General features: G+C 36.2%; 4 protein-coding genes across 8 annotated transcripts; 2 read left to right on the top strand and 2 right to left on the bottom strand.

Moving 5' to 3' along the window:
• Window positions 1-10656: 10656 nt before the first annotated feature.
• LOC137715517 (BEL1-like homeodomain protein 2) lies at window positions 10657-17905 on the top strand. Its single transcript, XM_068454870.2, has 5 exons — window positions 10657-11075; window positions 11399-12873; window positions 14020-14405; window positions 15362-15422; window positions 17137-17905. The coding sequence occupies exons 2-5, from the start codon at window positions 11509-11511 to the stop codon at window positions 17764-17766; spliced, it is 2442 nt and encodes an 813-aa protein (XP_068310971.2). The 5' UTR covers window positions 10657-11075; window positions 11399-11508; the 3' UTR covers window positions 17767-17905.
• A 23554-nt stretch (window positions 17906-41459) lies between these two features.
• Window positions 41460-45887, bottom strand: LOC137739843 (BTB/POZ domain-containing protein At3g50780). Its single transcript, XM_068479569.2, has 3 exons — window positions 45325-45887; window positions 44244-45097; window positions 41460-42790 (listed from the first exon to the last, which is right to left on the bottom strand). Exons 2-3 carry the CDS (start codon window positions 44889-44891, stop codon window positions 41828-41830), a joined length of 1611 nt encoding a protein of 536 aa, XP_068335670.2. The 5' UTR covers window positions 44892-45097; window positions 45325-45887; the 3' UTR covers window positions 41460-41827.
• A 4018-nt stretch (window positions 45888-49905) lies between these two features.
• On the top strand, window positions 49906-51007 carry LOC137716015 (transmembrane family 220 helix protein). Its single transcript, XM_068455438.2, has 3 exons — window positions 49906-50056; window positions 50141-50449; window positions 50725-51007. Exons 1-3 carry the CDS (start codon window positions 49966-49968, stop codon window positions 50772-50774), a joined length of 450 nt encoding a protein of 149 aa, XP_068311539.2. The 5' UTR covers window positions 49906-49965; the 3' UTR covers window positions 50775-51007.
• Window positions 51008-51391: 384 nt separating this feature from the next.
• Window positions 51392-63064, bottom strand: LOC137740810 (histone-lysine N-methyltransferase SUVR5). Of its 5 annotated transcripts, none has more exons than XM_068480624.2 (12): window positions 62490-63064; window positions 59831-60374; window positions 59001-59303; window positions 58757-58867; window positions 57861-57971; window positions 54376-57186; window positions 53567-53728; window positions 52913-53029; window positions 52695-52798; window positions 52472-52603; window positions 52272-52359; window positions 51392-52018 (listed from the first exon to the last, which is right to left on the bottom strand). In XM_068480624.2, exons 2-12 carry the CDS (start codon window positions 60302-60304, stop codon window positions 51911-51913), a joined length of 4521 nt encoding a protein of 1506 aa, XP_068336725.2. In that variant the 5' UTR covers window positions 60305-60374; window positions 62490-63064; the 3' UTR covers window positions 51392-51910. The 5 variants fall into 5 exon arrangements, with proteins under 5 accessions (XP_068336725.2, XP_068336717.2, XP_068336733.2 ...); XM_068480616.2 differs by having other exon boundaries at window positions 62559-63064; XM_068480632.2 differs by lacking the exon at window positions 62490-63064 and adding an exon at window positions 62352-62455.
• Window positions 63065-72089: the final 9025 nt, after the last annotated feature.

Genomic DNA, 72089 nt, shown 5'->3' with positions numbered 1-72089 from the left:
AATCCTTCTCTACATTATTCATTGATCTCTCTCTATAGATTTGGTATGAATTGAGTGGTCTTGTAGTTCCATTTGGTTACCCTGTGAAATCTTTCTCTCTAACTTCGTTTTTTCTTCTAGGACAGAAAACATTCCTTTGTTAATCTCTCTATGAATTTGGTTTCAATTTTTAGGTGTCTATGGATTTTGATGGTTTGCCAGATGGTGACGAGATGCACTCATGTGATGATGTGAATGAAGCAAAAAAAAAGAAAGGTAAGAGGTTCAACAATGTTGGATTATAATGCTGTGTCAAAGGCCAAACAAATTGGTGTTCAATTCAATGACAAAGGACAACATTTTGGTGTTGGATCAGCGAGTTTGAGTTCGTCGGCAGGGATCCTTGCAAGACAACTAGTAACAGTAACTTACGCAAGTTGGGATGAGGTTCCTACAATTTTGAAAGATAAATTATGGGCTACTGTGAAGGTAAAATTTATAACTGAAGATGTGCTCTTATTTCCTAACTATTTTGTTCTTCTATAATACATATAAAAATCAATTATCTTTTTTATGTTAATAAAGATTCATGGTTAATGTAGCAAAAATACGATTTGGCACCCTGTTGTAAGAAGATAATATTAACACAAATGTCTGGGTGTTGGCTCGGAAATGGACAAGTTGTTGCAACTGGAGAAATAAAATCAACAAATCCTGAGGCGAAGGTTCATCACATGGTGCTTGGTCCTGATTGTTGGAAAGTTTGGGTAACTGCTGTCAAAGTGGAGAATATATCTTTGTACCGCCCCACAAATGAATTTTGTGTCCTGGAGGATGCTATATCTAGTACAATTGCCTGGCCATCAAAGTACATTGGAGTTGGAGGGTAATTTTAGTTTGTACTTAGACTAGAAAAATGGTACTTTGGCACTACATGGGTAGTACTTTATGACTTCCGTTGTTTATGTATTCATTAGGCACTACATGAGTACTACTTTATGACTTCCATTGTTTATGTATTCATTTGGAAACTCAAGTATTTTTAAATTATGTTATAATATTATCAAGTATTTTTTATATAGTTATTATATTGTAGTAAATATGCAATTTTGTTGGTTATTATGTACTAAAATATGTATAAATATATATATATATATATATATATATATATTTGTTAAATAATTTTTTTTAATTTTGGAAAATAATTTATAACAGGCATTAGTTGTGGTCAATTAGTAATCGACAACGGTCATAGCACGTGGTGTTAGATCTCAATCTACCACGGGAACAATCTGTGGTTATATTGCATTTAACAACGGGCATAGCCCGTGGTAAAAACTGAGACTTTTTATCACATTCAGAATACTAACGGGCACAGTGTCCGTGGTGGATTGCAATTTATCACAGACACTCACTGTGATAGATGAGCTTTTTTCTTCTAGTGATCTCTCATTGCATCTATAATCATAATGGATACATGAATATGTCATATTCGGTATATTCAAATCTTTAGTATTTTTCTTCAACATTCATGAAAAATTATTTTTGTCCCTTTTTTAGGGAATGAAATTGTACATCTTAGATGACAAATTATTGGAATGAATCCGAACCTGGAGTTTGTTGATGCAAAAAAATTGAGGGCCTAAAGTTCCTCGAGTTTGAATTGTATAACCAAACCCAACGAAATTTTTTGTGAATGTACTTACGCGCTATTCCAATTAGACATTGAGTGTGATTCTGCAGCATACAAACAAAAAATTTGATGTATTTACCAAAGTCTTGATTTAAGACAAATGAAAAATGGTTAAGACAAATTGACATTTCTCCCCTGAACTTTGAATTTGGTGGATATCACCCATTTTGAGATTCAGACTTGTTCTTTGACACAAATGGAAAACCATTTTATTCCATTATTAGTGGTTGAGTTTATCTCCTACCTTGAGTTTACATGCAATTAGTGGTTGAGTTATCTCCTAATAGCTTGACTCTTCATTTTTATTTTATTTATTTTTCAGCATTTTTATTATGGTGTTTTCAGTTTTGTTTATTTCGATTTTCTTGTGCGACTGTAAATTTGCTAATTGAATTTATTATTATATCAAATTTGTGTATCATTCAATTTAATTTTCCAAAGAAGCTCCAACTTTTTTTTATGAAATGTATTGCACAATCATGGAAGTAATGTACACTAGTTATGAACTAGAAGTTCAATACCAAATAATGGCATGATTAACATGGCAATTCATGATCCACAATGATGTGTCAGATAATTACAAATCTGTAAGGACATATTTTGAGGCCTCAACATAGTGCATTGTGCACATTCTTGCAAGGATTGCTCACACGAAAATTTGGTCATCAGACCGTCTAAGCCAAAATTGACCTTGGATCCCCATTTTCTTCTTGAGAATTTAAAAGCGTATTTATGAGCTTAATCAACATCTAATGGTGGACTACTTGACCAATGACCTAGATGTATCTACAAGACGATCATAATATTATTCGCTTGCTATTATAAGCGTAATTCCTAGTTTTATAGGCTATTTCATGCCATTTGGGATTACTTTTGAGCACACAATTTTTCATGGCTTACTACAAGCTTTAAGAATTATATTCATTGCTAATTTTTCTTGGGAGATGCATCTTGAGCACTTGCATCATCATGATCATTTCGGTTGACGTTTATGTTCCAACCAACAAGTAATTGTGTACACACACAAAATGGTACAATTCATAAAAATTGGTGACATACCCTGACCCGGAATGTCCACCTAGACTCCAAATCGAGCTATGGAAAATATGAGTAAATTTAAACCTAAAAGTGACTAAATGCAAGAGTGTACATCTGAGCGGGATTGAATCAAATTTACACATGATGTTAGAGCATAAGTAAAGTACAGTAAAAGTAGGATAAGAATTATACCATCAAAGGTAATCTCCTATACCAAGATTTGCCAAGAATCCTCATCAATACGAAAACTCAGCTACTAAAACCTGGAGGGGCAAAAAACAAAGGTGAGTGAGCCTAAAAATAAAGCTTTGTAAAACCTTTTCGAAAATGTAATAACCCCTCGCCGTAAAACAAGTAGAGTTTCCAAATATAACATACTATGTATAGTATGAAAACACTTACCACAAAATAGCAATATTTCAGAAGTACAATAAATCACAATATTTCACCTATAAAACATGTAATAGCCTGTAATCGTAATATCTTGCATAAACAAACATATAATATCCGGTGCTCATTGACATATGCTGACATACGAGTTCATGCAAAGGTATTCTGACATGAACATGACTAGGTGTAATAATGATGCTCTACTACTACACTCACGTGAAGACTTGCGGTATGTGCATCACATACGAGTCCTAATTGCCTATAGCAATCTAGGACAAGACTAGCACCCACAATGGATCTAAAGTGAGCATACGATGTGATGTGAACATACACGTGAAGCCTGGCCCTGACCCGAGCAAGTACTGACACCAGTGTAACACACGATGAGTAGATAATGTAAATACAATTATGCAATAGTAAATCGATAATCCATATCGACATAATACTATTTAATAAAATATTAATCATGACCGTAATTAAATAAAGCATTCTTGTGCATCCCTTACGATTGAGGATAATTTCGTAAATTCCGTCATTTCGCTAATTCTTGTAAACGTTAGTCTAATCTAGGTACACGTAGAAAATTCTTTATTAACTATATAAATGGAAACTAAATAAATATATAATATTTAAAAGCAAAGACCCACTCACAGTTACTTGCGATGTTACATCTTTTTGAGCTAGGAAAGCTGAAGTCTCCGATAGTAATCACTATCGACTAAGCATAATATTGGTACTCATTAGTAAAACTCAACCAAAACAACTGAATTTGGAAAACGGAGAGTGACTTTAGGATCAGAGCATCGAAATATGCTAAGAAGGTCTCTGGCAAAATTTATAAAAGTCAACGGTCAACCAAAAAGTCAACTGAGCCGCCAAAGCAGTTAACTACGTTAAGACTTTGGAATTTCACTAAATGGGTGTCAAAAATGGACTCGAGGCATCAAAATTAACCTAGGAGAGTTTCCTACAAAATTTCAAAAAAATCAACAAAAGTCAACAAATGGTCAACATTTAACTTTAACGGAATATTCTGTTAACATTAACTGGGAAGTTAACAAAATATTCCAAGGGAATTCCCTCCAAAATCTGAAATGGATCCTAGTTGAATCCGGGGTAGGGTAAATGGGTTGTTTTTTTTTTTTCTCGGGTCGAGTTGACCTAGTTTGAATTACAGTTGCCGGATTAAAGAAGAAGAAAACTGGAATCACAGAGGCTGCGTTCAACCTCAATACTCAACCAAAATCAATGTTCTACTAGTCAAAATGAAACTAGAAGAATAAGGAACGAGATTATACCAAAATCACATCAAAACAAGGTCGAATGACGGCTTGAAAATGGTCTGAAAACTCTTCGGTTCTTCGCCGAAAAATGGCAGATCTTCATAACTTGGAATCTGCACCCAACATTGCCAAAACACAAACACAAGGTCATAAACATCTCTAGAACAAAAGGAAGAGATTAATCATACTCTTGCAACATACCTTGGTTGAACTCCAGAACTTGCTATGAGACATGGCACCGACGACGACGCTCATGTTTTGTTTTTGCATAGCGTGCACAAACGGTGAGAAAATAGAAAATAGACGATGAAGAGAGAGACGTGGCGGTGCGATGGCCTGAGAACTCGCCGAAGTGGTGACGGTGATGTATGGCTCGGTGGTGGTTCGATGTTGTTGCACCCTCTAGGTGTTTGCCAAGGAAAAAAAGAGAGGGATGAAAATTTGAGAGATGAGAGTGGGGTGCGGTGGCAGAAGATGAGAGGTCCAAGAGATTTGAAATGGGACATGAAAGCAAGGGAAAAGTAGGGTGTGAGCCCCACGTGGCTCACAAAACAAGACACAAAATATCTCTAAACATGAAATTACCAATTTGCCCTCGGCATTCGATGATTCTTAAAATTTTAACCATAACTCTGATTTTGATTTTTCTTGCACCCATGCATTATCTTGCACCCATGCATTAGTACCACCGAGAACTTCGAGACATCAGTAAAATAATAGCTCATACGCGTCACAAAATGATGGTCAACGAAAGTCAACAATCTCGCTTCAAGGACATTTTGGTCAATTCACACTTTTAAAATTAATAAAGCCATAAAATTAGGGACGGGTTGTTACAATTGGGATTCAAGTTTATCTTTCTTTCTCATTGTCCTCATATTTTCCGCATTTTTAGAGGCTTATGACTTTTGATGAGACAATTCTTTACGTCGTTATGGAGAGAAATGACAACTTCAAGAACATCGTGAATCAGCATTGATACATCAACTCTTGTTTTATAAGTGATGTAGATTAATTTGCTTCATGCCTAAAGCGTGACATATATATACACACACATATAGATTTTAAACTTTGAACTCTCTATAAGTGGAGATTAATAAAGTTCAACCCCTAATGGAAAATAACTTTCCATAGGAGGGTATGATCCAATTCTCTAAGTAATTCATCTTAAGATGTTTGTCCTAAATGTGACAATGGAAGATAAGCATTGTACCCAAGTAATGAAATACTTATAAATTAAGCCTGGGCATGTGAATGAAATTTTCAAATCACAAACTGATGAAATTTGATAATTTTTATTACAGTAGCTACTCACATTATCCAGGCCTATTCAATCATATTTCACCATTAATGTCGGCAAAGTAAAGGGATGGCCGAATTGGAAAGAGGCAAATTTCATTTTTAAGAGCCATTGAATAACATGGAACAAGGGAACTGATAATTTAAACCCCAAAAGTTATTCTTGAGTGTATGCGATGAAGTCAAATAAAATCACCATGGTATAACGCTTCTTGGTAGAGATAGTCTACTATTGTAAGCACAACCATATTTCTATAAGTAAAATGTTATTTTAAACGTGGGACTCATAGCATGTGGAGATTGCATACTACTTGAGATTTTAAAATTTCTACATCTCTCTTGAAGCAATTTCATAAAGAATAGAAAATGCCATGAATTTCTTATTTATAGATTTCAATTTATGAGCATAAAGCACAAAATATGTACTCAATACCTATTCTAGATAAGTTTGGTATAAATTGCCTCAACGACTACTATTGTTCGTTCAAACTAAAATTATATCGTAGCAACATACTTTTGAAAGAGTTAAGAGTTATGGTAAAACTATTGGAAAGTCTATAAAGCTATTTTGTGTATATGGCGTGTATTCGCCATGAAGTTTAATAAAATGCTTGTATATTTCAATGTGTCTATTCTTTTGGTATTTCTCTAATCTTTGCAAGAATATAAAAAGACTATTGTTATTCAGTCTTGATAACTTCCATACTTCCCAAAATCAAGTCTAATTATTTTCAAATTTGTTAATGATTATCAGCCGAACATAGGCTTACCATCATTAGGAGGAGACAATTAGAGTTATTCATCATGGGGAGTCTTCGACATTATGCTATAATGGACATGTAAGTGTGTTGTGCTCTTTTCCCTTCGACCATATTATTAATCCACTGGATTTTTCTTGTCAAGGTTTTAGTGAGGAAACATTGTGTTCATCCAACACTTTATCAATGTTTTCTAAATTGTGCTCGATTTTCTCCTTCACTTTGATTTTGTCCCACTGGGTTTTCCAAGCAAGGTTTTATCGAGGCAACTACCATTGATTGATGAACATCCAAAGGGGAGTGTTATAAATGATATTTCTTATGTGGTTGTTCACTTCGGGTCGATAAGTAATATGCAATTAGTTGAGACCTTTTCTATGTAAATCTTAAGCCTATAAATAGGCATTCTAATGAGAAGGAAGCCATTTGAATTTTCTCCTTCTAATCACTCTTTCGTTTCTCTCTTATTCTCTGCCTATATTATTGCCAACAATTATGTATTTTTAAATTCATTTATTAATTAAAAGGGTATAATTATGCACGGAACTTACTCAAAATGTCATTAGTAATTATCAATCAATCGTTGAAAAAATAGATTCACGGGTTTGCCTTCGCTTGCTGTTGAGGCCCAAAACTAAATGTCACATACTAGCCTAGTCAAGTCTCAAATCCCAATCGCTATGTGAGCCTTAAACCAAGCCCAAAACACATGCAAAGGTGTGAAATCAAGAAAAAAAAATTTACAATCATGCCACACTATGGTTTTTAAGTCGGACGTTTATATAAATCATGCCATGCCCACACAAATCCATGCATATTTAGCACGCCAAGTCTTATCATGCTAATCATTATTCATGCTAAAGTAAACCCAAGGCACACGCCCGGGGCTTGTTAAGTGAATTGTGGTGAGGATGGTTAAGGAAGATTGTTGGGCCTTCGTGGAACCAAAATTATAGAAGACTTTGAGTTGCTTGGGAGCCTAAAGATCCAAGTTCATAACCCTTGTAATCCATGTGGGCAAGCCTGAGAGAAAATCAAATTTAGTTTCCCTTTTCCCTAGCAAACTAACCTAACTTAGTTAGGAATGAACCAAGCCCTGATCCTTACTGTCAAATGAAAGCCTAGCAAACATGCATTTAATGAAGTGAGAAGCTGATTTTCCCTTCCCAACTCATGCAGAAAACCAACACACGAAAGCTAAGAGGCACATTACCAAAAGTAATGCATGTGGAAGGCTAACCCTGGAAAGCAGTGCCTTGTGAAAAAAGCATGATACGGGTTTTACGAGGTAGCAGCACCCAGCTATCTTGCACCAAAATGGAAGTGGTAGAAGAACTAGGGAGAAAAGGGAGAGAATACCAAGCCACAATTAGAGATTCCTTAGGAACTCTAGAACGGAATCAGTCAACTACAAATATAGGTTATAAGCCTTAGAGAAAGGGATTCATGAGAACACAAAGCCTCAAAGCCTATAGGGCATCACACCTGTAACCATGGAATTTTTTCATGGTTTTCCTCTGTATATCCTAGCATCAGAAGCCTTGTTACCACACTAGGAAACCCAAATTACCCAATCTAGAACACTACACGACACAACCAAGCAAACTTTCTGTCTCTCTCATGCTAAACTGATAAACTTCTAGCTTCCACAACATGTCTCATTTGAGCAAACCATTATTTCTTAATCATGCTATCTTCGAGTCATTGATCCAACCGGTATATTTCTTAAGATATGCTAATTTTTTCAAGATATTCCGGGACTTGGTACGAAACCGAGCCAAGGAAGACAAGAGGACGTTCTCAAAGCCCAAATCCACTTTGACCTAAAAGTCCCCCAACATTTGTATAAGCACCACCATCATTGTAAGTCATCGCGATTTCAACTCTAACGATATCTTAACTGTCTTCATTGATCATGGAGGGGTTTTTACTGGTTTTCCTTTGCTCATGAACTCATCCCCAAACTCGTGATTTCTCATCCATGATCAATGACGACATTTAAGCGATGACGGTGGAGCTGAAATCTCACGATGGTTTACAGTAATGGTGCTGCTTATACTATTCAATTTGTGTTCAGTGGAAAGCTTCCCAAATCAAAATAATAATAAGGCTAAATCTTAAAAATGTAATGGAATTTGCCTCCTGACATTTCATATTGGTTATGAAGTCGACATAATGAAGTAAGAGTATATTTACATATATGAAATAAAAAATAAGTGACAACCTCGTAAAGAATTAGAGTGATGATGTAGGGGAATGCATATTTACTTTAAAGTGTGTACCCTTTTTTTCAGAAATAAGAATAATAAACAAGGCTAAACTCCAACAAAGTGTTTAAATGAAATTAGAACTAATTAGATTATTGAATACCCTTGCACAAAACATATTTGACTTTTCATCGTTAAAAATGCGAGGACCGTTTTGGTTGGTTGTAAAAATTAAAGTTGATTTCGATTCACCCTTTTCTATTTCCTACCTCCCCCTACGAATAAGTAATGGTATTCCCTACCTAGTTCACGAAATCCGTAACTTGCAGAGTGTATTAATCTAGTGCACAAACTAATATTTTACTCAAATTTTGCTTTCAAGTATAACGCAACATGTAATTCAGATTAATAATTTGACAACACGAAATATAGTACATCAGATAATACTACTCTGTAGTTTTTACACCAAAAAGGATAAGGCACAGATAACATCTGTGAAGATCAAAGGTCACGCCAAAAGAGTAGTGGAATTTGCCATCTTGACATTGTCAATCCCATAAAGCGGTTAAGTGTGATTTTCAGACCCAAAATTACCCAACTTCTCTTGATCCCAACCTCTCGCACGTGCCAGCCATCCTTTGTGAGCACGCTTTCCTTATTTATTATTATTATTATTTATTTATTTTACAACAATAGCATTAGTAAGTTAAATTGTTAATTATTAAAGGAGAGAATATCGGTGGGGATTGAACCTGCATTAGGGTGCATAAGCATCATCGCTTTCCTTATTAATAAACACAATATCTTTCTCTCTTCCTTGGAATAACAACTTGTATAATACGGATTCGCCGTTACAATGACATCCCGTATTAATAACACAAGAACACTAAAAAAAATAATACATATCCTTTGCCTTGTGTCCGTCCATGCTATACTTCTTCTCCGACTTTCTTCTTCATCTTCTTCTTCCCTCTGCCTTGTGCGCATCCATCTCTCTATCTCTCTCTCTCTCTCTCTCTCTTACTATGGCTGGGTTATTAATGCGTTGGTCTATCACTCAAAGTGACCAAAATGCTCCTGCCAAACGAATGAGCTTTGCCTACGCAACATTATGATTGGCATGGGTATCACGGTCATTTGGACAATCAAGGGATGGTGGTAGTTTCGATCATTGAGATGACTTTCTACTCACCTTATCTTATTTTATTCCGTAGTTTGCGTTGGTTTCCAAAAGGACCCCCATAAAATGACAATAGTAGCCGACATCTGAAAAGGGTATATTGTCATTTCACAATGCAAAAATAACATTATATTGCCCTTTTTAAGTGGAGAAATTTTAATTACTATAACGAAAAGAAAAAAAATGATTCCAACGTGAGTTCAATAGAACATATTATCTTAACAAATTGTCTTACTCTACAGATTTGTCTACAATACTTACATTTATGATGTGCAATAACCATCTTGATTGTATTAAATACATATATTCACATAAATAATATTAAATACATGAAAATATTATAATCATTTCCTAATATACATTAAATTATTAAAAATATAACCAAATTTTAAATAAATAGTCAAATTTCATATACCGATGACATAACAATCAAATATTGCATATATATTAATAAGATACTAAGGATATAAAGATCAGATACTAACTACAAAATAATCATATTTTGACAACAGGACTCAAATATCAATAATATAGTGAAAAATTAATTATCTCAGTTCAAATTTGAAAACTAATTATTTTGACAAATTTCTCGAATTTTAGCACACTCATGAGGCCATGACTTCCATTTTTTTTTGGACGAAAGTACCCTCAACCATTGCGTTTCAAATGGAGGACATGAGGGTCATTGGAAACAAAAGTCTATAAATTAAGTTTCATCCTTTTTCCAAATTTGTTTGATATGTAATGATATTCTTTTAATGATTTTAAAAAGTTTTAGGCGAATAGAAGCATAAATAAATATATAATACTGATGTGGAAAAGAATAGGAGCTGATGAAGTAGAAGAATAGCGACCGCTTCTCTTTCTCTTTTGTTTGTTGCTCTCTCTCTCTCTCTCTCTCTCTCTCTTGAAGCCAATAAGCTATAGCTGCGTTTGTTGGTTAAGTTGAGAGAGATATTAGTGAGGAGTCTCCCAAAGAAAGCCACCATTTTTATTTTTATATTTGCAGACAAAGCACTCCCTCTCTTGCTACAGCCTCTTTTTTTCAGAAGGGTTGAAGGTGATTGCAAAAACACTCGCTGCAAAGAGCAAAAAAGGAGAAAGAGAAAGACAGACGACAGACAGAGCGACAACACAAACAAGTGTGAGAGAGAGAGAGAGAGAGGAATTCAAGAAGCTTTCAATACCACAGAAGGGAAAACGATGTCTGAGAGCTTTACACGCTTTCATACTCTGCAACTCCTAGAGGTATATATATTATATATGTGCATATAAATATACTAGATGATGATGATGGTGATGAACAAATCCGAAAATGATAAAAGTACAGATGAAAAGAGAAAACAAAAATTAAAGAAAAACAACACCAACAAAGAGTAGTAGTACTATCCATTTCATCATTCCTTTCTGCTCTCTCTCTCTTTATTACTATATATATTGTTTATAATAATTCTTCTCTTATTGCTATATTTAATCAGCTTCATGAATTAATGAGTACTCAAATTACTCTTCCATGATGGGTATTGTTTGTTTTTTGCGTCTGTCTCACCGATCCATTTTGAATTGAACAGTAAATCAAGTGTGAAAAGAGAGGGAAGTGAGTACAAAGGCAACAAGGGGAAGAAGAGAAAGAGAGAGAGAGAAATATGATGAGGAAGAAGATCAGTACTAGTTTTATAATATGGGCATAGCAACTTTACCGCCACTCCCACCACCGCCACCAAAGGGAAATCTTCATCACCACCACTACTCAATTGATTCAGAAAACTACTACAATCCTCCTAATTCTATGTCCCAAGACTACCACCAAGGCATCTTCACCTTCTCTAATGGCTTCGAGAGATCGGCTATGACAAGCCACCAAGAACAACAGCGGCAGCAACAACACCACTTGGCACAGCAGATCCGGAGGGAAAAGCTGAGGGTGCATGGCTTCGAAACCCCTGCCCCGTCGCCACTTGTTGGCCTAGACGAGGAAGAATCCAGTGGCCTCCCAGCATATGAAACCGCCGGGATGTTGTCTGAGATGTTCAATTACCCTCCAGGCAGCGGCCCTGCTGGGGCTGCCGAACTACTAGGGCATCCAATGTCAACCAACTATCGGATGATGCCTCAGCCGTACCAGACTGCTGCCGTGTCTGCTGCGGCCGACTGGTACGGAAGAGTGGGTGGTGGTGGGCTGGGACCATTGGGAGATTCAAAAAATCAGCACCATCCCCAGATTTCAACAATTAATGCAGACTCAGCGGCAGCCATGCAGCTTTTCCTAATGAACCCATCACAACCAAGATCGCCTTCTCCTCCTCCTTCTCACACCACTTCTTCCACCCTTCACATGTTGCTTCCAAACCCATCCACCACCACCACCAATTCACTCCAAGGGTTTTCCGCCGCGTCCGGAGGAGCGGCTTTTGGTCAATTCACTTGGGTTCCTGAGAGTCATCAAGGCCATGAAGGAGGAGGCAATACCGCTTGCGGCGGTGGTGAAATTGGTGGGGTTGTGGAAGGCCAAGGACTTTCATTGTCTCTATCAACTTCTTTGCAGCACTTGGAGGCAGCAAAAGCTAACGAATTCGGGATGGGATCGGAGAGTGCTAGTAACTTATTGTATTACAATAATCAAGGAGATCATCAACATGAAGGTTCTAGTACTCAATACAAGAATTTGGTTTCCCATCATCATCAGGCATTGCATAGTTTGCAGCAAGGTGGCGTTTTAGGCGGTCATCATGTCGGTTTCGGGTCGTCGTCATCATCGTTCGGAGTTGTGAACGTGTTGAGGAACTCCAAGTATGTGAAGGCTGCCCAAGAATTGTTGGAAGAGTTTTGCAGTGTAGGGAGGGGTCAGCTCAAGAAGAGCAAGTTTGGTGGTAGTACTAGTGGTAGGCATAACACCACCACAAACCCTAGTTCCAATCCAGCTGGCACTAGTGGCAGCGGCGGTGGTGCCTCTTCATCTTTATCAAAGGATGTGCCTCCGTTGTCAGCCGCTGATAGGATTGAACATCAACGAAGGAAAGTTAAACTATTGTCCATGCTTGATGAGGCATGTAATCTCTCTCTCTCTCTCTCTCTCTCTCTCTCTCTCTCTCTCTCTTCAAAGACTTCTCCTTTTTTATTGAAGACCTTATTGTTTTCTTTTTCCTCCCAAGTCAGCGGGACAAACACAGAAAATTCCGGCCACTTACAATTATTTATTAAAATGATAATATATTTCACTGATCAAAATGGGATTGGTGCTGGCTTTAAGCTAGTATACATTTTGGATTTATGTTTAATTAGGATCTAGGAAAACGTGAAACACTGCTACTTATAGGTAAGTATGTGCTTAGCAATAAGCAACATTATTTTGATCGGGCAGACCATTAATCAATCAATCAATCATATGGTGTATACTTAGCTTCATATCATCATATTACGTATAGGAAGATATTTATGTATGTGAGTGCCTCTCTGGGTTATGATCATACCGTACATAGTAATTTTTCGAGGAAGCTATTGGTATTATAACTTAATTAATTAATTGACCCTGTTTTTATTTTTTTATATCAACAAGTGTGTAAGTTTTGTATATGTAAATAATATTTTTATAGTTGGAATTAACGATCATTTTTTTGCCGTACCACTAATTTGATATATGCATTTGTTCTCTTCTTTAATCAAGATAAAAAACATCCTTCTCAAAAAAAAATTTGTAGCATAATTATAATACTCTGAAAATAAGAAGACCCACTCTCTCTCTCATTTGATATGACTGTTACACTCTCATTTCTTATGTTTTAATTTTCTCGTACTCAACTTTTCTTGTTGTAGTCACCTTCTTGTTTTCTTTTGTTACACTTTGTAGCTACCCTCTCTAATCTAACATGATCTAGACTTCTTATCTGCTTCTAAAGTTGCTTAGTTACTATCAACATGCGTGTTGCCTTCTTTGGTCAAAACCTTTTGTTGGTTGTGGAGGAAGATTAATTAACCATGAAAATTGATCTTTAAATTAAGTCGCATATTATACATGATTTAATTTATTTCTTTTTCTTTTTGTTTATGTTTATTTCAAGCCATCAAGTCACTCCAACTTCTTAAAAATGTGAACATTTAAGGCCTCAAGAGATTGTGACTTGCCAGTAACTCCGACATTTGCATTTAATACGTACATGTATAGTTAATGTCGATTACATGTGCATGGTTGCAGGTGGATCGAAGGTACAATCACTACTGCGAACAAATGCAGATGGTGGTAAACGCATTCGATCTGGTGATGGGTTTCGGAGCGGCGGTGCCGTACACAGCCTTAGCTCAAAAGGCCATGTCAAGACATTTTCGGTGCCTAAAGGACGCGATCACTGCACAGTTGAAGCACAGCTGTGATCTACTTGGAGAGAAAGATGGTGCGGGAACCTCAGGAATAACAAAAGGAGAGACCCCAAGGCTGAAGCTTCTAGAGCAAAGCCTAAGACAGCAAAGAGCATTTCATCAAATGGGCATGATGGAACAAGAAGCTTGGAGGCCCCAACGGGGCCTGCCGGAACGCTCAGTCAACATCTTGAGAGCCTGGCTTTTTGAGCATTTTCTTCACCCGTGCGTTGCCTTTCACCATACTCTTTTAGCTTTACTTGCTTATTATGATATATAGTTTATGAAAATGACCGTCATGCTATTACATAGGCAACTCTTATTTCAAAGCACACTATCAAGTTAACAGTCTATCAAAGTTAAAAATGATATTTAAGCACACGCAAAATGACTACAATTGTTGATATATATGTTTTAACATAGAGGTGTGTGCTATCATCATGTGTGTGGGACACGTCTATATTAGATTTTATTCTAGCAATATAATTAGTATATGTGTCTAGTTATCAGCACTCTTTGTTTATGATAAGACAACGCTTTGCATAGTAGGCTTTTAGCTGTCATTTGGACCATTAATTATGTTGATTTTTACTTATAATTACGTGTCATAAATGTCTAGGTGAAAACATAAATATAGTAATGAAACATTACTTATATTAGTCTAAGTAATGTTTTGTTTTGGTCGAAATTAGTCCAAGTAACGGTAAGTCTTTTATATATGATAGGTACTGATACCATTAACTAGTTAACTAATTAAGTCAAGCTACGTACAAGTCTTTTCTGATTACTGCTAAAAGGGCTCGTAATTACTTGGGATGTTGTGTAGTCAGCCAAAAGCTGTGGAAAAGAAAATGCATTAATTCACTAAAGCTTCATCATGTCTCTCTCTTTCTCTCTCTTAGAAAATACGAGAGAGGAGATTGTACAGTCGAAGATAGCTACTCTGTTAGGTCTAGTTGTTGTGGTGGCACAGATCAAGCGCTGATGGGCTGAGCTATGTAGCGATCGATCGGGACTGATATCTTCTCGTCTTAGATTCTCACGCCCTTGCAGATGTTAAAAAGAGAAATATATTTTAACCTCATGCAGGCTTAGGGGTACAGAATGAGAAAGCATACTAACTCTTTATACGGTTCAGGCAAGGACACTGATGTCATTTTCTTTTCTGGTCTCTTTCTCAGGTATCCAAGCGATGCTGATAAGCATCTGTTGGCTCGACAGACTGGACTATCCAGAAATCAGGTAATTATTTTAGTTTTGGCTTCATCTTTTATTTATATATATATATATATATATATATAAATTACTATTAGCATTTTAAAAATCTCAATTAGCACTCTAAATTTTCTATAATTAGAAAGAGAAATACACTTGTGAGAAATGTAGAATGTGATTTTTAAAGTGTTAATAACAATTATCTATATATATATATATATATATATAGGTTAATATATACGTACGGTATATGAACATTTAGGGACTATATATTCACTATCCATAACTCTTATATAGTTCATTGTTTCTTTCATTTTTTCTTCAGTATCTGAGGGTCCTATACGTTAAATGCATTGTCCCTCCGGGATATTTACCATTTCGTTTTTGCAACTGTATAAAGGAAATCTTGCTAAGAAAGGGCTCCTGTGTATGCATTAAGTTAAAAGTCCATAATATATAGACTGTCGAGTTAACGAAGAAGAAGGAAATGATAGGTAGCTAGATAGAAAGACGAGATGGGATCATGGGAGGGAAGGGACCAGCAGTAGGTTCAGAAGAACTTATATGGGTTTGGATTTTATTTCTCTGGGTTTCTAATTAAGCTTTTCTGTTGAAGAAAGGCAATGTGTTTTCTCTGCCCCTTTCTTTCTTCTTTTAACTTTTTTATTTGTTAAATTTCTTTCTTCTTTAACTTTGGATTCTTTTAACTCCTTGACATAAAATCTGATAAGAGTGAAAACCAACCCCACACCTACAAACAATAAAAAAGAGTTGTGCCATGCAAGTACATAACAGATGAGACATGCGAGTTTGCAGCTTTGATTCTCTCTCTCTCTCTCTCTCTCACACACACACTCACATCAAATGACACCTTCCCTACCACATCTTATCATTCAAGAACCTTAAGTTAAAAGACAAAATAAATGCTCCCACTTCAATGGGTCATAGCAAATCAAAGCTATTCATAATATCTTTAATTAACTATGGCAAGTTCATCTATTGTTTCATCATTAGGTCTTTAAACATAGTAAGCTTTAGCAATGTTACTAAGTAGTGTCTTTTGCATTGATTATGTTTTTTCTTCACTTCAATGTGGTTTATTTGACAAAAAAAATGTGGTTTTCATTGTTTGCTTGAAAAGCCAAAACATATTAGTTACAAAAATCTTAAAACATGTCATAATTTGGAGGTAGTTTTTCTCTCACCTTTATAGAGAAAAAAGATGCTTGGCCTTTATTCAAATCTTTTTTCTCTAAAATAAAATTATTATTACTAAGGTGAGGGAGTTTCGAAACTATGACAATAAGTTAGAGGAGGTAGAGTTTCGAATCTATGATGCATGGGTGAAAACCCAACACTCTATCTCCTAAGACGTTGGACCACATGCAGCCTTTAATCAAATCTTACTACAACATACAACAATGCTTGTTATAATAACATATGCATTTTTGGCATCATATATAGTGATCAATCAGTATTGGTAGTAGAACAACTTACATGAAATGAGTTCATCGCCATGTGACATCATGATTTAATAATACAATAATATGTGCTGAAAAACTTACACATGTCAATTTATTGAAACGGAACTAGACGTTGATGGTGAATCCGTTCAATATAAGTAATTCTTGTATAGTGATAAACCCATGGTTTGACTGTTATAAAATCGAGAGACTGATTAATTGCATTAATAACTTTGATGCATGACCTTAATAATAAAGTGATTTGGTTTTGAATGCAGGTCTCAAATTGGTTCATAAATGCTAGGGTTCGATTGTGGAAACCCATGGTGGAAGAGATGTACCAGCAAGAAGCCAATGAAGAAGAAGAAGAAATAGGAGGAGGAGGAGGAGGAGCTGCTAGTGCAACAGCAGATCAAGAGAGAGAACGTAACAACAATGCTGGCCTCTCTGCACAAACTCCAACGCCTACAATGACAACTGCCACGACACCACCACCAACAACAAATTCGCCAACAGGTAAAAGATCTGATATCAATGCCTCTGAAAACGACTCTTCACTCATAGCAATCAATAGGCATCAAAAACAGCAGCAGCACCACCCCATGATCGCCACCACCACCTCCTCCGCGGTGGCGCCGCCTGCTTCCCAGTGCTTCACCGCCGCGGCTGCCGACAACACGTGTCGCAGTTATGGGACCACCTCGGGTAATGCAAATATTGCAGCTCATCATGATCATCAAAATAGTAGTAATATCGGTTCTTCTACGCTTATAAGCTTCGGGACCACCACGGCAGCTGGTGACGTGTCACTCACTCTAGGGCTCCGCCATGCTGGTGGTGGTGGTGGAAGCAATATGCCCGACAAGAATTCTTCTTCTTTCTCCATTAGGGACTTCGGGGGCTGTTAAGCAATTAATCAGCCACTTATCTTCATTGAGTAATATATCAAACTTCTATAGACAATAGTAAAAAGAAAAGAAAAAACATCTTTAATTAGTTTCTTTATCTTTTTTTCATTATTCTTTTAATTTCATCACTCACTCTCTCTCTCTCTCTCTCTCTCTCTCTCTCTCTCTATATATATATATATTATAATTATATATCTATACAACTTCCATTCTATGAAGAAAGATACATGGTGAGAAAAGTAGCATTAAGTAATTAGTTGGGGTCTATTGTAATTGTATAGTAGATGGTTTTGCAATTTTTGTTTCTTTTTTTTAAACTCTATGTACTTTAATTAGGTCAGGTACCTTGATAGGAGGTATTTACTAGAATAATATGATGAAATTAAATCATATTTGGAGAAGGGGAAGGAGAGTTACTTTGCACTATATATTCATCATATAAATTGGCTAATGAAGGGATAACTATTATGATCATATATATTTTCGCATACTCCTATCCTCCCTCTACACAATTTTATTTATTTCTGATTTTTAATCAAATAAATTAAAGGAGAATCAATGAACAAAAATAGATAGGAGCATGTAGAAAGGGAAAACACGTGTGAAATTATTTCCCTTAATCCATCCTCCATGATCGAGTATTCAACAACAAACAATAAATTTATGACTGATTTGTAAATGTTATAGCTAGCCAAAAATCTAAATACTAGCACTACTAGAAATTACTATTGCCTACAAAATTTTGCCCGACGAACCCAAATTTGTTGGGTCAAGTTGTTTTACCCAACAAAAATTTCAGTTGGCCGGGCAAACATGGTCAACATTTAGGGTTTTGTCAAGGGTTTTGCGTGACAGAGACATTTGGTCGGGCAAGAGTCCTTAATTTTGTCAGGCAAACATTTGGCGCAAAGGGAAAAAATGGCGTGTGGTGTGTGAAATCTTGCCTAACAAACCATAAAAGGTTCTATCACGCAAAGGCTTAATTAGTTTTAGGGTTTTGTTTTGTCAAGTAAGTGGATATATAAAGTGAGAGACATGTTTGGCATATTAAATTCCTTCGATGAATTTTGCATTCTAAAACTAGTTTCCACGATCTAGCCGTCAAACTTGTTTGTATATACTTCGAAATCGGATACGCAAAATATCAATAAAAACAAACATTCAGATTAGGAAATGGATGAAGAAGTCATACCTTCATCACTCCGATTCTCAACTCTTATTTTACCGGGTTGAGGAACGGCAGACGAGTGGTTCGCATTTGACAGAAGTGGTGGTTTGGGGGGTTACGCATGCCAATTATGGCAACTAGGTCGCGGATGACATTTATGTAAAGTGTTTCGTTCTATGTTTTAGATTTAAATTTCATTACAATAAACAATGTTTAAATTATGATCGATAATCTAAATTGGTTTCTCTCGGTTTTTCTTGTAGACTTCTATGACGTAGAAGAAGGACGAGTACCTAGCCAACCTCCCCTAGCAGCAACCAGATAACCTAATGGAAGAGCTGACACCTGATCCAAATGTGTCTTTACAATTGCTGTTGGACAGGGTTGGGCAACAGAAAGGCAAAGAAGTCCACAGCCTAGAAATGGGTCGGTTTGGGACCTCGAAGGTCTTGTCATTCATCTAGCTCTCATCCTCCGACCAAGACGTGCTCTAGATTGTATCAAGTGGAGATAAAGCTAGCGCGCTGATGAGAATAAGTTGAGCTCTAAAAAGAAAAAGAGGCGTACCTAAGAGAAAAAGGTGCTCGTCAGTGAGAAATTGTGCTCCAGCGCAACGAATATATCCGACAATACATTGCTGGGATAACCCAAGCAATCTCAACTTTTGGCATTCGCATTCCTGAGCCCTCAAGCAACCTTCGGGTGCCATTCCCTCTGCCACCTTAGCAACCACACAAGTATTTTAGGTTCTCGTTTAGTTTTTTCCTTTACATAATTGTAAGAACAATTTTTATTTTGAACAAATGACATTATCTTCACTAAGGGGAGGGGCTGGACTTAGCATCACAATGGGTTGACAATAATATGGTTCAAATTTCACCTTTGGCAAGAATCGAACCTAAGACCTCTCACTTACAAGTGAAGAAGAATATCACTAGACCGTAGTACTAAGTGGCAAGAACAATTTTATTTTGAATGTAATTAAATAATTTTTTTTTTAAGTTTCCATTAATTTAGTATTTTAGATTGATATAATTAGAATTAAATAAATTATTTACATTAAATATTGTTTTAATACCGAATACATTCTCAAAAAAATTTAAAAAGGTTAACCCGACGAATATTTGCCGAGCAAAGTTTTATTTTATTTTATTTTTTGGTTTAAAACAGTTATCCGATGAAAATATCATTGGGTCAATTTTTTAAGAGTATTTAAATTGGTGTAAGGCGACGAAACGACGTTGTCGAGTAAGATATTTTCATCAGATCAAGGCGGTCAATACACCTTTACCTAATGACTTCTTTCGTCAGGGAAACTCAATTTTCTCGGTGAATAACTTCTTTTCGTCGGGTAAGAGTTCAAGTGATGGCTTTTGCATGACCAACATTTCCCAATAGCCTAAAGTTTTAGACAACGGAACCCCATTTGACCTAACAAAAATTTTCTGTCCGGCAAGGGTTTTTTTTTTTTCTTTTTGTAGTGTTGTATAGAACCACATGGTGTGAGAACTGCACGTATACGTGAAGTTGAGTTTCAGTTATGTCGATATATTATCAACTTGAGTAGATGTGTAGGGTACTGTATGTGGAGTCTCTTAGTGTGGCTCCAAGTTTCAAGAGGCTTTCCTTGATTGATTTCCCCTTTCAGGGGAGGTGAAGTACGTTTGTCTAAATTTCCCTTCTCATACGTGTAGGAGTTTGAGACCCTCTTGTCCCACATTGGTCAACAATATTTTTTCACTAGCCTTTATATAGGCTTATTCCTTTTTCTTAGTAATTAGAACTTGGACCATTTGGAAATTGATTGAAGGCTTGGGTCTTATGGTTGTGTGGATTAGGCTTGATGATTATACTATAATATTAATATTAATTAATCAAGACAAGGGTTGATTAATAGACACAACTCTTTGGAAAGAGTTGTATAGCTTCAGATACATCCAAAAGGTGTTTGAAGAGGTATGAAGGAGCCTATATAACTGGAGTCCTCAGTTCCATCAATCTTCATCTTTTTCTTTCCCTTTGTCTTCCGTACAAAATTTCCAGAAAGTAAACACACAAAGCAATTCGCTAGAGTTCTATAATCCAGTGCGGGTTGTAGAATTAGGTAGTTGTATCCTGGTCGAGTAGACGTTGTAGAACCACAAGCACACGAGTGAGATGGAAATACTGTTCGAAGGACATAGCATTTGCGCTAGCCTCTACCTTCAATTCATTCAAGTTAGTATCATTTTAATTTTTTGTTACTATAACATAATTGCATTCTGTATTACAAGTATTTTTGAATAATAAAGTATAAGTATTTCGGTTCTGTATTTCTGTTATTTTATTGTTTCTAAATTGTTCTCCAACAATCTTCGAACAGTATGGAACAATCGAGAACTAAACCTCATTCTGAGAAGCCTGAGAAATTGAAGGGCGGAGACTTCAAAAGATGGCAGCAGAAAATGCTGTTTTATTTGACAACCTTGAATTTGGCTAATGTTTTGCGCGAGACTATACCTACTGCAGATGGAGAAAATATTTTTTCTGCAGAAACTTTAACGGCTATAGATGCCTGGAATCATAATGATTTCCTCTGCATAAACTATATTCTCAATGAATTAGATGATTCATTGTATGATGTCTATGTAGTATGCAAAATAGCCAAGGAACTTTGGGAATCACTTGAGAAAAAATATAAAACTGAGGATGCTGGTTCGAAGAAATTTATCGTGGGCAAATTTTTGGACTACAAAATGGTGGATTCCAAGTTTGTTGTCTCTCAAACTGAAGATCTCCAGAAAATCATCCATGACATTCATGTTGAAGGGATGGTGATCAATAAGTCTTTCCAAGTGGCGTCCTTTATAGAAAAACTGCCACCTTCTTGGAAAGAGTTCAAGAATTATCTCAAGCACAAACATAAAGAGATGACCCTTGAGGATCTCATTATAAGGCTGAGAATAGAGGAAGATAACAGAAAGAATGAGAAGGGCCTGGTTTCGAGTATGGAAGCCAAGGCGAATGTTGTTGAAGGAAGTTCATCAAAGCAAAGGCCGAAGTTCCAGAAAACTAAGAAAAAGGAAAAACACTTTGTCCCTGGTGCGAAAGGCAAAGACTTCAAGAAAATCAAGGGAAGTTGCTGGGTTTGTGGAAAGCAAGGCCATAGGGCTCAAGAATGTCGCCATCGAAGGGATCAAGGTCCTAGAAATCAAGGCAACAACAACCTCGCAAACCTGATTGAAAACAATGTGGATGCCTTGGCTGCAATGATTTCTGAAATCAACCTTGTATCTGATCACGCTGATTGGTGGATAAATACTGGTGCAACTCACCATGTGTGTGGTGACAGAAATATGTTCTCTTCGTACCAGAAAATCAAGGGAAACGAGCAGCTGTTTATGGGAAATGCATCTGCATCTGTCGTGGCTGGAATAGGGAAATGTGTTCTAAAATTCACTTCTGGAAAGGAATTAACCCTCCTTGATGTGCTACATGTCCCCGATATAAGGAAGAATCTTGTTTCTGGTCCTATCCTTAGTAATAAAGGATTCAAACTAGTTTTTGAGTCCAATAAGTTTGTACCAATTAAAGGGGGAATGTTTGTAGGGAAGGGTTACCTTGCTGATGGATTATTCAAACTAAATGTACTTGCTAATGCTATGAATGAAATAAATAATGTTTCTGCTTATATTGTTGATTCGTCTAATTTATGGCACTCTAGGTTAGGACATGTAAATTTTCGTTCACTTTTTAGAATGCATAATTTAGGTTTGCTGCCCAAAATTGATTATCTAGATAATGTTAAATGTGAGACTTGTACAGAATCGAAATTTGCGAGTCAAAACTTTAAATCAGTGCATGAAAAGTCCAATGATTTATTAGATTTAATTCATAGTGACTTGTGTGATTTTAGATCATATCCAACTCGTGGTGGAAAGAACTATTATGTAACATTTATAGATGATTTCAGTAAGTATTGTTATGTTTATTTACTTCATAGTAAAGATAAGACCTTGGATATGTTTAAGACATATAAGGCAGAAGTTGAGAATCAACTTAACAAGAAGATTAAAGTCTTAAGGTCCGATAGGGGAGGAGAATATGAGTCTCATGCCTTTCCTGAATTTTGTAATACACATGGCATAATTCATCAAACAACAGCCCCTTATACACCACAACAAAACGGTGTTGCCAAACGGAAAAATAGGATTTTTAAAGACATGATCAATTCTATGTTGAATAGCTCTGGGCTTCCACACAATTTGTGGGGTGAAGTTTTACTTACTGCAAATAAAATTTTGAATCGAATTCCACCTAAAACGAGAAAGGAGTCACCATATGAATTATGGAAAGGAAGAACCCCGAACGTTTAAATTGCTTAAAGTGTGGGGTTGCCTAGCAAAAGTACAAGTCCCATTGCCAAAGAGAACAAAATTAGGGCCTAAAACTATAAATTGTGTTTTTATTGGTTTTGCATCTAATAGTTCAGCTCATAGATTCTTAGTTTTTCATTCCGAAGTCAGTGATATACATGTCAATACTATTATAGAATCTATAAATGCAATATTTTTTGAGGATATATTTCCATACAAAATAGGCAAGTCTAATTTATTGAAAAAGAGATTACATGATGATGTATCTAAGGTTAATGACGAACCTAGAGAACATGATGGTGGTTCATCCTCGTCTAGAGTTCAAGAAGAAGAAGTTGTTGAACCTAGAAGGAGTAAAAGGACAAAAATTCGAAATGACTTTGGGCCTGATTTTGTGACCTTATTAACCGAGACAGAACCTCAATCATTCAAGGAGGCCATGTCCACTCCTGAAGCTCCATTTTGGAAGGATGCAGTTAACAGTGAGATAGATTCCATTATGCAAAATCATACATGGGAATTAGTCGATTTGCCCCCTGGCAATAAGCCAATTGGGTACAAATGGATCTTTAAGAAGAAATTATAACCTGATGGTATGATTGACAAATATAAGGCTCGTTTGGTAGCTAAAGGATACCGTCAAAAACATGGTTTGGATTTCTTTGATACATACTCGCCTGTAACGAGAATTACGTCAATAAGATTGTTGATTGTTATAGCTGCACTCCATAACATGGAAATACATCAAATGGATGTAAAGACTGCATTCTTAAATGGAGACTTAGATGAGGAAATATATATGGAACAACCCGAGGGTTTTGTGGTTAAAAGTCAAGGACACAAAGTTTGTAAACTTGTGAAATCACTATATGGGCTTAAACAAGCTCCAAAGCAATGGCATGAAAAATTTGACCATATTATGATAACACACGGTTTTAAGATAAACGAGTGTGATAAGTGTGTCTACACAAAAACTCAAAATAATGCTTGCGTTATGTTGTGTTTATATGTAGATGATATGCTTATAATGGGAACTAACAAAGAGATAATAAATTGGACCAAGAAGATATTGAAATCAAGTTTCGATATGAAAGATCTTGGATTATTTAATGTGATTCTTGGTGTAAAAATAAAAAGAAACCAAGAAGGATATATTCTTACACAGTCCCATTATATAGAAGCTACACTTAGAAAATATGGTCATTTGGAAAGTAAAGATGCAATTACTCCTTTTGATGCCAATAGCAAACTTAAGAAAAATAGAGGTGATGTTATATCTCAACGTGAATACTCACAAGTTATTGGAAGTCTTATGTACATTATGAACTGTACAAGGCCTGATATAGCATACTCAATGAGTAGACTGAGTATATATACATGCAATCATGGGCATGATCATTGGGAAACTTTAATTCGAGTATTGAGATACTTAAAGCATACAATGAATTATGGATTGCATTATACAAGGTATCCTCCTGTGCTTAAAGGATTTACTTATGCGAATTGGATATCAAATAGTAATGATACATCCACAAGTGGATATGTATTTACTTTGGGAGGAGCAGCAATATCTTGGAAATCTTCTAAACAAACATGCATAGCCCGATCAACTATGGAATCAGAATTTATAGCTCTCGATATGGCTGGAGGAGAAGCTGAGTGACTAAGAGATTTTTTGGAGGATGTTTCCATATGGCCTAAACCTGTAACGGCAATATGTATACACTATGATAGTTTAGCTGCACAATATCGAGCTAAAAATAGTGTATACAATGGGAAGTCTAGACAAATTAGACGAAGGCATAATACAATAAAGCAATGGCTCTCTAGTGGTGTAATTTCTATTGACTATGTTAAGTCAAAAGATAATATTGCGGATCCGCTTACTAAAGGTTTGTCTAGAGAGCAAGTTAAACATACATCGAGGGGAATGGGTTTAAAGCCAATAGAGTAAAATGAAACTGCCAAACGGAAACCTAACCTGGTTGATTGGAGATCACATGGTCTAGGTTCAATAGGCAAACTGGTTTGGCTAAATTCAAGAAGAAACACACTTACATACCCATTCCTATGATGGAAGAAGTGTGGTGACTGCTAATGATGTAGGATACATTAGTTTAATAATATTGATACTTGTAAATCAAGTGGAATAGTAGCAGTCTATTCTTAATCAATATCACCTATATGAGAGTAAATGTGGGGTCGCATTTATGAGAATTACATGGCTACATTATCTAAAGCTCTCATGAATCCAGGATTTGTTCAGGACCAAAAAGAACACAAATGTATGAATTTGTGACGTGTAAATATGGCATATGTTTTGCTTATTGTCTTGGTTTACTGCAGAGATGAACATTTCAAGATTTTATATTCAATGCGTCATCTAGTAAATCCGATAAGTATATACTAAGGTAGGTTCAAGTCCAAAAGACACCTCTCCTGATGTATGTCACATCTATTGTTTACTCTCGTATCTTAGTGTTTCTAGGACTAAAGCGTCGTCTCAAATGTGGGGTATTGTAGGAGTTTGAGACCCTCTTGTCCCACATTGGTCAACAATATTTTTTCACTACCCTTTATATAGGCTTATTCCTTTTGCTTAGTAATTAGAACTTGGACCATTTGGAAATTGATTAAAGGCTTGGGCCTTATGGTTGTGTGGATTAGGCTTGATGATTATACTATAATATTAATTAATCAAGACAAGGGTTGATTAATAGACACAACTCTTTGGAAAAAGTTGTATCTCTTTGGAAAGAGTTGTATAGCTTCAGATACATCCAAAAGGTGTTTGAAGAGGTATGAAAGAGCCTATATAACTGGAGTTCTCAGTTCCATCAATCTTCATCTTTTTCTTTCCCTTTGTCTTCCGTACAAAATTTCCAAAGAGTAAACACACAAAGCAATTCGCTAGAGTTCTATAATCCAGTGCGGGTTGTAAAATTAGGTAGTTGTATCCTGGTCGAGCAAACGTTGTAGAACCACAAGCACACGAGTGGGACGGAAATACTGTTCGAAGGACATAGCGTTTGCGCTAGCCTCTACCTTCAATTCATGCAAGTTAGTATCATTTTAATTTTTTGTTACTATAACATAATTGCATTCTGTATTACAAGTATTTTTGAATAATAAAGTATAAGTATTTCGGTTCTGTATTTCTGTTATTTTATTATTTCTAAATTGTTCTCCAACAATGCGTAGATAGAGATATTATTGACGGTTGAATACTTGGATTGGTCTATGATTGGTAAAAGGAAGTGAACTGAGTTTTCTGAACACATATTATATATTGAGATGCAATTATGGGAGGTTTTGCGTTTCAAATTAATTTCAGAGTAAATGGCTATGGATATTGAGTTATTTTCCATCATTGTTCATTTCAAGCTAGGGTCGCTTAATCTTTTTCCATACAACATCGACGTTACTATGTCTTTGACCTGAATTGGCTATCAAGGTGGATTCTAAATACATGTCATCGACGTTACTATGTTTTCAGTGAGGTATTTGTAGCTAGATCCATATCCATTATGAACTTCCAGTACTTTGATATGTTACATTGTCGATATTTGATTGATATTATTAGAACATCGTCAAAACAAAATGCATTCTTTTTCTCTTTCTCCATTGGTAACTAATCCTTAAGCAGTTACCTAGTGGCATTGGTGCAGAAATGGTGTTGAACAAAGAAAATCTTTCAACTACAAATTGAAAATCAAAGTTGTATAGAAGTGGCATCCAAATTAATCATTAAGTGGCTACCTAGGGAAACCAAAATTTTAAACCAAATTTTCAAACCAATTGACGTGTCACTAATAAGAAACAAGCACGTTAATCGATATTTAATTAATAATCCAATCATCTACAACCATATTATTTGGTTTAAAAAATTTGGTCTCTCTAGCATTACCCATATGGTAATTGATGCTTTGGTTGTTTCAGAACCGTACGTGCAGAGTAGCTAGAAAGTAGTTTGAAACCCCACAACCTGTATAGTGCAACATTGTTATACATTGCAATAGCTTGCCAATATACTCTGTCTCGAAAAATGCTGGTAGATGTGATTAGATTGGTAGGTTTTGTTATTTACCTAATAACCAAAACCACGGTTCCTTGAATCCCAGACAAGAATTTTCAAAAGCAACGAGTACACTTCACCTAATGTGTTGCTTTTTCTTTGAGAAACAATACATAACAAACTGCAAACAATACGACCTTCAGTTTTATTTTCTATGTTGTTGTGTTGCAACGATCACATGATGTAGTTATTCTAGTCAACAAGAATTAAATTAGAATTAACCTTTGGTGATCATTGTGTGGTATGAAGGGGGGAAAATCCCATTAAGCAATTTATCGGTGTTTCGCTTTAAAATTTCTTGTTACTAGAATTTCAGATGTCAATAAAGGTGCTCATGAATAGAAATGCTAACGTAGTCGGTTATGTAAATAATTGATAGTTGATAGTTAGACATTGATGGGTGTAGTGTTACCATATATAAATTACACACCCCTTTGATGTAGTTTGAGTACAGTCATGTAGGCGCACGTGATTGAACTAACTATATAATAACATATTTATCCTCGAGAAGTTTATGTTGAAGAATGTAAAGTTCCACAGTAAATCAAGGGATACTTTGGATGCGGTCTCTAATCATTAGTGTACATTGATTGAAATCCTATTAGTTTTAGATTTTGAAGACTTTTTATGCATCATCATATTAGCATTAATCAATTTCCATATCAACTATTTTATATTTTAAATTAAACATTATATTGAATATTGTAATATAGACATCCTATAAAGCAATTTTTTTTGTCCGAACATTTAAAGCAATTAAATAAAATAAGTTACCACATTTATGGGATATAAAATCCTATAAGATTTGAAATTTAATGTTTATGGGATTAAACAACAAACTCCAACCTTAGAAAACCTTAAACCAATTAAAAATTGGTGATTTAAATGTGGAAAATAAGTTATGAAAAAAATGTTTTTCTATTGAATGTCATGATAAAAGATAAATTTTCCCATAAGAATGTACCCATGTACAATTATAGTACACAAGAATGTACCCATATACAAGTTTGAAATTTTTTTGGCAAAATTTAAATTGGAAGATACATATTCAATATAATAATGTTGAATTTGAATATAAACATAAATTTGAGTGAGAGAATTTTGAGATTTTCAGTTAGTGATAATGTGGGAGAAATTATAAATTAAAATTTGTTGTAAAAAAATAAAAAGATGGCATGTCACATCCCGGCCAGGGGCGGACCACTTCCCAGGCCCGCTCCACCACCGTAGCACGATATTGTCCGCTTTGGGCCACCAGCACACCCTCACGGTTTTGTTTCTGGGAACTCACACGAGAACTTCCCAATGGGTCACCCATCCTGGGAGTGCTCTCGTGCGCTACTCGCTTAACTTCGGAGTTCCCATGGAACCCGAAGCCAGTGAGCTCCCAAAAGGCCTCGTGCTAGGTAAGGATGAGAATATACATATAAGGATCACTCCCCTGGGCGATGTGGGATGTCACAATCCACCCCCCTTAGGGGCCCGACGTCCTCATCGGCACACATGCGGCCAGGGTTAGGCTCTGATACCAAATTGTCACATCCCGGCCCGGGGCAGACCACTTCCTAGGCCCACTCCACCACCGTAGCACGATATTGTCCGCTTTGGGCCCCCAGCACACCCTCACGGTTTTGTTTCTGGGAACTCACACGAGAACTTCCCAATGGGTCACCCATCCTGGGAGTGCTCTCGTGCACTACTAGCTTAACTTCAGAGATTCCATGGAACCCGAAGCCAGTGAGCTCCCAAAAGGCCTCGTGCTAGGTAGGGATGGGAATATACATATAAGGATCACTCCCCTGGGCGATGTGGGATGTCACATGGCATGGAAGTATTTTCATAGTAAAATGCTGAGGTGTACAAAGCTAAGGGACTTTCATAAAAAACTGAAAACTAATAAAGTTTCAGTCCATGAATATTGGTGACTAGGGACTAGATCCTAATATTTTCTTTAAATGTGTGATATCCACACACCCCATTTTATTTCTCACACACCTTTTTAATTTTCGACCGTCGGATTAGATGAATGTTAGAAGATCAACGGATAGAAATTATCAAGAGGTGTGTGAGAAGTAAAATGGGGTGTGTGGATAACACACCCCTAAATCAAACACAATTTATATTGAATGGTTCAACTACGAATTGCATGGAGGTCTTTTGTATAAAACCCCACATGCACATGTTGAACTGCTAAGTTGAGAACAATATTAATGTTGACAGTCACTAAAGCACCGACAATTGCAACAAATAAGATAACCCATGATTCACCTTAACTTACTAGCAAGATAGTTGTCCAAATCAAACAGTGGTTCTGCTAGCACCTGAATGAGAATACACGAGAACGAATCCTCTGAGGGCTACTGAAATCTAAAACTTCGCATGTAATATCGGACTGAAAAAGTATGGTGAATGTTCTGGATCAAACGTTCTTTCAAATTAAAGCTATTTTTTTTTTTTAACCTCGATTTCTTGAATGCATGCATGATGCATGCAGTATAAACTGTAAAGGTTGCTTTCTGGTAGGGGTACTCCGCGCCTGTGAAACTGTTCATTAGCACCTGGACCGACAGCAGAAAGCGAGAAGAGAAAGAGAGAAGCTTTTAAAGGCCTACCACACTTCAACTATACTAGCACTGTTTAATTAATAGGGTTTGCAATTTCAGAATATCGTTTCTTTGTCTTGTTTGGTCACATAATTAAATTACAAATTTAATGTGAAGCAACAAACAGACGAAAGTTGTATGCAGGGCTCTTAATTTTTCTTTTTCTTCGTTTCTCAATAAATTAAAAGGCCCCATTTGCGTTCCATATGAGTACAGCTGCAATACTGCGTTTTGCAGGACGTCAATGGGTGGACCTAACCCTAACCCTATATCTATCTTATAGAAAGGTAACCCCTTTGGATGTATATAAATCTAAGAAGGACTGCCCACCAACCAAAAACTAGGATGTGAGCACCTCCTCGTTGGGAAATAGAGAGATGGGACACAGAATTAAGTTTAATTTGGGATTGGGTCCATTAGTCCCTTTGTGTGCATGTATTTAATAACCAATAGGAAAATGGTAATCATACTCTCTTTATATCCTATACACTTCTTTTTATTTTTTGTCACAAATTGAATAAATCAAATGAAAACATTGTACATGCATTAATTAAAGGTGTGTAAAAAGATCGTGTGACTACCATTCCACTAACAAAAATAGAAAAGTGTTCTTTGTTAGCCTATTTTGTTGTCATACTATGAATCCAAACGAATAATCTTATTGATTATTGACCAAACGCTTGGTTTAGTTTCATTGAGCCTGGAATTAATGAAATTCGGGGAAAAAAACATGAAACCGGTCCCTATACTTGGAGTGAGACATGACTGTGACTTAAGATTCAAGTACCAGTGATAAGATTAAAGGAACGAGAGAAATGACTAGTAAAGCGCATGCTAATACAATTGAGCCAACCAAAAGAAGCAAGACTTAGATTACCAGATCTTAGACACATGCAGTTTTCCTCTTTCTAACCTCTCCTTCTTTCTTATTTACCTAGCTTTTGTCTTAGTGGCTCTTCCTCTTTCTAGGTTTTGATTGTTAAAATGGTGATTGACAATTCTAATATTAGTTTAACAAGAGAACATTATTGAAAGAAAAAAATTCTCTTAATATGTGAGTGAACTTGAAATTTTGTGTTACTCCCCCAGCCCACAGGAGTGCAAATTAATTTGATTGTTAGAGACATTATGGTTGTGAATGGGTTTGTTTTAAACTTGAATGATATGGTGGCCTGGAACTGAAATCAGTGGAGAACATTCAATCCTGATGCAGCAGTACTATAGGACCACTACTGCCATTGCTGCGGTGCAATAATACCGTTTTTGTTATTTGGTCACAACTAGAAGATAAGGAAACGAATGGGATTTTTCTTGTACCACCTCGGTGAATCCAGATGAGACAATTTTCTTATTTAAAGCCAGATAATATCCTAAGATCCCTGTAATTGATGAGGAAATTGAAATGAGTTGTGGAAATCATGCTCGGGTTTTACTCTTTAGTATTGACCAGCTAGTTTGTTTGCAAGTCATACGTCGATTACATAGATGTTGAACTTAAAAAGTTGATCGATACAAGGGGAAAACTAAAGTTCGATGGTTCATGAATGGAAGTCTCTTAGTTGGAAATTTATTGCATTACCTGGAATAGTCAATTCTGCATGCATGTAAACCTGCCGACAAACGCACAGCTACTGCCAGCAAAGAATACAAAAGCTTCGGGGACTTAAATGTTCAATGATAAAAAGTGGACTTAATTTCGCATGACCGAATCAATGACAAAAGTTTGGCTCTTGCATTTCCTTTTTTTGAATATTTTTTTTTTTCCGAAGCAAAACACGAAAGCAAAGAAAACCTATCAAAAAAATTGAGCACTAGTTGAGAATTGTGAATCTGTGACCAAGTTTGGTGACAAATGACTAGCATAGTAGCATGTTTGCGGGGGACATGATCAATTAATGGACCACTTTCTGCTAGGGTTGGAAAAAATTTCCGAAAATTCCAAACCAAATAAAAAAAATCCTGATCCTAAATCAAAATTTTCGAAATTTTCAAGATGACATACCCCAAACCGATTTTGAAATTTCAGTACGGGAATTGGTATTGTCTTCTTAATAGTTCAGTAATCCCATACTAAACCGAAAATAAATATTATATATACATATATATTATTTTTTAATTATAGTTAGAATTATTTCAACCATTCGATTGTTTGAAATTGATTTGTGTCGTCCATTCGTTTTTAGGGTTCTCCAGCCCACCCTTCCTTCTCTCCTCATTTCATTTCCATCTTCGAATCCCAGCCTCTCTCAGCCAGACAACCATCGAGCCCTCTCCTTTTTTGCCCAGTACCATAGTGCTGAGCAGAAATGTGTGAGATAATTGGTTGCGAGTTTGGAGAAGCATGTCTGATAGAGTGGGGGAGATTCCCGGTGTTTGCACCGCTTGTAAGGGTACGCGGGTTTAGGGTTTAGATTTCGTGATGTAAGTAACAGTCAGTGCATAGTGAATGTGACTTGAAGATAACATCTGTGGCAATGACAGTGTGTTTTGTTACTGTGAATGTGTTTGTTTTGGGTTATATTTTCTCATTATTTATGGCGATGGAAGTGGAAGAGGAAATCGTTTTTAATTGCCTGGCGATGGAAGCGGAAGAGGAAATCGTTTTCAATTGCCTGCCAAGCACAGGCAATGAAAGTGTGTTTTGTTACTGTGAATGTGGTATGATGAGGAGGAGGATTCTCTCCTCCTAATCTCTCTCCTCTTCCCTCCACTTATATTTGAACAGTTACGATTTAGTTACGTCAACATCTTATATTGATTTTTTATAGAGACAATAAAATAAAAAGTAATACATGAGAGAAGGAAAAGAAAGAAGATGAGAATAGGAGAGGAGAGAATCATACTCCATGAAACTTTGCCATGTCTCTGATGGTGTCTGAACAAAAAACTACTTGTACTGATATTTGTTTTTAATTGCCTGCCACGCACTGTTGAATTTGAAGCATATCTATACTGTTTAATTCATTTGTTTTTTTATTTGAATTTTATTAATTTCCTTATCATTCAGACTTGAATATTTTTTTCAAGCCGACTACTAAGTTACTAACCCTTGTGTACCCATTAAAAAAAAATTATACTCAGTATTGTTAATTACTAATACCAAATAACGTTAGTAATTTTCTTTATGTACTGTAACATGTTATTTCTAATTGGACTAAAAAAGTTTAGTAAGGGCGAGGGCGACTGGAGAAGCATTTCAAGAAATTTCTAGGCTGTGAAATTTGTTACTTATTTTATTTTGGTTGCATGCATGTTGATGTTGAATTTAAGTAGTTTGATAATAGATTATATTAGAAATAGTATGAAATTAAGTAGTTTGGAACTTTGGAACACCAATTTGACTTGCTATCAAAAAAAAAAAAAAAAAAAAAAAAAAAAACTACCAATCTGACTTGGTATGAATGAATTGATATTTCAATTTGTATGAAATCTGGGAATACTGAACCATCCCTACACACTGAAAATATTTCGGAAATCTCAAAAATTAGGAATACCGAAATTTCGATTCGAGATTGGTCTTCAAATTCTCATCCTGAAAACTTTTAGTTTAGGATTTGAGATTGCATACCGAACCACCCCTATTTTCTGCACTGCGTGTAAGCATTGCTTGCTCAATCTCATAAAATACGTGTAGATATGAGTTAAGTTGGTCAGATCAGTAGCCTTTTTTTTTTTTTTTTTTTTTTTTTTTTGGCATTTAAATTTGAATTTCCCTATAATCGCAAATTAGACATATTTTTAGAATTATCGCTTTATGGAATTAGAATAGTGGGCTATTTGCTTGTGGCTAGAAAGTGGGGGAGTCATTGACATAGACTGACCTTTGGGCTACTCCAAGAGAATAGCACAAAATCAGTTGTATAAACAAAATGGGCCACTCCAGGAGCTGTTATTAAGAGCAATCCCAAGCCCAATTATGTATGGTTTAGTGCGTTGAGAGGCTACGTGACGTAACTTTAAAATTGAGAGAAAATTGGATAATTGGTCACTGAAACTTTGACTTAAATAAAACTTAGTTTTTTGTACTAAAAGTCCGTGAATCTGTTGTTAGACTTGTCACAATGTAAAACATTGGTCCTTTTTTGGTAACATCATTAAAACTTACATCCAAACTAAAAATTTTTAGAGAAAATAGATGACTTGCTCCACATTGTCATAAATTCAAGGACCAATGCTCATGAATTCTTTAGCTCATGGACCAATGCGCAATTTCCTCTAAAAATGAAATGCAGAAGAAGTGGTTTGATCATACAATGTATCAATTGATTTAATATCATCAATTTTGAAAATTATTATTAACGCAAAATCTTTTAAGACCCATTAAAATAATATAAGTTGTTTTGGGCCCAATACATGAGCAGGAAAAGAACCCACTGAAGGATGAGATGAGAAGATCATAACATTAGGCCTGCAAGCCAACTCAAGGAATCCAGATGATAGAACGCCACCAAGAGAACGAAAGACAAACACCATCAATGACCACTCATAGCCCTGGATTGTATACCGACAAGAGGAGACAAGTGCGTAACTTAAAGTTTTTGACCGCTCAAGTCAGTGACGCCAACTCTCAAGCACACGTTGGCCATTGGCAAGAAAGAAGTCTATGAAGATACATAAATGTTGTCAGGTCTTGTGCTAGGGTAAAGTACTTTTTAACCACTCTCTACCGAGTGATGTGCTTGAGACACGTTGACTAGGGAAGTCATGCAAGTAACTATGTCTAAGTGTCATTTCCTTTCCACGTGTCGAGTGGATAATGAAGGAGTAGCATATAGGTCGTATCTACGTGTTCGGCCCATTAAATGATAAGGCAGTGAGAAAATTAAGAGCCAAGGACTATTGAGGCTCACTTAGGGCCTATATAAAGGTGCCGAATACCCCTATAAGCAATCAGATCCAAGAGATTAAAACTACACTACACTATTTAGAGAGCTATTATAATCCATGTCAAATATACATTAAACCATTACAATGAACATAGCCCCTTTATCTTGTTGTCAATTATCTAGCTTTATATCCCAAACCCACCAAGGGTTGACAACATTGGTCTTGTGTTGACCTTCCAATTTAGCGTTAACAATTGTAAGTAATCTAAAATCTTTCATATTAAATTAGGCATACGATCTAGTGGTATTCCTCTTTACTTGTAAGTGAGAGGTCTTAGCTTCGATTCTCGCCAAAGGCAAATTTAAACTACATTATTGCTAGCCTATTGTGAGGTTAAGCCCATCCCACATGTCTTTAGGGTAGATATTGTCGTCTTTAAAAAAAATTTAAATAAAATAAATAAAATTAAAAAAAAAAAAAGGTACATTAAATGACCACATGAGACAAGAAGTTCTACTAAGGGCTGGTTTGGTATTGTTGTGCTTCGAAAAAAAACTACTTCTGCTGTACTGCGAGAATAAACAACTGTGAAATAAAGCAGTAGAGTGTTTGGTAAACTTTTTTGTAAAAGTGCTTTTAGCAAAAAAAAAATGTGTTTGGTAAATTTTTATGTAAAACTGCTACGACTGTGTAAAATGACTAAAAAAATATGATGTTGAATATTTTATATTAATTTTTTTATCTTTTCTTTTATCCGATGAAGTCGACCCTGACGTGCCCAACATCTGCTCAATGCCACCCTTCTCCATCTCTGCCAGAATCCTCTCCACAATAATCAACATCTTGTCGTCGACGGTTGCCTTATCGAAATCCGGGTACGATTCAGAGAGCTTCTGCTTCATGATCCACACGAATCGGGACAAGAAATCATTAACGGCTCCGTCTTCCTCCTGCTCGGAATCGACCGCATGAGCTTGAGCTGAGTGAATTTATTGGTGAAATGGAGAAATGGGTTTTGGGAAATTAGGGTTGTTGATGGGTTTGGAGTTGCCATAGCTCGGTGGACGAAACGACATCAGAGGCTAGGTTTGTTGCTATGGTAATGAAAGCATAGAGCGATCGCAACCTTCCCCTGATAATTGAAGTATTCGTTACTGCTTGCCTAGAAATCAAGTGCTGCAAATTTATTTCTCAACGAATGGGGGGGGGGAGGGGGGAGAGAGAGAGATGAATACAGAGATGCTGGCATTGGAAAATTTCATTAAAGCCTCAGCGCCTTTTGGTTTGCGCAGAAGCTGTGTCATGCCCCAATCCCAACATATGTCTAGGATCGACACATGACATCACCAAATACCTGTATCTCTAACATACCCCGCCTCCGAGAAAGGCAAAACACAACTTAAGATCCAATTGTGCAATAATTCTTTGTAGACTTTATGGCAGCATCTAACATCCTCATTAGACTGCCTACGTACCCTAAATAGGGATCAAGTCATTCGTAGTTCATTATTTCACTACACTCAAATATTCATCACATAAATCGTTATGTCCCAACAATATACCACAATTCATATCATGCAATATTTCAAAGAACAAACGACGAAGCACAATCATATTCTCTAGCCATATTTATCAACAAGTCTAATCATAACAATAACAATGATATCCAACATAACAATCCCACATGACAATTAGTATTTCCACTTCATCCATCACATAAATCATCATGTTCCCCGCATAAAATCACAATTCATAGTGTGTAACATCTTGAGGAATTAACAATGCACAATATTATTCTCTAGAAACATTGATCAACTAAAATAATCATAATAACAACCCTCATATCTAGCGTCATTCCACAATCCCATCAATTAATCAATTCATGAATCAAAGATGCACAATCTTAGCATTTAATTATGTTAATCAAACAATTCGAAAACATATCAATTCACGAATTTAACCAAGGAACTCTATATAATTCCCTACTTGGATTATCAGTAATAAACATGATAATTCTAATTTGTATTCACAAGATCTATTGTGGGTAATTCCCATTCACTCGAATCTAGGGTTCTAGACTAATCTTATGGGAATTTGTAGAAGCAAGGATTCTGGACCACTCAACAGAATCCAACAACATCGGGTTCCGGACCATTCAACGGAACCAAGATACCAAACGGTTTCTCGTAATCTACCCATATTTATCACATGTATAATCAGTGCCTACATCAGGGGAATGGGGCACTGGCCAACCAGAACTCAGATAAACTGCGAAGCACGGGTGAGTGACAATTATAAAAGTATGTGATATTCAATAAAAGAAAGACCATCGATCACCGTTTATAAACCTCAAATATAAGTTTGTAAATATGAAAACATAGTCAAGTCTCTAACAACTCCGAAGGATTCACCCATACATCCAACGGCTTTTCCCATTCAAACCACCAAGATTCTCAAAAATCATCGTTCATATATACATTAAAAACTAGGGCTAGAAGGATGCAGTTCGGCCGAAGCCTACATAAGTAACCAAACAGGAAGTGGCCCCCCAAAGCGGATTAACCAAGCAGAGCCACCCCTAAGAAAGTAACCAAGTAGGCAGTAACCCCCCACAGCTGTTAGGAAGTGATCACCCAATGCGGATTAACCAAGCATGATCACTCTTAAGCATACATGGCCATAAGGATTGCCCAACGTGGATTAACCAAGTGTGATCCATGTATAGTATGGTCCCTCAATGCGGATTAACCAAGTAGGGTCATAGTCTCCTACTAGCCCTCAATTTACAAAACATTTCAACATGCTATTCGAATCACTTTTTCACAAATGTTACCAATCCGTGAATTAAATCACATTTAATAAAAATAGATTGATGGCCAATTATAAAATAATCACATTTTAACAGAAAACTCATTTATAAAACCATGTCATATCCACAAAGGATATTAATATAAAGAATCGGGTAATCACCATATCAAATATATTAAAGTCACTCACTGAGACATGTCCGCAAAGCTTCACTGAGTCTCTAGTAATACTAATTTTAGTAATGCAAATAGTTCAAGACCTGTTGACAAAAATCAACGGTGGGGTCCACACCCTAGCAATTTAATCTGGAAGAACCGCACATCATAATCTCATCGTAATCCGACGATCGAATCTCCGTCAATTGCTAGAATTAGGTGACGGTTAACAATTAATTTTACTAACTTAGAAATCCAATTTAGGAAGATCCGTATGTTGGATTCCCGATCCATCAGTTCCAGCTATTCTCAAATATTACGTTCTATAACGCATTAAACTTTGGTGATGATCCAACGGTCGGATCGTCCATTCAAATTTTGATCAAGTGATGTATCATAATGAAACTAAGTTCAAACAATCAAATCACTTCATACGGATATCAATTATGAATTCAGGGCATCTAATTGGACATAGAAAGGCATCGTCGGCCCACTAGCCACGCGTTGCCGCGGGTGGCGATCGGCCACCCCGACTTGGCCGAAAATTGAACCATTTCCAAAATTTACCAAATTTTATAGGCAAATAGATCTCAATGAGTGGAGCAAGTTTCATACCTATGGCCAAGTCTAATTTGGTCAGGAAAAGCTCCAATTGCCCTCGAATCCACTAGAAAACCTAGAAATGGGTGTTCCTCGATTCATCGTCAAAACGAACTCCGATGCCTCATCCAATGCTTGGGCTTTGCTCCAGGGGTTAAGGGAAGTCTATTGGTGGTGGTGATCGATGGTAATCGTTGTCGGAATCACCGTAACATGAGAAAACTCATCGGAAAACCCTCGGCACTTTATGGCTTCAACCCAGAAAAACGGAAATCTAACATTGCAAGGATGTAGGACTCGTGAAGAGTTTTCCAAGGACACCAATATCACCAAAAACGGAAGTCGGATGAAGGAGATATGGCCGAGTCAAAAATGATCATTCGCGGGTCAAAAATGACCCAACTCGAGTCTCTCTCATTTCCCCTCCTTGCTCTCCTTTCTGATTAGGCTGCTCCTCCTTTTTCTCTCCTGCACTCTCTCTTTTCTCCCCTCTCCTTTGTTGCCACTTGGCAGCTTCAAACATTTATTTCCCAACAACTAAAACGTCTCTAATTTCTTTGTTATAACTCCATTTCACGTAAGGTTTTCGCCTACGCGTTCGTGAGATTGAGCTCTATTCGAAAATATAAATTATGACCTTAAAAGGTCTACGGAATTTAAATAATTAATTTTGAAACTTCTACCCTCATAACTAGTTTAATTAAAACCTAAATTCAAGTAAATTAATATAAATTCTCGAAAAATAAAAATCACAATAATACAAATACGTAGATTATAACAGTTAAGCCCTGAAACGGGATTTCACATTCTTCCCCCCTTAAAGAAAATTTCGTCCTCGAAATTTCTAGTATCAAATCACTATCCACATATGCAACAATTCAAGAAAATAGTGAAGCACAAACACATTCACATTTCGGCTATAATCAGATTTAGCTAACTCAAGTTCAACCACATTGTACCTCAACTCACAAATACAATCATCGTCGTCCCAACACGACTTCAACACCAATCTTTGCACAATCACAAAGAATGCCACTGTAATTAAGAATTCATCAATATACTCATGATTCTGGCAACCAAACCAACCAAATTTGTAATTACAAACTTTCCCCATCATTCCATTTATAGTGAATAAAGTTATAACCTTAGCCTATGAGCTTATTCAAGCTCAAAATAAATAAATCATCGTCATTCTCACCCATATACTCATATATAAATATCAGAAATTCTAGCCATATACATTGACAAAATAATTAGCAAACATCAAGCTGCAATTCTTATTGGCTAAATAAATATTAGAATTTCAAATCAAACCATCAAAATTGGCAAATCAAATATCAGAATTTCTAGCCAAAATTATTGGAATTTCAAATCACAATTACTCACCACTATATATTAAACAAATCATAGCCTTAGGTTGTGATTTCATTCATGTTCATAACATCATCATGACTTTCATAAATATTAATTTCCAACCATAATTATCATGGCCATAAGATTTTAAAATTTCTAACCATAATCATCATTGGCAAAACAATGATTTCATCATCTTTTTCTTTTATCCCCATAAGTAACTAGTAGACTGGAAAAAATTGTAATATACATGGCCAATACACATCACACATATTTATCACTTCAATAATTCATTCTCACAGCTCACACATGGAGCTTCTCCCCGGAAACATTGGGTCTTTGTGCCCACTCATACATTGCTCACATTCGAATCAATATTTCTCAATGACACAGGTACAATACGACTTTTCCATCTACTTGTCACAATTTCACAATCATCTTAACGTTCGAAATTTTCATAACGCATAACACAATATCAACCCAATTCAAGATTAATTCAAGACTTTACTCAAACACTCATCTTGGAAGTTATACCATGAAATATGATATTTTAAAATTTTCCTTCTCCCATTCAATCATACGAACATAGCCATTTCACAATCATCCATATCCATGATTTATATGAAAGGCATTCTAACTACTATTTGAAGTAATAATGATTGCATGTAAATTTCACACCACATTTTCTAAGATTAAATAAAAATTAACTAAACCACTTAATCAACGCACTATCAACACTCATAAACAAGAACTCTGCTTTGGAATAAATTAGCACAATACATGAGCTTAACACAATGATACCAACTAAGAGCAATGTCACATAATAACACAAGGCTTCTAGCCAACAAGGTCAAATGCTTATGTAGCGTCCCGTCAAAGTTACACATTACGTTACCCAAAAATTGTTCCTACACTTGGTAAAGGTACGAGGACCTAATACCTAAGCTCTGATACCACAAAAGTTGTCACGCCCCGATCCTGGACATATGTTGGGATTGGGGCGTGACAAATTGTCACATCCCGACCCGGGCTCCACCACATCCCGGGCTCGACTCCGCCGTAACACGATATTGTTCGCTTTGGGTCCCGAACACGCCCTCACGATTTTGTTTCTGGGAACTCACACGAGAATTTATCAGTGGATCACCCATCCTGGGATTGCTCTCGCGCAAACTCGCTTAACTTTGGAAGAACTCCAAAGCCAGTGAGCTTCCAAATGGCATCATGCTATATGGATGTAGACATGTACATATAAGGCATAGATGATTCCCTCCCCTGAGCGATGTGGGATCTAACAATCCACCCCCCTTAAGGGCCCGATGTCCTTGTCGGCACACTTCCAGCCAGGGATTGGCTCTGATAACAAATTATCACATCCCGACCCCGGCTTGACTCCGCCGTAGAATAATATTGTCCGCTTTAGGCCCCGACCACACTCTCACGGTTTTGTTTCTGGTAACTCACACGAGAACTTCCCAGTGGATCACCCATCCTGGGATTGCTCTCGCAAGAACTCACTTAACTTTGAAGTTTCGATGAACTTCGAAACCAGTGAGCTTCTAAAAGGCCTCGTGCTATATAGAGGTAGGCATGTACATATAAGGCATAGAGGATCATCTTCCCTGGACGATGTGGGATCTAACAAGATGGGTAAGCAAAAAAAGTCCGTTTTTCAAAGCTGGGTTTTGTAGCTTTGTGTTTTTAGCTTTTTGCATTCAAAACTGTGAAAAAAAAAGATAAAGTTGAATGTTTACCAAACACCAAAAACCCTCCCAACTTTTTTTCATACCCACTTTGTTTAAAATCATCTCAATGCCAAACCAGGGCTAAGTCTTACCTTTCAACAATTTCCACATGAAACAATCAACCCACATCACATCATCGATACAAAAGCAGTTTCTTACATCACATAAAGCATTTCACTTCCAGAAATTTCTCCGAAGTTCTCGGTACTCCACTCTTTTGACTTCACACACAAATCTGTCATGTTAGCCTTCAGAAAATGAGAAATATTCCAAGACTTTTTCTGTTCTTCCACATGCTATGGAGCACACCACTAATTTTACATACAAACATTACTCTCACTGGTTACGGTATTTCTGTAATCTTTACGTCTACTATGAGGTCAATGAGCTATCTGACTGGACGGAACTACATTGTCCTTCCACGTATGGTCTAACAAAAGTTCTCCGCCACCACACTTCAAACGCCCTCTGGAGATTCGGACAGCTATCACCAGCCTTGAGAAAACTTCCCAACCACGAAAGCATAATACTTTGCTGCTCCTCTAGCGGCAGAGTGAGGATTGTCCTACCAATTCCTTCTTCCACAATTTTACGGTCAAACGACCGGCACCCATGTTGCAGCCAGTTGTAGTCGTTGATCAACGGCTGTAGCCAGGTTTGTAGCAACAGCTGACGGGTATCCTTAGATGGCAGTAGCTCCCCTCTACCAATGCCAACAAACAGCCTTGCTGTGATACGGCTAACATGGAAACGAGACACAATAGGCAGCTTCGTATGCAAGGCTGCTAATTCTTGCTGGCTAGCCCACATTACTGCAAATTCGTCTGCTGCCTGCTTGTCAGCCAAAATCTCAAGCAACCATGAGACGTTATCAGCTGCCAAATCTATTTGCTTCACCACAGGTTCTTTGTTGTTGGAAGTTTTATCAGAAGACTCGGGCTCTGCAGCCTGCTTGAACAGGGACAGCAGCAAGTTCAAACAGCTTCTGCAGGAGTTATATAGTGTTTCATTGCAGACGTTAGAAGAACCTTGAGAGCTTGAGGCACTGTTGTTCTCCTTAAGAAGCTTCAGCACTATGGATTTCATTTCACGCCTGCCTCTCTCCTCATTGCTTGCGAGAACAAGTCCAATTATATGGGAAAGTGTGTCCTTTTGGGGTTTAGAAATGCCAGATGAGACTCGTTTCAGTACAGGAGTGACCCCAATACCCTCACTTTGGAGTCGTAAGACTGACGAGACAACTTTTTCTTCTTCTTCATCCCCAACCCACGGGACTGCTTCCAAGTACTCTAAACACGACTGCATGCACGAGTTGAAGCCAAGCAGTTCTGCAATCTGAATGAAGGTGCCATTAAGATTCAGGTTAGGTTGTGATGTCTGCCAGATTAATTTAAGACATAGATGGTATATTAGGAGCCAAGATGAAAAATGAAAACAGTGGTAAAATGACGAGATATACAAAACCTACTGAGTGATAGTATATCTATGGGATTATAATTCTCTGCTTACAAGAGTGCATTTAACCACTTTTCAAGTCATTTTTAGAAACAATAAAATCTGATGGTCAAGATTAACCCCTATTAGCATGAGCGATAAGAACTTAAAGTTCCCCACGTACCCCATTGGCTAAAGTCAATCGAAATATGGAAATATGCGCACTCCAAAACATGGGAGAGTTCAACCCCTATCAACGAACTTAATGAAGCCAAACTTTCTAGCTAATGACATACAATGAAGAGGGGCCATTCAGATCAAACAATCAATCCGCATCTCAAAAGGGATATAGCCTATAGGGTGCTGAAAGCTTCAATGAGATGGAACATGCCAAAATCATAGGCTAAGAAAATATCACACAATATTCATCCACCGCATTTTAGATTCGATATAACCAGACAGTTTGCAAAGGCCACGTCTACCTAATCATGACTATACAGGGCTGAAGCATCTTTATTCGGTCTAAACATATCTAAAAGAGCACTTACAAATCTAGCAGTTACAACCAATTTGACATATACACACATAATCCAAGGAAAAACAATTCTAGTATATGGAAAATTATGCAGATAGATATCGAAAATTATACTAAATTTAAAGACAAAAACAGCCTGATGAGTGTTTATCCGTTAGCCTTCTCAGGGAAGGTCATATCTATTAGAATTGAACAAATATACGCAGCCTTGAATGAGGTGCATATGTACACATAGCTGAAAAAAGGAATGCAATAAATATGTTTTGTAACCCTGATGAGTTAATTTCAGTTTGCATTCCACTTAGTTTTTTTGTTCAAAATATTTGTTAATCAGAAGGATATTCGTGTTAAGAGAATAGAAAATTGACCTACCAATATCCAAAAGTGACTGAAAAAAACAACAGGAAAAGGGCATCATGAAATGAATCAATAATTGGAAGCATTAATAAACGGTGAGAAAGTTTTCTATAACGGTTAAATGATAAGCTAAACTATAGTGCACTATAGCTTACACAAATTACATGTTCATTGCATACATACTCCGTAATTACTCAAATTCTAAGCAAAACGAGAACTTGTAACAAGTATATGCCAAAACAGGAGGGCTATAGCTTCTAAAAAGTTATGTCTGAACTACTCTAATACTCATAAGAGCATGAAAAGTATAACCAATGCTAAATATATATTCATAACAATCAGTCATAGAAAGGTTAAGTGTTTTGTGGTCTCGACATTAAAGCTTAACCAACAACAAAAACAGCATTACTGCAATTCAAGAGATATGAGATAACTAATGCATTACACAGTTCTTCATATTACCTTCAGAATGCGGAGTACACATGAGACACTTTGTTTCATCAGCCGTTGCCTCATGTCCTTGCAATACATCAATCCAACAGTTTCAACATATATTTCAACATCATCGCAATCTTCGATGTTAAGACAAGTTGAACCAGAGTGTTGTTCAGAAAGTTTATCAGCAAAAAAGTTGCTATGCTCCACTAGAACATTCTTGTGAACGCTCAACTTTACACAAAATCCCTTCTTTCCAAGTAAAACCACCTTCATATCACTAGTTCCAGGCTCACCAAACTCAATTGCTACCTTCCTTGGCAAATTTTCAACTTTGGGCTTAGGCACTCTCTCCGGAACTATAGATGCACTAACCACCGGTGCATCAGGTGCCTCAGGACCAACACCCCGTAGACCATCAGAAATACTTGCTGACCTCGAAGGGGTAAAGGCTAGCTTTTTTTCACTCAGTGGGGTTTGTTTTCTCTGAGCTGCTTTCTTGGGTGGTGGTGGTGATGAGGGCTTGGGTTTGTGCACGGAATTTTGAGCTTTAAGGGTTTTCTGAAACACAACAGGAGAAGGGCAACACCAGAAACCTTCCGGCGTCACGGCAATCGGGACATTTCTAATCTTTGTTTTGCCTTGTTCTACCCTAGTAAGCCTAATTTCAGCCATATTTCACAAGAATTTCAAGCAATTACAGTTGAAACAATTCTGTAAATCCCCAGTACCAAGTTTTGGAACCAAAACTCTCTTCCTCCTCAAAAGGGTCTAATTACAAAGTAAACTCACAAGCATGAAAGGTACAAAGGTGAGAAATCACTTACTCCGCAGGAAGAATTGCATTTTACTGAAATTGAACCGACCAGCTAGCAATTTCTCTGAAAAAACGAAAAGATGCAATCTTTGTAAGAATTAAACAGCAGAAAAGTAAGAACAAGTTTGAAGACACTAAAGGCATTCAAAAGCACATAAACCAGAGATCAACTCCAACACAAAAAACTACAAAAAAATCACAAACAAATAACACATAACAGAAGAAAAAAAAGATGGATGTTTTTTGCCCAACTTCATGAGAATTTAAAACCCAAAAGAGAGGAAAACTCACCAAGAACTGGGTAATTTGAGAGCCCTCTGAATCTTTATCCCATAAGTGCCTTAAAAATGATTGAAAGAGAGCTCTCGGTGTCAAGCATCAAGGGAACCAGTGAACAGATAAGAAAGCCCACAGCCCAAAAAAGAAGCAAAAAAAAAAAAACAAAAAAGAAAAAAAAAATTAGAAAGAAAAACAAAAGAAAAAGAAGAAAAAGTGGAAAAATCACAGAGATTGATGGCTTATGGGCTATGTTTTTCTACATCAACAGTTTATGTCTGCCTAGCTACTCTTTTAATGATGATTATCTCTCTGCAAAATGCAGATGTTCTATCTCTCTCTCTCTCTCTCTCTAGAAAACACTTTCTCAGTAACCAAACAGGCAAGTCTTACACTTGTCTCTCATCATTTTTATATTACTTTTTTTCTGTGTTCTTTATTTTGTTGGCTGGAACCTTTCCTGTGTTCTATATTATGTTCTTTGTGCTGGCGTTGTTGGAACTTTGCTAGGTTTTCTAGGCTTTTCAAAATAGATGTCCAAAATAAACTAAAACTTCTACTCTGTTATTTCCTTGTTTTTTTGTTTTGTGTACCCTTGAATCCAGAATCTATTATTTTCTTAATTTTGTTTTACTTTCGCCAGAATTAAGGCTTCCGAGTATTTTCATATTGTATAGGATCATATTCCAAATTTCTAATTTTATATGTGAAATAAAATAATTCTTATTACAATTGATTATATTTTCTAATAAATGATGTTTATACGTCCAGCACTTTTATTCTTGTCAGGAGCATCGCTTTCCTGTTCAGTTGATGTGTATGTTACATTGATCCAATGGGACGGAAGTGGATCTTTGTAGTTTGTGTTCGCCAAATTGAGCTTATTGACTGAAGGTGAAAGGAGCACGTTTTTACCAAATGTTACATAAAATAATGAAAAGTTTAATGATTGCAAACTTGAGTTTATTCTTAGAATAGTGTATTCTGTTTACAATTAGTTTTTTGGAAATTTTTCAAACAGACAATTTCAATGAAATCTTTTAATTTGTTATTTTACTATGTTCAATTCTATATATTCCTCTATCCATAACAGAGTTTATGTTGTTCCTATTAACAATTGTTGTCCATTTATTCAATTTTGTATTGAACACGGGGTCTTAAGTACAATAGTATATACTTTTAACCAATTGGTCTACAAGCTTCTTTAGAAGAACTTTTAGGATATTATTATTAGTACTTAAAGTTCTTATTGTGCACTTCTCGTAATTGCACAATGAGATTTTTAAAGTATCATTAAGAGTATTCCCACCAATTGATGGAAGGTAAGGCAAAGACAACAATATTAGCCTCAAGCCCAAAAAACCTTTTTTATTTTTTCTATCAGGCACATGTACACACGCATGACTCGTGGAGAGTGGTGACAAGGGTACAGTAGTGCACCTCGCTGCAGCAGTGCACTCATATCTTTTCCATCTGTAGGGATATGTGGTTCCGATGGATTTTCAACAGCCAGATAATCTGGATCGCTAAAAATCCAACGGTAAAAAAAAATTTGAAAATATAATCATTGCGACACGTGGCAAAATATGGTTCGTCCAATTTCAGATTAGTTTGAGAATGAGCGGCTACCGTTAATTCAACAATAAAAAAACTAAAAAAAAATTTTAAAAATCAGAAAAAAATAGTAAAAATTTTAATTTTTTTTATATTGTTGTTCTATAAATACCTAACCATCTTCTTAATTATGTTTGTTGTAATGCTATCCTTTTGCCTTGTATTTCAAATAATTTGTTAAATTAAACAATTGATTTATTTTCGAAGCATAGAAAAAAAAATTAAAAATATTAACTTGCCCTTACCCTAGCCCTTGCCCTTGCCTTTTTCAAACTGATGGAGTTGTACAAGATAAGTACTATTCATAGTAAATAGTAAGGACAACTTACATGCCAATTCTCTGCATTGTTCTTACCTTTACCAACTGGTGAGAGTGCTCTAACATTACCTATTTTTTGGCTGGTAAAAAAACTTGGTAGGACTAAGCGACAATCATGCAATTATTTTGACTTAGTAATATTCATAGAATTGTTTTGGTTGACTTTTTTCATTGATACTTAAACTAAAGCATGATACTGTTAGCTAAAATTTTTTTTAGAAAAATCTTAGGTTCAATTCTCGTCAAAAACAAATTTAAATCACTTTACTATGTCTAGCCTATTATGCAGTTTGACCTACTCTTTCACCTTCTTATGTAAATAATATCGTTTGTTAAAAAAAAAAAAATATTCAATTCCATATGCCAAGTTGCCAACACATAACCCATCACAAAGATTCCAGAACCATCTTTGTCTCTCATTAATGGTTTTTTCTTTGTTACAAGCAAATATTATGGTGGGGGGAATCTAACTCGAGGCGTCAATGTATAAATGAAGGACTTTTTTGGAATAAGATCCCTATCATTTTGGCGTCTTGATCAACTAATACAATATTATGTTAAGTTTATCTCCATATGACACTGTATTATTAAATTGAAACTTTCCGATAAATCAAGTGAATTTGTTGATGTAAGTTGTTCTCTAGTTTATGAAATAAATGGTCACAAACTCGTTAAAATGTCTCTTTAGTGGATTAATTTGCCTCTTTAAAATACAATCCAACTTTATTCTTGCCACTCAGTAACACTGTTTGATGGTATTCATCTTTACTTAGAAATGAGAGGTCTTAAGTTTGAATTTCATGAATAGTGAATTCGATACCAAACTAGGCTGCCCATTGTGTGACTTAGCTGAACTCCTCCTCTCTCTAATGTAAAAATATTGATGTACTAAAAAATCCAACTTTATTCTCGACCAAAACTTCTGGTGGCCCATTTTTAGTTATATTTATGGAAATGAAGGACCATAATTCCAATGTGTCCCATGGGAATTTACTTTTCTTCCTTATGTTCCATAAATAAGTAGCTAGATTACTTTTCTTCTTTGCTTTTATGATGTTGGTATTTACTTTAAAGAAGACTGGGATATGGATCATCATGAGAATCACAATCAAGTGACACAATTTCACATAAGAAAGAATTGGCAAGGAGCATCCCAAATATCCAGACAAAATTGATAATATTTCTTTCAGAAATGCTAAGGATATTCTTTATATACTCTCCTTCACCTTATCTTTTGACATAATGTTTTATAATATTAGCACGGAAATTGTGTCAAAAATATAAGATGACGGAGAGTCCATGAAAAGTTATATATATATATATATATAGGAAATCTTTAAGGGAGAGAAGGGATTTCCATTTTTTTAATAAAAATTGGGATTAGTTGTGAAGTCCACACTACATCGAACTTTAACGATATGAACCGTCTATATTTTAAGTTGCACCTTATAGATCATCCTTGCAAAATATTAGACAAATCAGAAATGTTTAAAATATCTAATTGGGTTCAAAGAAATTAATGAATACTTTATTATATAAGAAACAATGCAATTTTATCTTGATAATTAAATAAGCAAATGGTTTCGGATTGAATTGAATTTTTGTAAGGATGATCTATGAATCGAGACTTACAAAATAGACAATTCGAATAATTGAAGTTTGATGTGGAGTAAGCCTCACACCTAATTCCATCTTTCTTTTAAAACGGAAATCCTTTTCCATAAAGAGCATATATATATATGTTCTGTATAATATATCCGGCATGCAATTATAGAGTTTACAAATGATGCAAAAATGGAAGAAAGTGAGCACGTTTTCATGACCAACGGTGGGTACCAAAAAGAATTCCATGGAAGATGGCCTTGCTGTAAATCGGGCCCACCATGGAATGGCTAATCATGTGGTGGGTTTTTCATCATTCTCGAGCTGTAAATTGACTAAATTGATCACCAAGCTAAGAAGTAAGATATTTCTGTGAGATGAGCGTCTTATTACCTAAATACCTACTCAGGGAAAAAGTCCAGCTGCATGCATGCAGCTGACGACGATAAGTTGACATACAAAGCAAAAATTATCTTAAGTTTTTTGGGTTGGTGATCAAGGAATAGGGTTTTTTTATGCCTATGAATTGGATGCACTGGTGTTTGAACGACAAAATTTGAAGTTATCAAAATTTAAATATGTTAATTCAACTGTACACAATACACCGGTCCATGTGTATGGTAGATCGTTATTAGTTATAGGGCTCCAACATGACTTGAAAGTTTAGAAGATGAATTGCTTGATCTTGGCAATATCATAATATTAAGGAGTGCAAGATAGTTATTTTGACGTGTCAATAATATCTGCCAAAACTAGTTTAGCAACCAATAATCAATGATCACATGGATGAATCGTACCGTGATTTTTTTTCTTTAAGAAATAGCTAACGATTTAAGAACTCTTATTTTCTTCATGTGCACTATGAAGCAATATGTTAAAATAAGAGCGTTATAAAGAAAACTTAATTGGTATCATCAAAGTTAAACCGCATAGTGAATAGTTTTTTTTTTTTTTTCGCTTTGATCACTGGTAACACATTCAAATGAAGGAGTATGAACTTAATTATCATAAATAATAAAATATGGAAATATGAATTCCTCGAAGGCGTTGACTAATATAGTTAAATACAATTCTAGTTGCATCTTATCCTCCTTGAAAGATCTGAAATAAAGCAAAAGTAAATGGCTGCAATCACCAAGTTATACACTTTGTGCTCTCTTCTAATGGCATCACTATTTGCTTATTCTGCATCTGTGCAGCTAAATGACCCTGGTAACGCTCTAATCTTTTCTCTCCATTCTTATGGAAATTTTCGTAAAGATCCAACCTAATTTTTCTCAATTTTTACTTATTTAGATTGGTACTTTTGGTTTCCCCTCTACCTTGGTGCTTGTGTTGTTAATCTGGTGATTTGGGCTGTCTCATCCAAAGCAATCAAACAAGTTGCTGAGGCTGCACTATGGCTTGGAATATTTTTGTTCGTCAAAGTCACAGCTGAAAGTGCTTCTGGGTTCTTGTCTCTGGATTTAAGTGAGAGAGTTATTAGGGAAAAAGTAGGAAGTGGGTTGGTAATAATCTCCATGCTTTTGCAATTGGCAGCATCAAAATCTTCATCAGCAAAAGCTCTCCCACAACAAAGTTATTATCCAACATCTGTTAAATATGGTAAGACCCATTTATCTGCTTCATTTATCGTATTTGTTATTAGGAATTTCCATCATATTTTCCGTCCTTTTTTTATTTGGACACTTAATAGTAAAATGCTAGGAAGACCACATTGTTGTTTCGTAGTATATTATCTGTATATGATAAATAATGTGTAAATGTCACGTCAATTAACGAACTTATCTTATTGTATTACTCAGGTTAACAATAATGAAATGATTTTTTAAATGCATATTAATGAAATGATTTGGTTTATCAATTTGTAATTAAAACAGGAATGGCAGTTTTGGACTTCCCTTTGTCTTCTTTGTGGTCCAAAAGGTGAAATGAAGTTGTGATATAAAACACACAGAAGCAAAGCATCAAAGCGTGAAACTACATGGAATCTCTGCTGGTGATTTTGTCTGGTTTTTGTTTGTTCAAGAAAGTAGTCAATGCCATATTTTTGCCTGTTTTTCGTAGCAGAAGCCATAACGGCGGCAAATTCTAACATGTAACCGATTGTATAAGATATAATTCAGATAATTTTTAACGTCATTGGCATCAATGTTTTAAGGATTTGGTTGAGATTGCTTCTTAAAGGCCTTCTAACCGTCAAATCATATTTGACTGCATTTGGCCTAAAACTAAGCGCTTAAGCCATCTAGGCGGGCCTTGTAAGCACATGCTCATATACTTTTTCAAGAAGCACTTGAATTAACAAAAATTTCAAGTGTAATCCCAAACAAGCCAAAAACTTTCAATCAGAACTGCAGCTATAGCTAACAAAAGTGAGAAGGAAATTTAGTTTTAACGTCTCAAATTTGCATCTCTCGCTCTTACACCAAATCATATTCTTATATATTGTCGCACGAGGACAATACATTATGCAACTACAGTAAAGGAACTAATGAGAATAATCGAAGAAGCTGGGATCGTTGAGCAAAAGTAGAAAAACCATAATTTCAACAAATAGGAAATATATATATGAATTGGCCATTTAAGCATTCCATCACTACAAAACCTAAGAACTTCTACCAGAAAATAAAAATAAAAATAAAAAAAGGAAAAAAAACATCTACAGTTAGCTAATCCAAAACGGCTACAGGATCAACGAAAGTAAACAAAAAAAAAAAAAAACTGAAACAAAGGAAAACGGTGAAGTTTTGTCATCCTCAATTCTTTAACGAACTACTAGAGAAAAAATATTGGTACAATCTACCTGGGGAAAAGATCACACACGGTATTGGAGCGGATTGAAAGCTGAATAAACCCTTGTGTCACTGCTACGACTCAGTCAATTTTATTTTCAGCTGGATCCGAGATCCGTTTTATTATCAACGGATGGATCATAAACGGCAATGACTTGAGAACTCACCACTGGGTGATGCGGAGATAATTTGCTTTTCATAATCTGCCCTTTCATTATTGAAGCGCGGGCAATTGTATTCTGAGATTGCAGGAGCAGTGTTCATTCAAGGTTTAATAGAGTCGCCCCCGACACGGGGAAGCTCCACAATGGCATGGATGTCCTTCTCCAGGAAGACGTTTATACCGATAGTCATACGTTATTTCTTCCCCCAAAGCTATCTGCTCACATACAGTAGAATTATTAAGAATAACGTTAGTCACTTTAAGCACTGTAATGCATATCAGTTGTCACGAGCCGTCATCAATTGTACATCAAATGCCATCGTCAATTGGCCGATGGTAAGGAATAACTTAGCAACCAACGATGTAACCATCACAACAGGGTACGTTGGGAATCTTAATTTTCCAAGATAATTACTAATGCATCATGCACAAATAAAATCATTCTACAAGAAGAAATGAGACTGCTTACATCGCGATTTGCATAGAGACCAACATGTGCACACAGACTATCCATGCTTTCCACAAGAACTTGGTGATTCACAAGATTAGGCAAGCAGCTACAAAAGAATAGCATATGTCAAGTATATCACAAGGCACTTGAATTGCCTAAGAAATTTAAAAAAAAAAAATTATATATATAAAATATAATTCAGCAACATCTTTCATTACCTATGATTGATGAATCTTGAAACATTTCCATAGTTAGTTGAGTCAATTACATGATGGGCCTGCCCTTCGACCAATCTACTCATATCGTTAACATGAGCATCAATTTCATATAAGTAACTGTCTTTTCCATACCTGATCATTCATAAGGTACCATTCAAATATGGCACAAAAACTAGAAGTAGAGTAAAAACAATAGCTGTATCTATCAGAACAAAACTGAAACCTGTTGCGCCTCTCATTTGCTTCATGCTCATCTAAAACCTCGCCTATGTACTCACAAACAAATGTGCCGCGGAGGATCACTTCACCTGCCCTGACTCCCCATCCCTGCAATTGGGTCCGAAGTCAATCCAACTCTTGAAAAATACCAAAAACTGAAATTTAACTCTTCATCTGTTCTTATATCTCTAGGGGGGCAAAAAAGAAGGAAAGAAAGGCTACCTTTTTCTCTGTTTTGAAGACTTCCAATTTCACTCTTACTCCATTCTGCAAAACCCTATTAGGACAAGATCTAGTGCAGCTGCACATCTGATTGCATTCGTAAACGAGGTACCCTTCCTGCACGATTTCAAAAGAGCAATAAATCAACTTCATGTCCCCACCAATAAAAAACTGGAGAACAAAAATTATGTGAAAATCAAGCATCGTATGAATCTCCTCGTGCTTTTTTAAATAAAGATTCTGTGGGGACAGGTCAATGGCACTACCCTCCCAAGAACCTGTGCCACGTTCAAATCCAGAATATATCTAATGTATACATGTACATAGATTGAGAGAGAGACAATACAATGATCCAAGTGGGAACTATCTCAGGCAATTTTTCTCTCTAGCAAATGGTTAAGGCAGAAAAAAACAATCTTCAATATAGAAAAATCATGTTTTTTATGTGCTTGTCTGCAACACGACCAACAACACAGCAAATTTACTGCTTTCCAGGGTATAAATGGTTATCAAGCAAAACGAAAAAGAACTTAAAGACTTCCAACAATGGAGAACATACCACCATCATATGTGATCAAGGGCAACACTTAAAAAACATGTACTGCAATTAGAGAGATGAGACTGGTGGTTGGTGGTAGATTTTGATTAGCATACCTCCAATATAATTCGACCACTCTCATCATATGGGAATCTGCAACGCATGGATTTCCCGTAGATGTCTTTTGCATCATCATAGTCATTATCAAAAAGGTAAACATGATCACATGTTTCAGGACGGCATGTAGAACGCGTGCATGAACACCCCAATTGCAAACTCTGCAATGAAAATGACGAAAAAAACATGTGAAATCTCAACAAAATTTGGAAAACAAAATTACAAAAACAATAATGTGTTGAATCTCTCTGTTCATCTTGAAGTCATAGTAAATGCATACTATTAGAGAACAAAAGTATATTGTAATTAGGATCCTAGTGGGCTCGAACATTTGGCCCCAGGTTTGTTTAGGGATGTAATCTAGTATTCTAAATTAAGTTATTTGGTTATTTTTTTAGTTTTCTGTAATGAGGGTCATGATTAATATATCTCATTCTCCCTATTTTCTTGACATGGTAACAATGCAAGATCTAGTCTTCTTAAAGAAAATCGTTCTCAGTCAGATAGCTTCAATGAAAATGTTGTCATATTGTTCGCCAAACTTTTTTTTTTTTTTTCGTTTTACCTGCTCGTTGTATCCAAAGTTTTGGTCAAAAATCTTCAAAATGTACTTGCACATTTACTACAACTTATGGTGGTCCAGTTGAGAGTGATTCATATTAAACATGTGGCACACATGCATTACTGATATAAAATCAGTGACTGAAAGAAATTAAGAACAAAGATTGAAAAGTAATACACGCGCACACACACACACACACATATATATACATATATATACATACATTCACACATAATATATATATACCTCAATATCGAGTCCAGGGGATTGATGAAGCAAGGGCTTCATAATATAGGTAAAGCTCTCCCACGGCAAGGAAATACCAGCATTAGAACCACCTGCAAGGGCAGGATAAGAATCCAATTGGTCTTCATCTGCAACGCAAACCACTGGAACCAATTCCTGTCCAAAACTTATATCATCACACAAGACTAGAGCCTTCTGGAAGGATCTTTGGCTCAAGTGATGTGCATCAATAAGATAGTGGCTCTCATCCACATTCCATTTATCATCACAAGGATCTGATGAAGGTGAAGATCTATGCTCCATAGCACCAATTGGAAGAGGCATCACTGGAGACACAAAGCATTCCCTGAATTCCTTGCATCCTTTAGGGCAAATAAATCCATCTTGATGCCAATCTACCCGAATATTATGCTCGCTGCAGAGCTTGGCTGCCCTCAGATACAAACTTTCTGGCAAGACCCCATATTGTCCCTCCAGCATGGCTTTGAGACTGACCCTGCAGCAAGCAGAGCGAGCAACAGATAAAATGTCTAGGTTACTTGGCCTACGTTTTGTTTTCTGCATCTCAGAAAAAAGAATCCTTGCTACTGCTGAACAATGTGAGTCCCCTAATCTAGAAAGACTTGCTGCCTCAGTTGCAAGATGCTGTACATTTATTCCTCCTGTGCCAAGTGACTTTGATGCTTGAATACGTTTCTTCATTGTAACATTTGCCCTATTCCTGATCCTATATGATGCTGCCGCCAAACTTTTTCTCAATCTAGGACGACTAAGTCTCCCAGATTTTAATTTATAAGCATAATAACGTATCCCCTTCTTTGAAGGCCGAGAACTGGCTAAACTTGGCCCCATGTGAGCAGCTTGATGGTGACGACCAAGATCGGGAAGCAAATCAAACTTCAACCCACAAAACCTGCAAACGAACTTTCGTTGACCACTTACATTCTCATTGTTATTCTCCACAGAAGCTGAATTGTATAACTCAAACTTCCTTGGAGAATCATTACCAATAGACTGGACAGGCTGAGGAGCTTTTGAGAGCCTGAAATTATCAGGATGAACCGCAAGCACATGCAACCATAACTCATCTGTATTACCAAAGTGGCTTCCACACGGAATACACTGGAAAAGCATGCATTGTTCAACAAATTGCACACAGTGTCTCTCCTGAACATGAGTTTCCAAGACTTTCTTATTAGTGAAAGAATCCAGGCAGATGGCACATGCATAGCCTCTAAACAGCCATTGTGCTTCCTTTTTATGATTTTCCATCCAGTGAGTTCCAAGTTCTTGGTCGTTTGAAAACTCCTGCGAGCAAACTTTGCACCTAATGACTTGTTCATTTTCCTGGTTATCATCCACAGTCCATGGCAACAGAGCTTGTTCTTCCATGGCAGACGACGAAACATGTTCACCTTCATCACCATTAAAGCCCCAAATCCTTCTGAGTCTCTCCTTTTCAGTGCAAACCAACTTTGTGAATATTTCCCCAACACCAAGATTTTTAGAAGCTTCAGATAGGGCCCACTGAAACTGTACATCCTTAGGAACAGGATTTCTTAAAGATAAGATACTTTTAAAGAGCTTGTAAAAGAGCTCACATGCTTGATGCAAATTAAACTTTTGCTCCTCTGAGTGACAATCCCTCAAAAGATCTACAAAGACTTCTTTTGATATTATCCTACTCTTACCATTTCTTGCACGTTTGAGCCAGCTTGGGAGGTGCTTTTCGCAATATAATGAATGCCTCTTTGGACTTTCCAGACAAGGGTTGCTGTCATCTCGCAAACAAAAGCCAATGCAGCGCTGCTCTCCTGTGATATTACATGCTTTGGCAGGGGACTCGGACTTCTCAAATAAGCTCCCTCTTTCACGGAAAGCATTACCAGGCGCATATGAGACAGGATCCACCTGTAGAGGACTTTCAACATCTCTGACCAATACCATCTCTCTGCATTTTGTGGTCTCTAAATTAGAAATGTTCTCCTCAAACTTTCTCTTAAGTGTATTCTCTGGAAAATTTGGGATAGTTTTCATATCATTCTTTGGTCTGTGCTTCTTACAAAATGAAGAGCCTTGTAAAGACCGATGCTTACATTTGGTTCCAAGGACAGTTGTGCCTTCACACAGTGGTTGATCACTAGAGTGAGACCCTTCAGCTTTTGTAGAGCTTCCCATGAAGCGAGAGGACAGATGCACACAACAGTAAACATCACCATCATTTGCCCACCTCACACATTGCCTTCCCTTGGCTTCTATATAAGCAATGCACTGTCGATTTTTACTTCCAGGCTCAGAAGTTCTTATGGCAGCTACTTCATTGACTGGTGTCATTTCCACATCTTTGGTTTGGATGAGCTTAGAATTACCAGCTTCAACTAATACTCCGTCCCATTTATCAGCAACTCGCCCGGGTGTGTCTGCTGGTGCAGCTAAATCTTTCATATCTTCTTCTTTATAGGTCTCTGATGCTAACGTAGCAGCATTTGCAGTGTCTCGATTATTAAAGAATTCAGAGTCAATTTCAATGGCAATAGCTTCATCTGATACCCTGGTTTCCACCTGGGAAGCATTTGCCTCCGCACGACGAACTTCAAGCTTTGGCCTTTTCCTGCCAACTTGGGGATTTGGAGTCAAGGGACTATCACTACTCTGCTTCTGAATGTCTACTCTATTTGATATGGGATGAGATGTTGAAAACCATTTCATAACTTCATGCTTCCAGGTTTTCCACTCAGAACCCAGTGTAGGCTGCAATGGTGCATTCTGGAGAGACTGGACTTCATTCCAGAGAATAGAGTCAACTAGTTCCTGAACCACAAAGGAAAGCATAAAACCAAAAGCTTGACCAAATGACTTTAACTGCAAAAATTATTTCAAAACAAAATCCAACGTAACAGACACCGGAAGTGAGTTGGAATGGTCTTCGCTCATGCCTATCATGATGAAATAAATAACTATAACAACTCCACTTACAGTGAGCAGAATGATATTCGCTCAGGCATATCATGATGAAATAATTAGCTATAACAACTCCATTTACAGTGAGCACACCCAAACTCCATGGAATGGGAACAATATTCCAATACAAAGTTACAAACAGCTATGCAATTTTTCTTGCACAAACAGTCCACCTCTCAATTAAAAGTGACCAACTGCCACGCATATATATAACAAGCACTGCACATAAATTTTTTTAACTGAATGTTTAAAAACTAAATCACGAGCAAAGAAGCAACTCACTTTAGCTCCATTTACCGGGAACCTTACTGGTTGTATGGAAACAAATTACTAAATGGTAAAAGCACTCCTAACAAAAATTATGCAGTATATATACCAGCACAACATGGAAGGAAACAATATAAGGTTGAATTCATAGACAACCTATTCTCTCAAACTACAGCTAGCTGATGCATGACAACTTTTAATACCACAGCACAACCAGTGAACATAGAACATAAATGAGCAGCAAAATTATAATATACCTCCTTCAGTACTTCAATGGTTGCAGCATTACTCGCATTCTGACACTGCTGAACCCAAAAGTTATATGAACGTTCTAACCATTCAGAATTTAGGTAGGTCTGTGATATCATCTGTAAACGAAAATAAAATGGAATTTCTTAATAACTAATCAGAAGAAAAACAAAATATGAGATAAATTAGGGCCTGTTTGGAAGTGCTTTAAACTAACTGAAAGCAATTTTGGTGAAAGTGCTTTTTCAAGATTCACTTACATTTTTACCAAGGATTGATACCAAAAGCACTCTCATCAAATGCACTTCCAAACAAGCCCTTATTTATTTCAGAGCAGAACAAAAAAATTAATTAATTTTTTTTAAAGAGTTAATTTTTTGTTAATCTGAAAAACATAGTTCAATCATATACATCTCACATGGTAAGAACATGAAAACTCTACGGTATATACAAAACACAAGCATGAAAAATAAACACAAGTGTGCACATAGAATCAATAGATAAATCTGTTCCGAGCTTGGAGTAGTGACAAGTAAAACATGAATGACGATGAGATCTGCAGAAACATGATCAAACAATTTCCAAAGGGGTGCTTCTACACCGACTTTAAAGCTAATTGATTTTCTTCCCAAAAGTTATGGATTAAGGACAACTAAAAGAAGAAAAACAATTTGACACAAAAAAGAAGTCCAAAGAACCTCACATATACTTATTAGAGGATTAATTGGTCTTCTTTCACCATCAATATTTGATGTTTAAGGTAAAAAAAAAAAACCTTAAACAAACAGTTAAATTCCATTACTGTACATGAAGACAAAGCCTTAGCTCATACTGGAAAAGACAAAAGAAACAGTTTCTGCCCCTATTATTAAAAGTCACAGTATCAACAGATAAAGATGTTTACACTTTGCAGCTTCAGAAGCATCTTTCCAAGATCAGAATAGCCACTGCAACGAGAAGCCTCCATAGCAAACTCCTTCCAGACGGCCACATCACGAGCATTCTCTATCAAAGCCTACACAAGTTGACATATCTTTAGAATGACATGAAAGCAGAAGAGGAAACTAAAGACACATTAAATTGGTTGCTCCATCTAGGGAAAAAGAAAGTTTTGAGAGAGCATGAGAATCTCACATAAAATCACATACCTCAGTATGAAATTGGTCAACAATATTCAGCATTCCAACAGCTAACTTTTGCATAATAAACCGACGTGCTATGGTCAAATCTTTAACCACTTTTAGTCCAACTTTGTGCGTTTTATATGCAATAGGGTGTGGAAATTCATTGATCGAGCGAACAAGTAGTGTGTCTGCCCAAGAATAATTCCTTGTGTGTGGAAAAAATATCACAAAATATTTTTTCCTATCATGAGTTGGTTTTGCTCTCAAAGTCGATAATGGGCAGTCAGCTCGTGCACATCGTATTCCTGTCTGCCACTTCCCTCTCCACTATACTTGGAAAAATAGAGAGGTACCAAAATAAAATGCAATCAGCAATGTTATTTATTCGACCAGTTTCATTCTTTATAGTTTTGGTTAAGGTCAGCAAAGGAAAATGGGGAAGGGTATCAGGATCTATACATCCTCCAATTTATATACGCAAGTATTATCTAACATATTCCAACAACAACACAAAAGCTCAAATTAGGACTCTCTACATTTCCAGAAATCCCAATACAGGAAGATTGAAATAATAAAGATTTAAACTCAGGACCTCCCACTTTGCCACAATAAAGTATCTAACCAAAAACTTACATTGACATGATGTGATCCTGGAAAATGTTATATTTGAACATATTTGAACACTAAGAGTGAAAAAATGAGCAGCCAGTTGGGGACATCCTAGAACCTGTAAGCCTATGGGTAAAACTAATGAGACTAACCAACTTGATATGTATCACGCATGAGAAATTACATAAGAAAAGGTTTAAGTTATGAAAACAAAGTAATGTCAAAACAGAAGAAACAAAAGTCACCTTGACCCACAGTGCCACAGATTCATCACTTTCTAGCCAAGTGGACTCTGAAAGAGATGACTCTCCTTCCCTAATGTTGTTTGGCAATGCATTTTCGCTGCTGTCTACAATCAGATGACTGTTGTCAGAGGTCACACAGGGTTCACTGTAATTCTGTGCATTTATATCATCATCATCATCAAAATCTTGCGAACCACTGGATGTCTTTTGACCCGCCAATTGATGACAATCAAGAACTGAAGCTCCATTTTGACATCCTTCAGAAGTTTGCAATTCATCAACTGCCTCTGGAACTTCACCTTGTCTTCCTAAACGAGGCCCTTCCACATTTGGCAATAAGTCATCTGCAGCTTGCAGTTTCTTTCCATGTTCAAGGCAATTGGATTCCCCATCATGGACAGAAGTGGTTGCTGAACTCTGTTGAGGGCAATCAGATTGTCCAACACAAATGGTAGAACAAGGGAGCACTTCCATGATCCTACACTAAATATACTGGTGCCATATGATGCGTATGCTATCACTGATTATTTGCCTACCCACCTCTCTGTTCAAACAAAGGTCCAGATGACAAAAAGGGTCAGAGGAATATATTCGATGACGTACCAAATTGAGAAAACAAAAATCCAAAATATACTTCTAATGAACTGGTGAAAGTAAAAAAAGCTGCATCAGCCACAATGAGCATATGTGTGCATACATGCGTGATTGGAGGAAAAACCTAAAGGCAATCTTGAGAAACCACAACGGCCTTACTTGGTCTGACAATAATACTATAAGGAGTAGTTTTATATCAGCATTCCATTGAATGACCATGTCAATCATGTCACAATCAAGAAATTAAGGAGAGACATGAGGTAGGAAGGCAGAAGAAAGAATATTTTGTATTCCATTTAAATGGCAAATGCAATGATATGAAATTCACCTTCTTTGAGGAGTTTACCTAATCAATACAATTCAACTTATTCATAACAATGGACTGCTAGAACAACAAACCACACCCTCGGTTTGAACCATATTATTAGGCAACTAACTAATTTAATCCATATCGGCTCAATGGTATAATTTAAAAAAGAACTACATAAACTTCCTGATGTATCAATGCATGCAAAAGCTTCCATGTATAGAACACCTAGGATGTTGAATCAATAAACTGAAGATAATTTTATTTTGATATTAAGGATTACCCATAGAAGACCTAGAAGCATGCTCTGTTATTACTAAGAAAAAATTACTTGACAAACTCATATTACTAAGAAAAAATGTTTAAACAATGCATATTAAAGATTGAATATATTTGAGGATTGGCATTATGCAAATGATCATAACCACTAGATAACAAAAATACCATAATACCCCCGCAAGGAGCTTGTAGCTCAAGTGGTTAAGAGCATTTAACCCAACACCCGAGGTCCTGTTTTTGAATCCTCCCTCCCCCCTTATTGTTTATAAACAAAGAAAACTATGGTTATACCTCCTATCATTGCAAAGTTCTAAAATATAGAAATAGAATACGCTTTGGAAAACAACATCATTTCCATATGCATTCATTTTTTATTTAGAAGTTGTTTAATTCAACTAGCAAAGCCATTTCCAGAAACTAAACCCTGTTCTTAATTTAAAAAACAAAAGCAAGAAAAGTAAATTACTTGTTATATATAGAAAAATGAAACTAATACCAATTACCTGTCATATTGTGCACACTAACACATTTACTACTATTCTTCTTTTAAGAAAAGAAAAAAAATCATGAGATCACCTCACCCACAGAGAAGGAAATTAGTAAAACAATTTTGCAACTTCATGTGCTAGTTCAAATAAATATATGATTCTGCAAAAGCAACGGAATTGGACATCGAAAAAGCTCCAGTTGTCTTAAAATATATATCTGCAGCAGAAGTACATTATACAGATACAGAAACAACTTCCAAATATCCAATTATTATTACTGAAATAATGTTGTCAAAATAAAAATCAAATCATTAAATACACATAAACCCTTCTACTTCTAGAAACACACAGCAAAATGCACTAAACAATGGCAACCCACATATTATAACCAAAAGGCATTGTAATGGTGCTCCCAAGTGAGAAACTATGTGACATAAAACCAACAGCTAATGAAGTCTTACACATCTAAAATACCTTAATTTCTCAACAACAAAAATACCCCAAAATCCAACTGCAAGACTCGCCTAGAAAAAAGCTGCATCACACTTTAATTTACAACCAAAGAGCTCACCATGTGAAATTGGCGAACAAACCCTAATTCACCAAACCCAGTAATTAAAATTGGTAAAAGCCAGAGACTTTCCCACCAATTGGTAACATTGTGATGGAAAACCCCTAGAAAAATCCGCAACGGACAACCCGATGTACGGATCGTGAACATGCAGAAGTGGCTACAGATCAAAAAAAGGAAACATAAATTATGTTGCAAAAACATAACACAAACATACCCTTTAAAACCAAAATATAAAAACCCCAAGAAATGGTTCAAGTTCGTGCCCTTATATTTACCTACCATGTTAAAAAGGTGGTATCAAAACCTTAGGGCAGAGGGTTTGGGGTATTGGGTTTGTGGTAGGGTGAGATATAATCATATAATTAGTCAGCAAAAAAAATTGACTGCAAAACAAATGAAAAAAAAAATGTGACATACATAGAGATGGGCATGGCCAAAATTACAGAGGAGAGAGAGCGAGAGGAGAGAGAGAGAAATGTAGCTCACCTTTAAAGAAGGGGGAAGTTATGGAGGAAGATCACCATTTTCCCATTTGGGATTTTGGGTGAAAATTTGGGGAAATTTTGAGTCTTTTTGTTAAAATTGATTTGGGTTGATGGGTTTTTGGGTAAAAGCCACAATCTTTTCTATTTCTCTCTCAATCTGGCAAATCTTTGGCTAGTGAGCGGAAGGGGGCTATAGATGTTGCAGGTCCCCGTGGCCTAAAATATGGAGAGAGAAAAAGAAATAGAAAATACCTAAAAAATACCAAGAGATATATAAAGAGATTAGAGAAACAGAGACGTGTGGGGTACAATTACAAAGAAAAAAGAAGCCCTACCCTTTTATCAAAAAAGATTAAAAGAAGACCGAGACCGACCGAGACTATTACTGGGTTGTGGGTTTTTGGGGCTGCTTCTAAAATCCCAATTTTTTGTTTGCGTGTATATTTTTAGAGAGAGAAAATTGTTGAGAGAGAAAAAAAATTGTGGGTTTTTTCGTATATGGGGAGAGAGATTGGGGAGACTCGGCGGGGGAGGGGGCTTTTTTTGGGATCTGTGGGGAGGAAGCGCGCTTCTATAGGTGTTTTCGTAACGCTCGCCTGATTTTTCTTCGTTTTGCTCTCCCTTCTTTCTCAACAGAACCAAAACAAATAGAATTTTTACCATTTTATTTTTATTTTTATTTTTTGGGTTTTTTGGGGTCACTGCAGTGCCAAAGTAATTGCTATGAATCTTATCTGGATTCGAAATTTTGCAGATTTTTTTTCTATTTCTTTAACTTTTTCTATTTTAGTTTTCACCTTTTTTTTTTCCTTGTATTCTGTTTTGGTAAAGGGGGTAATTTTGTTTCCAAAATTTGGATGTCTGATGAGATCTACCTGTTTGGTCGACCCTCAAATCTTTGATTAAAATGAAAAATTACTAGTGGATTGAATTTACACTACGAAAAAGAAAAAGCTCTAACCGTGAACTGAAAGATCTAAATCTAAACCATAAGGAGCTGAAAACAAAATATATCTACAGAGCAATTCACAGCATACTTTTCTTTTTTCTTTTTCTTTTTTTTATACACCACAATACTTTTCTTTACTATTTATTTATTTGTGGTCTTCCTTCCCATTTGACCTTTTTTGCACTAAAATATTGAAGGTTTTTTTATTTTTATTTAAAAGATGTAGAACTTATTTGGATGTATTTTTAAAATGATTGAAAATGTTTTTGGTAAATATATTTTTAGAAACAATCCTTAGTAAAAATGCTAGTTAATCTTAAAAAAAAAAAAAATACTTAAAGTGCTTCCTGAAAAAAGCACTTGCTTAGTATTTCTTGTAGAAAACACTTCAACTGCTTTTCAAACCCAAAAACAATTTTTCTAAAAGTATTTTCAGTCATTTTCTCTAATCTTCCGTTTCTTCTTTTATTTTGGAAAAAAAATGAAAAATTAGTTGGGGGCATTTAACCACGATTGACTCTTGGAACATGCACATCTGCCATATGAGGGGTTAATGAACATTTCTATCCTATTTTCCTTTCACCGAAAACGCATGTGATGATGAAGGGTTGCTAACACATGAAGTAACTAACTGGCCTGGGTAGTTTATAACTTCTTTCTTTTATAGTGACTTTTTTTTTTTTTTTTGTTAACCAATAAGGAGTAATATATTCGAACTTAAGACTTCTTTTCAACACATAAATGTGAAATACTACTTAACTAGAGTTGATTATTTTATTATCCATTTTGACAATGATTTAATGAAGGATAATCTATGATCTTGTAAGAAGTTAAAAATTAACATATTCATGTTCCACGATCTTGTAAGAAGTTAAAAATTAACATATTCATTCACATCCTTCCATAAATAATTGACCGAAAGAGTATCAAAATCCCGTCTGTAGGAGCAAATTTCTGTCACATATTGAATTGACGAAAACCTACACACAAAGAAAAGAGACAAACACATTTAGACTGACACCAATGTAAGTTACCCAAAGGACCTCCGATACTAAGTCAAAAAGGCTGTAGGAAGTAATACGAGTGTGGTGGCGATCGTGTCATGTTTACTGTGTTTGTATCATTTCTTGACATACCCAATATATTAATTGATCATGTTGTGTCAAACCCGTTAAAATGAACGGTTAATATGACCCAATTCGAACTCGATTTGTTAAAATTAACCGGTAATATAACCTCACTCATTACCCGTTAAAGAAAATATATTTTACTTCAATAAATAATTAATGAAAAACGTCACGCTAAATTGGTATATACATACTAAGCTGCCACTAAATTAGTATCTACCATACCATAAACCCTAAAAATTCAAACGACAATGTAACTATTGTCAAAGCATAGAGGATGTGATCATGAGTGTTGGCATAATTTATTTACAACTTTCTCACTTGTAAATTAATTATTATAAATTATTACACATGTTCAATTCCACCTAAAAATAATGTTCACAAGCGTTTGGAGGGTTTTAAAATGTATAAAATACACACACACACACACACACAAACGCTTGTATATAAATGTCGATTGTCATTTACTTTTACGCTTCATTCTTCTCACTGGATTTCGTTTTTTGAGATTTTCTTTTTTTAAAACATGATCATTTAGTGAATGCAAAAAATGAACGGTCCAGATCGTTGATATCATTCTCAAATTTTTACAATTAGTGAAAATATTGCTCGAAGTTTATACAGTCTCTAAAAGCTATATAACATCAGCTCATATTTCAATTAATCGTAAATATCAAAACGTGAGATCAACGACCAAGAATCGTTCATCTTTCTTTTTGAAGTGAAGAAGAGTAAAGGGGAGAAATGAAGAGTAGCAGTTTACTGCTAGTTCTGCACGAACCATTCATCTTTCTGCATCCACTAGAAAATAATGTTTTCAAAAAAGAAAATATCAAAAAAAAATTCTTGTGAGAAGAATGGAGCATAAACATAATCGACAGTCGACGATTAAATATAAATCTAGGGTTTATGGATTATGGATTATGGTGTTGAATTTTGGAGTTGACCCTTTTACGAAAGTTGTAAAGCTTGTCATTACTAGGGTTTATGTGTGTGTATATATATATATGTGTGTGTGTGTGTGTGTGTGTGTGTGTACGCGCGCGTGTGTGTGCCAATGTGTTTACATTTTCACCTGTAAATTAATTAATATTAATTTTGCACTCAAACAAAAAACATTATTCATGAGGTTTGGAGGGTTTTGAAAATCCAAATGACGATGTAATCATCATTCAAGCGTAGAGGATGCAATCACAAGGGTTTGTATATTTTTTTTTACATTTTTCACACTTGTATATTAATTATCATGAATTTTTATTTATTTTGAACTCCTCTAAAAACATTGTCCTCGAGAGTTTGGATGTTGTTAAAAATCTAAACGACGATGTACACGTCATCAAAGTAGGATGCAATCCCGAGTATTTGCCAAGTCTAGTGGTGAGAGTTCTTGATAACTAGAATAAAGTGGTTGGCATTGGTTATTTATAGAGAACAGAGAAGCAACCCTAGGGAACAAGTTTGTTGAACCTATTAGTAGAGTGTTACCTAGCTTGCACACTGATGGAGGAATGTTCCTCTAAGATTCCTAAATATGCTTTGGAGAATCTTGCCATGTTAAGAAACTAATAAGCAGTCACTTAGTATTAAAGTTTAGTAGTATTCTTCTTCACTTATAAGTGAGAGGTCTTAGGTTTGATTCTCACCAAAGGCGAATTTGAACCACTTTATTGCTAGCCCATTATGAAGCTCAAGTACACCCCTCCCTTTTAGTGTGAATAATATTGTTTGTTAAAAAAACAGACTGATAGGCAAGCCCATTACATATTAGGGTAATCTACCAGGTCGCATGGCGATCGATTGAACCCGTTGTGATGAATTGGGCTCGGGGTCTATCGTTAGCCATTAGGGTTTTACCACTGTTCTACGTATTTTATCGAGGGCAATAGTCATGTTTGATAAATTGTACACATGACGTGTTGCAATTGATTGTGATTTTTTATTTTCCGTCTATGCGTTTGAACTTAAAAATATATTAAATGAAGTATTAGATGTCAAACAAATATCAACTATTTCTTTCGGGTAACATTGACATTTCGTGTTATGATCACATGAATGTACAATTTCTTGTTAACATAATCATAGCTTTCATTAACTTGAGAAGATATTTCATCAATAGAAAGAGAGAAAACAACCAAGACAGAGCTTCACAATTTTGAACAACTGAGAACATTTCCAAAGGAGATACCAAAGTGTCCAAATCATCACTAATAGTAAAAAAAGGCCGCAACAATACTTTCCAACCAAAAAGCTAAATCTGATGTTTTTTAGTGCTTGCAAGTATACAAATTGGATTATAAATTTATAATATATAGACATGGTTTTGAAATTTGACAGCAGCTTCAAAAAAAAAAATTTAATTAATTACTAAATGCATCTTATTAGGGTGGAGAGCAAAACTTTAAAAAATGTCAAAGTGCCACATACGTTGTCAATTTTAAAATTTAGGTTTAAAATTTGACATATTCTTAAAAGATGCCCTAGTAGCACAACGAGTTAAATAAAGTTGCCAGTGACAAACATTTTGCCCTAAACAACCTTTGCAAAACTCATATCCCGACTAAACCACCATGTAGTCCTAAGCATTCATCATCTAAACCACGACTTCCCAACATTTTTGTTTGGTATAACTCTAATGTTACAAATGTACTAAAACTCTATCCTATAGTGCAGTGAGGCGTGGTGAGTTTTGAAATGACTCGAAGATTTCACAGCTAAGGTCATATCGTCGACCTCCAAGATATTTCGGTCAAAACCATTATGGAACGTACCTTGTGCATATTAGACAAATAGTCACAGTCAATGAATCTCATAATGTAGGCATCTTTCCAAGAACCGAGGGGGTGTGGTTCATTCTAAGATGCATAAGGATAGAGTAAGCCTAATTCTGTAGTAAAGGAAAATGCCATTAACACCAATATGGTGGTGGCATGTACGTGTAGTGCTGCTTTATGCCAAAAGATTATCAACCCTTATATATATGGTCTAGTGATTTGAACTAAGTACAATAAATGCTAATTGCACTTAGATATGAAACGTTAGACTCTATAACCTTCACAAAGGTCTCATTTACATCTAGTGTACGATCGAAAGTATACTTGAAAGCAACACCTTCTGAGTGTAGTTCGACTGGTGGACCAGAATACTGGAATAATTATGCTAAAAACTTTAGGTCGAGGTAATGTCAAGTTTTCCCCAGATCATTCATCTCAAAGTCCGACTTTAGATGCAAGTCGGCTTTCTCAAGCTCTTTCGAAGTCTTAGTGATATTTATGTCATTGAAATAAACTACAACTCTAGCAATTTTAGATTTTGTATACGCAGGGGCATATATCCCTAACTGATCAAATATTCACTTAGATTGGTATACCATATCCGCCTGGATTGTTCCACATCCGTAAAGTGAAAACCTCATATGAATTAAGAGTGTGTTATGTGGTTTAAAACTATTTGAATCAGTACATGTAAGTCCTTTGGAAACTTCCATGTAGATTTAGTATCATGATCTCAGAGATGCATTACAACCACGTCTGTAAAGATGCAATCAATCACATGACGTATGAGAGAAACTTTGCACCATATGACAGCACAATATCACATCATTTCATTCATCTCATTTGACATAGATTGTGTTTTTTTCTAATTGACCAATCAGTTCTAAGTTGTCACTTATCAATAGAACACGGTTCGATATCGTGTATTTCATTTATGTCGATAGCTATTTCACATCATCAATAATAATCTCAATTCAATTCCATATCTCATCCAAACCAGTATACTCAACCAAGAACTTCAGGTCTCGGAAATCTGGATTAATCTTATAAGATGGAAATGATTGAGATAGTGATCAAGGAAGGGATTCGTTTGTGCTATATTCCTTCACTTATGTGGAGGCGAATCCTTTGAACCGAGTGATCTGTCACGTTTCTGGCGAATGACAGATTGATTGGCTAGCTGCTTATGTACTCAGATCGGCTACTAGGTGCAGCCACATACCTGGCAACGTCCTATACTTCTTTGGACAACAACATCTGTTAGATTAGTTTATCCTTGCAACCATATTTGCAGGACGTATATGCGATCTAGTCACATTTGTTAGATCAAAGAAAATGTCTGGTAACAGTATGATGTTCTAAAATAGGGATCGAGATGAGACATAGTGGTGACGTCCATGATAATTCTTTTGGAATGTTGACGTTCTTATCTCCCACTATGCAGTAAAGAGATCGTGTGCAAGGGCTTAGGAGAACCATAATCGACATTGAATCACATACTTTTTGTGAGGACCCATAGTGGTACATTGCAGTGGCACAATTGGCACATAAAGTGTACACCCAAAACGCGCAAGTACAAAACTTCAAAATTGTACCCAGTTGCCAACTCTAGAGCTAAAAATAGGATTGGATGGCATGGGCCTCAGGTAGACGAACATAACTACATGTATTATTACATAGCCCTGTGCAGAAAACCAAAAACTTGGTAAGCTCACTACTAAGTGTCCATACGATCATTTAAAGGTGTTTAATGATCGCTTTTTATGAGACTGTTTGAGTGTGATCATAGGGAATCGATCTGTTTAACTTATGCACCCAAGGGAAAATGTAATAATCATCGAATTGATCAATGTGAAGTTTCCAACATTATCTAGACTTCTAGACTCTGTAGATAATTAGGGTGGTGAGTCCACAACCTAATAATTGGTGCCAAGAGTCTAGTGAAGCATCATTGGGTGTGCAAACATCGACCAATGTGTCAATAAGTCAACCAAAACCATAAATATTTTACTAGTCCACATTTTGGTTGGATTAGCCCACGATTAATCTCTTAAATCCATTGTAGAAAGGATGGAGGATCCGTAAAGAAGTTATAGTATATAGTCGAGTAATTGGCTTGCCTATTAATGATCTTAATAACTGGGTCATAGTTTGTCCAATAAAGTTTGGTAAGCATGCTAGGCAAGGTATGCTTTTAGGTACAATGTTCTTACTTCTGGTAAGGGGATGCCCTATATGGTGCATTATGAATCATCTTGGATGTCCCAGACATTCATGCCATAACGAAAATTTCTTTGGAATCCCATATTTCTGGCTGGCCACATAGTGGGCAATAATAGTTGTAATTCATTCGGTAGGCGTTCCGTTTTCTCTAGAATACGCTTTTAGCTATATTCCTAAGAGGTGCTCAAGAATTTTACTCCATTTTCTACATTGGTTTTAATATGGTAATAGTTCTCTCGAATATCCTTAAAGTGCAAAAGCATTCTTCTGGAATAAAGTGAGTATAAGGCTTTCCTTATGGTGAAAAAAAAAAATTAGTATCATTCGACAACATGGTATGGGTAATGCCATACCCCACAATTAGTTTGGATAAGCGTGAAAAGGTTGTCAGGGGTGATTAGGTATGAAGTTAGCACATATAACCCGCCGTAAAATATACCTAAGCATGAGTTAATTGGATTTGTCACATGTATTAACTTCGTCAATTAAATCATATTCGAGAATAATGTTATCCAAACACCAAACTTAAATTCGGGAACATAGAAAATAGTTCACAAATTAAACCAAATCTACTAGGGGGTTTAGCCAATGTGGCATTTTATGTCAAAATTTTGCTCTTCCAAACGTGTTAGGTGGAGCAAAATTAGTCTTACTAATTAACTAAAGGAATGGTACTCATCAACAACATTGGTAGAGGCACATGCATATGCATAACCAATGAACTCTTCCATTAAAATGGAAGTATATACTACAAGGTTGAGGTTTGGGAATACTATCCCTTATTCTTGAAGTTTTAGGTATTAGATGTCAAGGAATCATGCTTCTAGCTATGATGCCACCCTTTGGTAGGTTTAGATTCTAGCATATGTAAAACAAACTAAAAAACGAGTGTGAGAGAAAGACAGAACCCAGGCTTGGAGTTCGAAAGTTCCGGTTGAAGCTGGAAAGGTCTGTTTAGTACATTTTTGTAGAAGCAAAGCATACCCTTCAATGCACCTCTACCGAAGTAAATCATGCATGTCAATGTATCCCTGTCGAAGCAGGGTACCACCATTTGATGGACTCCAATTGAAACTGGGCCTATACTGTTCAGTATTTCCTAGCCAAATCACTAGGATACCATTCTCTCACAATTGTGGCAGTAATCAAATCCAAGAATTTGGCAAACTTCTACTTTCTAGACTACAAACTTTTACGAGAAAAATCTTTTCCAGTCGAAATTCCATCGAATTCCATAAACTTCAAAATTGTACTTATTCATAGACATAAAGGTTACAATCATGTCTCGGTTTGAGCAAGAATTATCTTTGCATGATTGGAACGGTCTGTAAGAGCGAGTCAAAGAGTCATGGAATCCATATTAGTGAGGTACTTCCATTTGTAAAGCTTCAGGCATAAGTCTTCAAATGAAGATTACGGTGAAGGCTTATTCAACTCTACAATGCCATAGTTGGCTTTAATGGTTTTGCAGCTTATTGTAATCAAGCAGAGCGTCACATCTTATATCCACATAAAATATTTTATGTTCGAAACTTCCAGATTAGTGAAATCGAACTTGTTATGGTTCAACGGTTTGCTAAATGGAGGGAAAAAGTTTTTGATTTGTGCTATGGGAATAAAATATCCATGAGCATCCAACTTAGAACATTTGGGGTTATAAAACATAGTTTGGTTTAAATGGATTAATCATTTAGAACTTTGAGTCTCAACATGATTGATGCGTGTTAAGAAACGTCAGCCTTTTATGGTACTTTTCTAAAACTTCGGGTTCAAAATTATGAACTTCAAGTCAATGATTGAGCATTGTTCCTGAGCTCAAGGGAAGTTATTTGGTTATGGAGATCGACAGAAAAGGTTGCAGAAAACGGTGAATTGTCGTCGTGTGTCCTCGCAGCCGATGGCTTCGATTCTTCCAAATCCGAGCCCAAACAACTCCATTTTTGGATGAGAAAGGAAGGTGGGACGATGGTGAGACGTTTCCAGGTGGTGGCTTGGCTTAATTTGTTGGAATTTGACTGGAGGAACCAACGGTTCCATTGTTTTCGGCCGGGTCGGGTCGCTAGAATTGGTTAAGGGATTCTTGATCCCGTGCTTCTCTCTCCTCTCCCTTCCCTCCTTTCTTCTTCCTCCATTGGTCACCTTCTTTCCTCTCTCCTCTCCCCATTCGACCAATCTATCTTCCTCTTCTTTCTGATTGGGCAACAACCCCCTCGTTTTCTCTCATTTCTCCCTTCTTTCCTCCGTTCCTCCTTTTCATTTCCCTCATTTCTCACAAAAATAATCTTAAAATAATAATATAATAATTTTCAAAAATATATAAAATAATAAATAGTAAACTTTACAAAAGTACTTTTTGGATTTGTAGTTCTGTAAAATTTTAATTGTAACTCCAAATTTACTTCCGCTGGTGCCTATGTGTCCATATCATTGAATACTTCAGGAATACGATAAAATGATAGCCC

This window comes from Pyrus communis, chromosome 15, assembly GCF_041283825.1.
Source record: "Pyrus communis isolate YQ-2024b chromosome 15, ASM4128382v1, whole genome shotgun sequence".
In the NCBI taxonomy this organism is placed as follows: Eukaryota; Viridiplantae; Streptophyta; class Magnoliopsida; order Rosales; family Rosaceae; genus Pyrus; species Pyrus communis.
The sequence above is the reverse complement of the archived record's forward strand: the minus strand, read 5'-3'. Positions and strand labels throughout refer to the sequence as shown.

Excerpts from the sequence above, each read along its gene's own strand:
- LOC137715517 (XM_068454870.2), top strand. The coding sequence starts at position 11,509 with ATGGGCATAGCAACTTTACCGCCACTCCCACCACCGCCACCAAAGGGA. Across the intron at positions 12,874-14,019 it reads TATTGTCCATGCTTGATGAG|GTGGATCGAAGGTACAATCA; the intron begins GCATGTAATCTC and ends GCATGGTTGCAG. Across the intron at positions 14,406-15,361 it reads TTTGAGCATTTTCTTCACCC|GTATCCAAGCGATGCTGATA; the intron begins GTGCGTTGCCTT and ends TCTCTTTCTCAG.
- LOC137739843 (XM_068479569.2), bottom strand. The coding sequence starts at position 44,891 with ATGGCTGAAATTAGGCTTACTAGGGTAGAACAAGGCAAAACAAAGATT. Across the intron at positions 42,791-44,243 it reads GTGTACTCCGCATTCTGAAG|ATTGCAGAACTGCTTGGCTT; the intron begins GTAATATGAAGA and ends ACCTTCATTCAG.
- LOC137716015 (XM_068455438.2), top strand. The coding sequence starts at position 49,966 with ATGGCTGCAATCACCAAGTTATACACTTTGTGCTCTCTTCTAATGGCA. Across the intron at positions 50,057-50,140 it reads TGTGCAGCTAAATGACCCTG|ATTGGTACTTTTGGTTTCCC; the intron begins GTAACGCTCTAA and ends TTACTTATTTAG. Across the intron at positions 50,450-50,724 it reads TCCAACATCTGTTAAATATG|GAATGGCAGTTTTGGACTTC; the intron begins GTAAGACCCATT and ends TAATTAAAACAG.
- LOC137740810 (XM_068480624.2), bottom strand. The coding sequence starts at position 60,304 with ATGGAAGTGCTCCCTTGTTCTACCATTTGTGTTGGACAATCTGATTGC. Across the intron at positions 58,868-59,000 it reads TTGACCAATTTCATACTGAG|GCTTTGATAGAGAATGCTCG; the intron begins GTATGTGATTTT and ends CAACTTGTGTAG. Across the intron at positions 52,019-52,271 it reads GTCTCTATGCAAATCGCGAT|ATAGCTTTGGGGGAAGAAAT; the intron begins GTAAGCAGTCTC and ends GTATGTGAGCAG.